The 60,948-nt window shown below is 34.4% G+C and overlaps 3 protein-coding genes and 1 pseudogene across 3 annotated transcripts; 1 reads left to right on the forward strand and 3 right to left on the reverse strand.

Moving 5' to 3' along the window:
* Nucleotides 1–22,265: 22,265 nt before the first annotated feature.
* Nucleotides 22,266–23,109, reverse strand: LOC112997724 (uncharacterized; annotated as a pseudogene).
* Nucleotides 23,110–33,604: 10,495 nt separating this feature from the next.
* LOC100788912 (beta-glucuronosyltransferase GlcAT14A) lies at nucleotides 33,605–40,376 on the forward strand. Its single transcript, XM_003533062.5, has 4 exons — nucleotides 33,605–34,525; nucleotides 39,106–39,181; nucleotides 39,289–39,404; nucleotides 39,490–40,376. Exons 1-4 carry the CDS (start codon nucleotides 34,042–34,044, stop codon nucleotides 40,029–40,031), a joined length of 1,218 nt encoding a protein of 405 aa, XP_003533110.1. The 5' UTR covers nucleotides 33,605–34,041; the 3' UTR covers nucleotides 40,032–40,376.
* Nucleotides 40,377–46,092: 5,716 nt separating this feature from the next.
* On the reverse strand, nucleotides 46,093–47,178 carry LOC102670536 (putative fasciclin-like arabinogalactan protein 20). The gene has a single exon (XM_006588104.2). The coding sequence runs from the start codon at nucleotides 47,176–47,178 to the stop codon at nucleotides 46,093–46,095; it is 1,086 nt and encodes a 361-aa protein (XP_006588167.1).
* A 10,291-nt stretch (nucleotides 47,179–57,469) lies between these two features.
* LOC112997725 (RING-H2 finger protein ATL51) lies at nucleotides 57,470–58,038 on the reverse strand. The gene has a single exon (XM_026123621.2). It carries the CDS (start codon nucleotides 57,894–57,896, stop codon nucleotides 57,651–57,653), a length of 246 nt encoding a protein of 81 aa, XP_025979406.1. The 5' UTR covers nucleotides 57,897–58,038; the 3' UTR covers nucleotides 57,470–57,650.
* Nucleotides 58,039–60,948: the final 2,910 nt, after the last annotated feature.

A 60,948-nucleotide genomic window follows, 5' to 3' on the forward strand; every position in this document is an offset into this window, starting at 1 on the left:
GGAAGAACCACAAATTTGCATGCAGTCGGAAGAGAAGAAGGTTCCTCTAACCCCCAAGGCCCTAGTAATATGTTTTACTAGGAAAGGGACCGGCTCCACACCCATATACCCCCGGACGGCACCCAAGCCAACACCATTTGCATATCAAAGTAATAAGGCCGTTCCGTGGAAGTATACCCCTCCCGCGTCCAGCGAAAGAGTTGCAACCGAAGTTGACTCCCTATCAGCTAAGGTAACCAACATCACCGGCCTCAGTGGCGTAACCCGCAGTGGTCGAGTGTTCGCTTCCCCTCACCCGGCGGAATTGCCCTCTAAAGGGAAAGCGCCCATGGTCCCAGGGCCCACAGATATAGCCACCCCCTCGAAAGAAGTAGATCCTCCAGTGGGAAAAGGGGCCAAAAAGAAAGAAAGTCTTCAAGGAAAAACAGTGACTTTGGAAGAGGCCCATGAGTTCCTCCGCCTCATCCAACAAAGCGAGTTTAAGGTAGTCGAGCAACTGAACAAAACTCCAGCAAGGATCTCTTTGCTTGAACTACTCATAAACTCCGAGCCTCATCGTGCGCTGTTGATGAAGGTCCTTAACGATGCCCATGTAGCACATGATATCTCAGTGGAGGGTTTCGAAGGCATCGTTAATCATATAACCGCCAACAACTACATCGCGTTTGCGGAAGAAGAGATTCCCGTTGAGGGGAGAGGACACAACAAGGCTTTAGATGTGTCGGTGAGATGTATGGACCACGTTGTTGCAAAGGTACTTATCGACAATGGATCGAGTTTAAATGTAATGCCGAAGACCACTTTGGAAAAGCTTCATTTTAGTGCGTCACGTTTAAAACCGAGCTCGATGGTGGTGCGAGCCTTTGATGGTACTCGGCGGGAAGTAATAGGGGAAATCGACATTCCCATTCAGATAGGCCCCCACACTTGCAATGTGGTGTTTCAAGTAATGGATATAAATCCCGCCTATAGCTGCCTCTTGGGAAGACCGTGGATTCATGCCCTGGGAGTGGTCCCTTCAACGCTTCACCAGAAATTGAAGTTAGCAGTGGGTGGACTTTTAGTGATAGTGTCGGGTGAAGAGGATATGTTAGTGAGCTGCCCCTCCTCCACACCGTACGTAGAAGCGGCGGAAGAATCATTGGAAACGGCTTTCCAATCCTTTGAGGTCGTGAGCTGTGCCTTTGTGGAACCAAGTCCGTCGCTACCTTCTCTCTCCAAGGCGGCCATAATGGTGGCGCGCGTTATGCTCAGGAATGGATTTGAGCCCGGAATGGGTCTAGGCAAGGACTGCCTCGGGAATGCCGACATGGTCGATATCAAGGGGAATCCATACAAGTATGGATTAGGGTATGAACCCGGGATGCCGGGGAGGAGGAACGTGCCGTCAAGATTTCGAGCGGATAGGGTATGGCCCGGCCGTATTAGCCAGTGTTTCACCAGCGCTGGAATGGTGTCCGAGGAGGAGGTGGCCGCAATAGAAGAGGAGTTCCCTCAAGACCCACCAAGTTTTGTGCAACCATGCCACCCCGATTCCCAAGTGGGGGACTGGCGCGTGATAAGCCAGTCAGAAGTCTATACCGCTGATTCAATGTAATTAGAGCCTATAGATTTCCGTTCTCTTTTGTTTTGTGAAACCTACCTTATTAAATAAATAAAGAGATCTTGTTTCATCTGTTCTTGCAGTACCACCCTTTCTCATATCATTTTGCATGTTTTTTGTTTCTTTTGCCTTGTTTGGTATAGATATGAGGGTCGATTCTTTGAGGATCCTAACAACGAGGGTTTGACAATCGATTTCGATTGAGATATAAGCCAAAAACGAGGAAGAGGAAGAGGACGTCCTGTCACCAGAGTTGGAGAGGTTGGTCGCTCAGGAAGAACGTGAAATGAAGCCTTACCAAGAAGAAACCGAATTGGTAAACTTGGGGACCACGGAGGAAAAGAAAGAAGTAAAGGTAGGAACCGGTATGACCGCGCCTATCCGTCAAGGCTTGATAACCCTTCTTGAAGAGTATCAAGATGTCTTTGCATGGTCGTATCAAGACATGCTCGGTCTGGATTCCGGCATTGTGCAGCATAAGTTGCCTTTGAATCCTGGGTCTTCTCCGGTTAAGCAAAAGTTACGAAGAATGAAACCCGAGATGTATTTAAAAATTAAAGAAGAAGTAAGGAAGCAATTTGATGCAAGATTCTTAGTTGTGGCGCGCTACCCGGAGTGGGTGGCCAACATTGTCCCAGTCCCGAAAAAGGACGGCAAGGTTCGAATGTGTGTAGACTACCGGGACTTGAACCGAGCCAGTCCAAAAGACAATTTTCCCCTGCCACACATTGACATATTGGTAGATAATACAGCCAAATTCGCCTTTTTCTCATTTATGGATGGTTTCTCGGGGTATAATCAAATAAAGATGGCACCCGAAGATGTAGAGAAGACCACTTTCGTCACCCTATGGGGGACATTCTGCTATAAAGTGATGGCCTTCAGGTTGAAAAATGCTGGGGCAACCTATCAGCGTGCCATGGTGGCGTTGTTCCATGACATGATGCATAAGGAAATAGAGGTCTACGTAGATGACATGATTGCCAAGTCTCGGACTGAGGACGAACACCTTGTCAATTTGCGTAAGCTGTTTGGAAGGTTGCGGAAATACCAATTAAAACTAAACCCAACCAAATGCACCTTTGGAGTAAAGTCGGGGAAGCTGCTAGGATTTATCGTAAGTCAGAAAGGGATAAAGATAGATCCCGAGAAAGTGAAGGCCATCCTTGAAATGCCGGAACCACGCACAGAGAAGCAGGTTCGGGGGTTTTTGGGCAGGTTGAATTATATCGCGAGATTTATCTCGCAACTCACCCCTACCTGTGAGCCCATTTTTAAGCTTTTACGTAAGAACCAGGCGGTCCTGTGGAACAGTGACTGCCAAGAGGCCTTCGAGAAGATCAAACAGAGTCTTGCAAATCCCCCGGTGCTCATGCCACCTGTAACAGGAAGACCTCTTTTCCTGTACATGACCGTGTTGGACGAGTCTATGGGGTGCGTGTTGGGTCAGCATGATGATTCTGGGAAAAAGGAGCAAGCCGTCTACTATCTGAGCAAGAAGTTTACCGCATGTGAGATGAATTACTCAATGCTGGAAAGGACGTGTTGTGCTCTGGTATGGGCATCACATCGGCTTAGGCAGTACATGCTCAGCCATACCACGTGGCTTATTTCCAAAATGGATCCTGTGAAATACATCTTTGAAAAACCGGCCCTCACGGGACGAATCGCTAGGTGGCAGGTACTATTATCTGAATTCGATATCGTTTACGTCACCCAAAAGGCGGTAAAGGGAAGTGCCTTAGCGGATTATTTGGCCCAGGAACCCCTCCAGGATTATCGGCCGATGCACCCCGAGTTCCCAGATGAAGATATCATGGCCCTGTTTGAAGAGAAGCGGACGCACGAGGACATAGACAAATGGATTGTTTGCTTCGATGGGGCATCCAATGCTTTGGGCCACGGAGTAGGGGCAGTCCTTGTATCCCCGGATGATCAGTGTATTCCTTTCACGGCTAGGCTAGGTTTTGATTGTACCAACAATATGGCCGAGTACGAAGCATGCGCCCTCGGGGTTCAGGCGGCCATTGATTTTGATGTAAAATTACTCAAGGTGTATGGAGACTCAGCTTTGGTGATACGCCAGTTGAAAGGAGAATGGGAAACTAGGGATCCAAAGTTAATACCCTATCAAACTCACATCTTGAGGTTAGCCAAGTACTTTGACAACATTTCCTTCCACCACATACCTCGGGAAGAGAACCAAATGGCTGATGCACTAGCCACCCTGGCATCCATGTTTCAACTTGCCCCACACGGGGATCTGCCGTACATCGAATTCAAATCTCAAGGCAGGCCGGCATATTGTTATGCAATAGAGGAAGAGCGGGATGGGAAACCGTGGTATTTCGACATCAAGTAGTATGTCGAGAACAAAGAATAACCACCAGGGATTTCTGACAATGACAAAAGGACGTTGAGGAGATTGGCTACTGGTTTCTTTGTAAGTGGTACCATCCTGTACAAACGAAACCACGACATGACCCTCCTACGATGCGTAGATGCCAAAGAGGCGAACTTCATGATTGAGGAGATCCACGAGGGTTCCTTTGGGACACATGCCAATGGGCATGCTATGGCCAGAAAAATCCTTAGGGCCGGTTATTATTGGCTCACCATGGAAAGCGATTGCTGCGCTCATGTCAGGAAATGTCATAAATGTCAGGCATACGCGGACAATGTCAATGTTCCGCCACATCCTCTGAATGTTATGTCTGCCCCTTGGCCTTTTTCTATGTGGGGAATAGATGTCATTGGGGCCATCGAACCCAAAGCGTCGAATGGTCACCGCTTCATTCTTGTGGCGATAGATTACTTCACCAAATGGGTCGAAGCAGCTTCTTATACTAATGTCACAAGGAATGTGGTAGTTAGATTCATAAAGAAGGAGCTGATTTGTCGATACGGACTCCCCAGGAAGATCATTACTGACAATGGCACCAATCTGAACAACAAGATGATGCAGGAAATGTGCGAGGACTTCAAGATCCAGCATCATAACTCTACCCCTTATCGGCCAAAGATGAATGGGGCTGTAGAGGCTACGAATAAAAATATTAAGAAGATTGTTCAGAAGATGACAGTGTCATACAAAGATTGGCATGAGATGTTGCCTTTCGCCCTACACGGATACAGAACCTCGGTACGAACTTCTACTGGGGCAACGCCGTATTCCTTGGTTTATGGGATGGAAGCAGTGCTCCCATTTGAGGTAGAGGTTCCTTCTTAGAGGATAATGGCGGAGTCAGGCCTAGAAGAGTCAGAATGGGCTCAAGCACGCTACGACCAACTTAACCTTATTGAAGGTAAGCGTTTGGCCGCCATGAGCCATGGGCGTTTGTATCAACGAAGGATAAAGAACGCATTCGACAAGAAGGTATGCTCGCGCAAGTTCAACGAGGGGGACCTCGTGCTGAAGAAAATGTCCCATGCTATTAAAGATAATCGAGGCAAGTGGGCCCCAAATTATGAAGGACCTTTCGTGGTGAAAAGAGCTTTTTCTGGGGGTGCTCTAGTACTCACCCACATGGATGGAGAGGAGTTGCCCTCGCCCGTGAACTCCGATGTAGTTAAACGATATTACGCTTGAAATCTGGGGCAATCGAGAGGACCGTAGCATGTTTTTATTTCTGAGTTTTTCTCGTTCTTCTTGGTTTCCTCTAGGGATTCCCATTCACTGTATTTGTCTCGTTTCTTTGAAAAGAAAAGATGGGTGAGGTTTCAGTCGTCCCTTTGGTTTCAAACCTTGTGTTTTAGATTTGTTATAATTTGAGCCCTCTTCGCTCGGTGTATGGGGTGCCCCAAATGCTTATCTAAAATCGAATCTAACCAGCCTTCACTAAGAAAGTCATCGCATTAGGAACATTCATACATGCACATACACATGCATATTTTGTGGTAACAGGGATAGGGCCTTCTTAGGTCACGGTTAGAATTCGAGACAAGTTGACTGCGGAAACCAACCAAGGTAAGACGATGACCAGACACGATTGGCCATTGGATTTTTTGTTTCCTACTTACAGGTACATAGGGACGGATACAAGTGGAGATAGGGTCGCGACCGACCAATCGTTGCCCCTTCCCGACGCTAAACAAGCGGAGAACGTCGCTGCAAGGCAGCCCAGTATCCTTTGCATTCGCAGTTTCTTTTACTATTATTTGTTTTAAATAAAGTAATTGGCGCCTAATTCTAACTTAAGTGGATTCAAGTAGGCAAAACGCTAACCCATAATAAGGAAGGAGGAGACATGGTTAAGGCTTCCCTCAAAAAAAAAAAAAGTACAGGTTAGCTCGCCTGGGTGAGCTGAGCTCGCCTGGGTGAGCTGAGCTCGCCTGGGCGAGCAACCCCTGTACGAAAATATAAAGAGGTGGAGGGGAAACGTTTTCTTCACCCAAAACTCTTCCCCCTCACTTCAAAAACCCCCAAGCTCACGGGAACTACGGGAACAGCAGCCCCCAAGCTTCCATTGTTGAGTTTTTGCTTCCCTTTTCACGCTTTAATTCACTCCCCACAAGAGATGGCCCCGAGGAAACTTGCCTCAAAGAGATCCAGGAAGGATAAAGCGGCCGAAGGAACCAGTTCCGCTCCCGAGTATGACAGTCATCGCTTTAGGAGCGCTGAACACCAGCAGCGCTTCGAGGCCATCAAGGGATGGTCATTTCTCCGGGAGCGACGCGTCCAGCTCAGGGATGATGAGTATACCGATTTCCAGGAGGAGATAGTTCGTCGGCGGTGGGTATCACTAGTCACCCCCATAGCCAAGTTCGATCCCGACATAGTCCTCGAATTTTATGCCAATGCTTGGCCTACAGAGGAGGGCGTGCGAGATATGAGGTCCTGGGTGAGGGGTTAGTGGATCCCGTTTGATTCAGATGCTATCGGCCAGTTCCTGGGATACCCTTTAGTGCTGGAAGAGGGTTAGGAGTGCGAGTATGGCCAGAGGAGGAACCGGTCTGATGGGTTCGATGAGGAGGCCATTGCCCATTTGCTATGTATACCGGGGCAAGATTTTGCTCGGACTGTTGCCGGGAGACGGGTGCGGATCATGCGCACCAACATGACCACCCTGACTCAGATCTGGATGACTTTGCTGCTCAGCAACATCCAGCCCAGCGACCATAATTCTGACCTCCCCCTGCCGAAGTGTCAGCTGGTGTACGCCATCCTGACGCGGATGAGCATTCACGTGGCTCAGTTAATCGCTGATGCCATCTATATATTTGCAGGTATGGTGCCTACCAGGCACCCTCTGGACCCGGATAAGTTCAACAGGGCCCTGGGATTTCCCGCCTTGATCACAGGACTCTGCCAGTCGTTCGGAGTCCTTGTCACACCTAGCAAGGTGATTCGGCCGCCCATCACCCGAGCTTTTATTGAGAAGTATTGCACGCAGAGACAGGCCCAGGGGAATGCTCCGCAGGTCGCAGACGCACCGCCACCTCATCAGGCCGGTCCAGCCGGATCGTTTGATACGGAGCAGTATTTGCGGCATTTGGTTCGCCAGCAGGCGGCCAACCACCGGGTACATGTACAGACCCATGATTGTCTTTATCAGATAAGTCTCAGCCTGCAGAGCCAGGGCTTTACTTCTTTTCCGTGCCCTACTCCGGACCAGTTCAGGGCAGAAGTCGCATGGCCTGGAGATTGGCCTGAGGCCCGGGCAGGAGAGGCACCAGCAGAGGCTCCCGACGAGGCAGATGAGGCCCGCGAGGACGAGGAGATGACCGATTTACTTGATTTCTTAGGAGGAAGCGGAGCCACATGATTGGGAGATTCCTTGATCCAGATTTCTTTTTGTTTCCATTTTTCTTGGTATATATCATCTTATTTTTGTTTGACTAAGGGACTAATGTTTGTTTCATGTTTTGACTCTTGTTTTGTACATACATATCGTTCGAGTTGTTACGTCGGTACTTGTTTCATTGTTGTCAATAGTATTTGTTGAAATTCCGGAACCGTGTAGAGTTTTTCATTTAGGAACGTCGTCCTAAAAAATAAAATGAACCAAAAATCCTAATAAAAAGAAAGAAGCGTTGTGAATAAAAGTCATGTTCATAGAGAACAAGAAAAGGTTTTTATTTATACATGTATGTAAAAGGAAAATGTGTATAGAAGGTTTTTGTGTGTAAATGATGCGTGGAAAGAAATTCTTGTGTGTGTGAGCAACGAGTGTATATGAAAAAACTTTTGTGTGAACTATAAGTGTGTGTCGGGAAAAATGAAAAATCTTTGAATGTAAATAGGGTTTGTATATAGACCGTGTGACGTAAAGAGAAGAGTTCTAATGCGTGTACAGAAAAAGTTTGTTATATAGATGTACAAAGGAAGGTTTTCCTCATAAAGGATCACATGTGTATAATTTTAGTGAATATATATAAAAATAAAACAAAAAGTAAAAAGAAAGAAAGACCACGAAGGTCGACATGTTATAGTTAAGAAGTATAAATTATTCGTAAAGAGCAAACGCATCTTCTGGAAACAAGGGACTGATGCTAAGAGTTTATTTTCCGGAATAAACCGAGATAAGGATGGGTGAATTCATTGAACTGATAAAAGAACATAATTGGGAAACGTTGGGTCTGTTTGTATAAATTCCCAACCGTAGTATCACAATGCCATAAACGGGATGCTTGAGGGCCCACCGGGCTGAAGCCATGACTAATTTTGCACGTTGTTTTCAAATCATCATTGTCACGCGTGCCTTATGGAGTGATAGGGGAGTTCGGCCCGAGACTGACACCTTGACACCCAAATTTGTTTTGCCCCAGATATCAAGATTGGGTTCCCACGATAAAAGACCCCATTGAAACACAACCTTAGACCTCTTTGAACCTTGGCCTATAAAAAGAATCTTCCTCCTTTTCCCCAAAGCAAAGGACAGCGGAACCTCCTCAAGGGAGAGCAAATAGAATGCTAAACCTGATTTCCCAAAGAAAGGGATGTGGAAGGAAAAGCGAAAAGAAAGAAAAGGAAGAAATGGAAAGAAAGAAAAAAGAAAAAAAAAGAGATGAAAATAAAGAAAAGAACAGAAGAAAGGAAAGAAGGATTCCCGATCAAAGATCAAAAAGAAGTGAAAAGGGAAAAGAAGCAATTCTCGATCAATGAAAGAAAGAGGACAGAAATTTTTCAAGCCAGATTGCCACTCAGAATCATTCTTGACTGGCAATATCCCACCCCACATGAACAAAGAGGAAAAGACCGAAACACCCAGCTTCCTCTCCAAAAAACACTATCCTCGAGAAAATCCTATTGGTCCGTGATCGTACGTTTGATCTTTGATTCGATAGGAAATCGTGTGCAAAATGAAGTCATGGTGCAGTTATGGTTTGGGAATAGGATAAAACACTTGCCTATGTGAGTTTTATACACTACGAGTGATTCATATTCAGCTTAGCCCGATGTTTCCCCTGCATGTTCATTTAAAAGCTAAAAGTTGACATCCTGCCCTTCATTCTCGGTTACAAGGAAGATTACCCTTAGCACAAGTATATTGTTTCTCTAAGATGTGGTGCTCTCGCGAATGATTTATTTTTCTTTGCAAAAAGCATGTTTTCCTTTTAGGTGGAAAAACCCGGTGGACCGTTCGGTCCTGCCCCCTCTTTCGGAGCCCATGAATTGCGTTTTCGTTCATGCGTCCTCCACTTTCGAGTTTGGAGCTGTGTTTCATGATTGCCTAAATGCGGACCCTCAAGGCAATCCTCCATTCTCCCCTTTTTTCGGAGCCCATGAATTGCGTTTTCGTTCATGCGTACTCCACTTTCGAGTTTGGAGTTGTGTTTCATGATTGCCTAAGTGCGGACCCTCAAAGAAATCCTCCATTCTCCCCCTTTTTTCGGAGCCCATGAATTGTGTTTTCGTTCATGCGTCCTCCACCTTCGAGTTTGGAGCTGTGTTTCATGATTGCCTAAGTGCGGACCCTCAAGGCAATCCTCCATTCTCCCCCTTTTTTCGGAGTCCATGAATTGCGTTTTCGTTCACGCGTCCTCCACTTTCGAGTTTGGAGCTGTGTTTCATGATTGCCTAAGTGCGGACCCTCAAGGCAATCCTCCATTCTCCCCCCTTTTTTCGGAGCCCATGAATTGCGTTTTCGTTCATGCGTCCTCCACTTTCGAGTTTGGAGCTGTGTTTCATGATTGCCTAAGTGCGGACCCTCAAGGCAATCCTCCGTTCTCCCCCCTTTTTTTTCGGAGCCCATGAATTGCGTTTTCGTTCATGCGTCCTCCACTTTCGAGTTTGGAGTTGTGTTTCATGATTGCCTAAGTGCGGATTCTCAAGGTAATCCTCCATTCTCCCCCCTTTTTTTTCGGAGCCCATGAATTGCGTTTTCGTTCATGTGTCCTCCACTTTCGAGTTTAGAGCTATGTTTCATGATTGCCTAAGTGCGGACCCTCAAGGCAATCCTCCATTCTCCCCCCCCCCTTTTTTTCGGAGCCCATGAATTGTGTTTTCGTTCATGTGTCCTCCACTTTCGAGTTTGGAGTTGTGTTTCATGATTGCCTAAGTGCGGACCCTCAAGGCAATCCTCCATTCTCCCCTTTTTTTTTCGGAGCCCCATGAATGTTATTGCCTAGCGCTGTTCATGTGTCCTCCACTTTCGAGTTTGGAGCTGTGTTTCACGATTGCCTAAGTGTGGACCCTCAAGGCAATCCTCCATTCTCCCCCTTTTTCGGAGTCCCATGAATGTTATTGCCTAGCGTTGTTCATGTGTCCTCCACTTTTGAGTTTGGAGCTGTGTTTCATGATTGTCTAAGTGCGGACCCTCAAGACAATCCTCCATTCTCCACCTTTTTTCGGAGCCCCATGAATGTCATTGCCTAGTGCTATTCATGTGTCCTCCATTATCAAGCGCGAAGCCTCTGGTGACTGGGAAATACGTTCTTCTGTTGTTTTCCGGATCGATTCCTTCGCCAAATATGTGTATATGTGTATATGTATATTATATTCGTTGTTCTTGTTGTTGTTTGTATTTTGTTTTGTGCAGAAAAAAAAAAGGAGTAGAGACGAGAGTCGTCATCACGAAAAGGGCAGGACGGACGAAATCAGTGTCCTATCTTTGCTTTCCTCTTATCTCCGATGAGAGGTAAGTAAAGAGGGGCAACTGTCATACCCTAATTTCGTCCGGGGATTATTACTTGATGACATGCAGCTTTTGGTTAGCCGCTTTGAGATACTTGGCATCCTTTGTTGCACAATGAATGAAGTCCTGAGACGTGTCAGAAATCAAAAGGAAGCAGGCTTGCGCGATCCGTGAAATTCCGTAATGTGGCGGAAATCAAAAAGAGGTGTTTTCGCGCAATTCGTGAGTTTCCGTAACTTCTTCGAAAGCTAAAAAAGAGTAAACACATAATCCGTAAGGATTCGTAACCTTGCGGAAGGAAAATAAGTATTGTTACGAAATTCATAAAGTTTCGTAACGTTACGGAAAAAGAATTACCAAAAAAATAGAAGGGGGTGCATTTAGTAAAAAAGGGGGTACAAATAGCAATCTGGCCCACTTGGGCCTTCCAGATCCTTCCTCCAGAAGCAACAGCCTTCTGGAGGAAGCAACCTTGCTCGCCTGGGCGAGCTGGGTGGCAAGCTCCTCCCCTATTTTGCTATAAATAGGGGGAGGAGTGAAGAAGAAAAGGGTTCATCCTTCTTGGCACTTCTCCCTCTCTCGAAATTGCGGAGGAAAATTATTTCCGTGAAGAAAATCCAAGCCGAGGCGCTTCCGTAACGTTTCCGTGAGTAATTACACGAAGATTCTCGACCGTTCTTCAACATTCATCGTTCGTTCTTCGTTTTCTTCAGTCTTCAACGGGTAAGTACCTCAAACCGAGTTTTTCAGTTCATTCTATGTACCCGTGGTGGTCCACATTTTGTTTCATGTATTTTTATTCTCGTTTTCATTTGCTTTTTATACCCCCTTTTGACGTGCTTAAGCCATTTATTTAAGTCATTTCTCGCCTAATAAAAAAATAAAATGAATTTCCACCGATCGTTTAAATTGTATCATCCGTTAATTTCGGTTAAAATGAATTCCGACCGTTCGATCGTGCCATAACCACGTTGGAAATCAAAAAAGAGGTAAAATAATAATATAATAATAAAAAAATACCTTTTAGTAGAATAAAGCGAAAGATCAATCGGACGTTTTCTCTTTGGGATTTCTCATTCTTAATTGAATTGACTAATAACTAAAGTGAAACTAAGGCTAAAATCAACTCGCCTAGTCAAGCTCGTCCACAAAAATAGGGTTTTGAAAGTTTATCATTTCAGTTTTTTACCAAGTAAAATGGATCATTTTTAAAGTCCAACGCCTTAAAATGATCACCTTTCAAGTAAAAAGAATCACTTGATTCACGCTTAAGAAAGAACTACGTAGGTGTGATTTCCTCTTCGATGGAGGGTACGTAGGAGCAAAAGCCCCGCTTTTTTCGACCTCAAAAAATAAAAAGAAATAAAAGTTAAGGTAACACAATTTCCACAATTCTAAAAAATAGGTTGTTGTCCTTTGAGACAAACGTGAGAGGTGCTAATACCTTCCTCAAACGTAAATACAACTCCCGAACTTAGAATTTTCATTTTGACCGATTTCCTTCGGTTTTTCCGACGTTTTCCACAAATAAATGTTGGTGGCGACTCCGCGCACCTTTCCTCCTTTGGGAAAGCGCACCCGTGAGCCTCGCCCTCGCTCGCCCGCGAAGGGCACGTTGCGACATCTTCCACAAATAAAAACTAACAAAATAATAATTAACATTGGCCTTTTAAAGAAACCAAAACATTATCAAACTCTTGCAACAACAAGGCACATGTATACGCTAATCTCAGGAAACCAAATTGGTTAATGCCCCCAAACAACACAACTAGCAGCAAAAAAGAGCTTTCCAAGTTTTTTATGCACAATGAAATTAAATTAAAAAAAGGTTGTATTAGGAAGTGAATAAAATTAGAAAAGCTACAATATTGATTCTCTCCTATCGGTTATAATGAGACTTGACAACTTTACTAAAATTATTCCTTGATTAGCTCCTCTCATAAACGGTTTGATTTTATTGTCTTAACATACATCAATGGTAAATGAAATACATTTATTAAACAAAACAAGATCAAACCAAACTCAGATACATGGAACTAAGGAATAATCATGGAACATCAAAAGAGTAACTAGCAACCATAGAATACATCTGTTCTGCAATCACATTAACCTTCCAGTACATGATAAAAAGATTAAATTAAAATTAAAATGCAAACTTGGGAGGAGTAGAGCTCATGCATATTCGGCTTATGGATTGAACATGACTTTAACATTGCAAGTTCTTTGGTAACTTGCTCCATGGTAGGGCGAGAATGGGGTTTTCAATCAAGCAAGCATTTGCTATTCTCACAGTTAAAACTATCTCCTTTGCAATAGGATTTGGAGGGTAAGGGAGACGTTGGTCTAACTTACCCATCAACGAAGGAATATCAAGTGTTGAGTCAATGAAATTTGATGAAGATGTCAACAATGAAGTTATAAAATCTTCATGGTACTCTCCAAAAGGTGTTTGAATTGCTAATACCCCAAAGCTATACACATCACATTTTTCATTGACTTCCATTGTGTATGCATGTTCTATAGAAAAATTAAAAGAGCTATCATGCATTAAATAAATTTCTCAAAATAAACACGAAATGTTAATAACTAGATTAAAATGTAATTTTTATCTCCCTATTTATTTAAATCCGTGATTTTAGTCCCTCTATTTTTAAATGAGACATTTTATCTTTCACTTTTAAAAAATTTTGTGATTTTAGTTTTTATATTTTTTAATTGAGACATTTCATCTCTCACTTTTAAAAAATATGTGATTTTAATTTAGTCCCCTTGATCAAATTTAGATATGTTGACGTGCAGTTTTTTAATTCTTTTTTCAATAAATTAAGTTTGTTAACAATTGAATAATTTTTTTAAAAAAATTGTCATGTAGATAATAAAAAAATATGTTTACAAAATACATTGATCAATGTTTAAAATTATCATAATGACTAAAATTATAGATTATTTAAAAATAGGGGACGAAATGTTCAATTTAAAAAATGGAAGACTAAAATCGCGAGTTTTTCAAAAGTGAGAGAATAAATATTTCAATTAAAAAATGAGAAGACTAAAGGCATAGATTTGACAAAATATGGAAAAGAAAATTGTATTTTAATCTAATAGTGATTATGTAATTTTTTGGTAGAAGACTACCAAAGAAAACCTATAAAATCATTATATTCTTGATGTAAAAGGGAAAAGGAATGAACCTGGAGCATCTTATCCAAAAGTGACTGCGAATGAGGTCCAATTGGTTGAATTAAGATTAAGAAGCTTAGCTCTTCCAAAATCTGAGACATGAGCAACATGCTCCAAATCCGAAAGAACATTTTTGCTTAATATATCTCGATGAACAATTGGAGGTGAACAATCATGATGCATATAGCATAAAGCACTTGCTACACCCTTAATTAATTGCATTGATCCTTCTATTCCTCCAATCAAATGCAATTGCTTGTTCATCATCTCTTAAAATCATACCCATGCTTCTCTTTTCCAAGAACTCATATACCAAAAATAAGAATCGTGAATGAGAACAAAACCCAAATAACTTCACAATGTTACGATGTCGAATTTTTGTCAAAGATTGAATTTCCCTTGATAAAGCTTTAATATTGGGCATTTCTCCATTTTGTATTGAATGGAGTTTCTTCATAGCAACAATTTGGCCTGTGTGTAATTCTGCTTTGAAAACATTTCCTTGTCCTCCAACCCCAATGAGATGTTTATTGTCAAACTCTTTTTTGGCTTCAACTATGTTCTCAGACACCATTTTTCCAGCAAAACTCAATATTGCAAATACATTTTAGACTGGTGATTATGCATTCTGGTTTTCTTTCGTCTTTGAACTTTGACAAAGATAGTATGAGACTCCAAAGGCAAATAATGCTAGTATTAAAGTGCCCAAACCAATGGGTAAAACCACCAATATGACTTTGTTAGTCTTATGATTTTGAGATTTGTCACTTGATTTTGGGCATGGTTTCAAGCCAAAGACATTGCCACACAAGCCATTAATATTTCTCAATGCTTCAATTGTAGCTTTATTGAAAGCTCAGATATTTGGAAGAGAACCCCTTAATTGTTTATATGATATATCAACTGAAATCAAGCTTACCATCTCATCAAGGCTAGAGATATCACATGAAATATTATTATGTGAGAGATTCAATGTTTCTAGGCTTTTCAACTCTCTGAGCATTGATGGTATTGTTCCACTAAAAAGTTCATGCTAAGATCAAGACTTTGAGATATTGTAATTTACCAAACTCAGATGGAATACTTTCCCAAAATTTACTTTGGCTCAAATTCAAATGTAATAACTTGACCAAATTGCCAAGTTGATTTGGAATCAAGCCAGTAAAATTATTTGCTCCCAGCTCCAAGGTTTCAAGATTTTTCAATGATGTTATTTGTATGGGGACATTCTCTGAAAGATTATTGTTATTGAGAGAGAGATCAAACAAGTAGGTCAATTTACCCAAATCTTCTTGAATGCCTCCTGTGAAATGGTTTGAAGATAGCCGAAGTGCATGTAAATTGGTTGCCTGGCTTAGTTCTACTGGGATACTGGCTGATAAATTATTGTTGGAGATTTTGAGGCTTGGGAGATTATAGCACTTTCCCCAGTTTAATGAAAGATGGCCATAAAAGTTATTTTCACTCAGGTCTTTGTAATCCAAATTTGGATAGACACCAAAACCATCTGCTATATTTCCAGTTAGTTGGTTTTGTTCAAGCCCAACTCTTCCAAGAGTGGAGCAAATCTTCAAAATCTTTGGTACTAGGCCTGTGAAATAGTTATTGCTAGCAGTAGAATTTGTCAACTTTCCATTACTGAAAATGTTGTGAGGCAATTGACCTATGAAATTACTTTCAAATAATTGCACATTTTGCAGGTTGTTAAGCTAGTTCATTTCTATTGGAATTTTTCTAAAGAGCTTATTTGAGAACAAAGAAAGTTTGTTGAGCTTTGTCAAGTTTCCTATAGCGAAAGGAATTGATCCAGAAAGTTTGTTTCCAAAGAGGAGGATAGACTCGAAATAGACCAAGTTACCTATGGAAGATGGGATTGACCCAGAGAGATTATTTCCTAACAATTGGATTGTGTGAAGAGAATGAAGTTTTCCCACTTCATTAGGAATGGAACCTGATAGATAGTTGTCAAAAAGGAAAAGAAATAATAAACAACCCAAATTTCCAATTGTAGAGGAGATTGTACCTGAGAAATAGTTATTGGCCAAATCAAGATTATATATTTTTGTCATCATTCCAATTTATTGAGGAATAGAACCAGAAAGATTATTGCCTGAAAGTCATAATTCTCCAAAGTTGACTAAATTCCCAATTTCCACAAGAATATTGCTAGAGATACCATTGAAGTAAGCATATAGAATCGCTAGGTTCTACAACTTCCCTATTTCTTGAAGAATATAACCATGCAAGTTATTAGATGCAAGCGATAAATTCCCAATTTCATGAGGAATATGTCCATAAAGTTTGTTCCCGGTAAGTTCTAAATAAGACAAATTGCTCAACTTTCCTATAGAAATTGGGATAGACCCTGTGAGATTACAATTCCAAAGAGAAAGATATGACAAGAAGGATAGATTTCCAACATAATTTGGGATAGTCCCTGTGAGATTGGCAAATTGAATAGTAAGCTCTCTCAAATTCCTTAATGCACCTATTTCTTGAGGAATAAAACCATTGAAAGCATTATATGCCAAATTCAAAACACGAACACTGCCCGAGTTATTTGAGAAGGAATTGGTTCAAATAGATAATTGTCACTTAAATCAAGATGAGTGAGTTTTGACAACATCCCAATTTGAGGGGGGATACTTCCATTCAAGGAGTTAGGACTCATATCTAGAGTGAGGATGTTTGGAAGTAATGAAAAATTGAGAGTGTGCAGTGCACCCTTTAATCCAATATGAGCAAGATGTATGTTGGAGATGAATTTGGAGTGGTCACAAGCAATTCCAAGCCAATTGCAAGGACTATTGCCACCCCATGAAGATAGCAAAATTTGACTTTTGTTGTCAAGGCTTGCTTTCCACTTCAACAAAGTATTTGTTTTTACCATACTTTATAGTGACATCATATTGGGAAACACCAACACTATTTTTCTCTTTATAGACTCAAAATAGGTACTTAACGGAAACAAAAAAATATAATAATAGAGAATAAAAAAATGATACCAAAAATTTTGTAACGTAAAAAATTCTTTCAATGTGAAAGGTAAAAATTACAAGATCAAGACAGCAAATATCTCCACAATTAAAAGTAGGATTATAATGACTCTCTCAATACAAAAGAATATCTCTCAACCTCACTCAATAAGGACGACTTACAATTTCTTTCAACTCTCACTAAGTGTGGTGAAAACAAAAACTCTCTTTCTTATTATCGCTTTTGCTTTGCCTCTCTTTGAATGTGATACACCAACTCTTCACAAGCTTCTCTATTTATAGGAGAGGGTATGACTTCTTTTAAGAGTGAGTGATGGATGTCAATAAATGAGTTACATTCACAAAATTCCTCGTAACTCCAATCTTCACTTTCCTAAAACTCCTCGTAACTCCAATCTTCACTTTCCTAAAGGTGTGGAAGTCTCAAGGTTAAAGAAACCAATTCCAAATCCTTCTTGAAAAGTGCTCCACTTACTATGCATGCCTTGGAATGTGCTTCTCAATTAAATTTACATGTTTACTTAAATATGAACCAACCTTTATGAACCAAACTTGATTAGAGAGGAATTTCTAACATTATAATCATGGAGAGAATTGGCCCTAGACATAGCGAATGCACAAAGCCATGTTATAGTTAGAAGCAGTGAAAGTGATAGGAGCTTCATGGATTGAAGGGTTGGAAATACGAACAACATTAGCTAGTATAGGGTGATTCAACAATCAATGATGTCTAACACAATCAAAGACTGGATATATGTGAAGAGATGCTTTAGTTTCCAGAGATTGCAATCATGCATGAGACATATGTATATATGAGCACGTGGTTCAAACATGCATGCATGCGACTCGTGGATCTGTGAGAATGGATCAGGTGAAAGAACGTGATTTCAAAGTTGCCATGCTGCACTGGTAATTAATTTGATATTTATCTGTCATATTGAAATGATGTATCATGATTTAAAATTTGAATTTATATTTAAATATAATTTGATATCATTTAATTCAAATAATATTTGAATGAAATAAAAATAAGAGTATAATCAAAAGTAAGATACTTAATGTAAAATAAATCGTGTGATTAAGTTATATGATTTTTAAAAAATTATTCAATAATAAACATTTAAATTTATGATATATAAATGACTTAAATATAATTTTAGCTTCAATAATAATTTAGTGCATAGTTCATTTTTACTCATTGTGAATTATAAGCTCAAATTAATTATGTTTTTTTTAGGGCAATCCCGAGTGGTAGTTAGCTCCGTCAATATCATAAATAGGGATGGGCAGACAGACGTTACCATGAGGGGCCTTGCCTTCCCTATTTTTTTTTTTCAATTTTAAAAAATAAAATATTACTACTATTTATTTATTTATTTATAGAAATTTAATAAAGAAATCTGATTTTAAACTAATTATATATTTTTTAAAACATTAAATTATTATGCAATTAATATATATCTTTTAACTTTATTTTTTAAATTATAAAATTAATAGTACTTTTATCTTTTTTATGAAATTTTATCTAAATATTATATCTTATTAAATCTTATTTATTATATAATATTTTTTTTGTTAACATCTAATTGTTAAACTTTATTTTTTTTTATAATTGAAGGAGTTCTTTTTTTCAAATTTCATATAAATAAGTGTCATTGGATTAATGAAGTTTGATATAATTTTCAAATTATGACATCGGCATGATTGACAAAGACTAGAAGGTACTGCCCCACCACATGAAAGAAAGATTTTTAATTTTGTTATTAAATACTTAATAATATACATTGGAAATAAAATTGTTAAAATTGATAATTATTGATTATTTTCGTGACATATAAGAAAGACGTTATATGTTTCTTTTTTTTTATAAGACATTATATGTTTTGAAAGATATTAATGTAATTTAATGTATGTGAAGGGAGTCTAGCTTAGTTAGTTAATCATAATGTGAGTGTTATGAATTTTTTGATATTGTATTTAATTCTTACGGATTAAAAAATAAAATGTAATTTAACGTATTGGAATATCAAGTTATAAATATTTTGTATAAAAATAATGATATACAGTTGTTTGTTGCATTTATTTTATTTTTTGTGATTGCTCCCTCCTCTCAATGTCCTGCCCCTGCTCATAAGTTTAAACTTAAACTTTTGTTATTTTACTGTGAGAAGCAAGTGTGTGTTGTCTCCAAAAGTTGTAGTGAGTGATTATGTTGTTTTACAATTTTATATATTGTATATTTTTCTATTTTCCCCCTATGTCAATCCAATTCTTTCGTAATAATTAGTTTTAGTCTTAACTTTGTGCTTATCAAACATGTTTATATCTTTTGTCTGGCGTTCAAAGTCCCTCCTTACAACAACCACATCCAAAGAGGTTATAACATCATTTCTCTTTTGCTTGTTTTTGAATTGTCTTCTAACTCTAAAACCTACCTTCTTACCATATTTATTCCAGAATTCTCATACTTCTTCTAAATGTTCAAACTCTAAACCAAATCCTCGGCTTCCAATCAAGATTTTCTAATGTCATGTCTAGTATCCTAGCTAATTCAAAATAGAAAAACAAAAAACAAAAAACTCAGCATGGTCATATCAATAATCAGTAAAATTGGTAAAATTTTCATTAAAACGCACAAACTTATAGTATCTTAAATAGCCAAGTCAAGCTTCCTTTTGAGTGGCAACCTCCTTCCTTTGTGTTTTGTTTTTCCGCGTCAATTTTAGAGATTAATCATCAAAGAGAGGTTGAAGAAGAATAAATTTTTAAGACATCCATTGCGGGAGGAAAAAAGAAGAAACCTAACTCACAAAAATGTAAAGAAATATAGATGTGTGCGAAAAAAGAATTTAAGGAAGTATTGTTGTTTTAAAAAAAACAAAGGATATAAAGGATCAAAGTCATTCTTTTGCATAACTATTAAAACTAAGAGATTTGATTTTATTTACTTTAAAAACTCTTTACTAGTTTATTTATGAACAATTATATGAACTTCTCAAGAGATTCCAAACTAATAAATAAAGTTCAAAACTTGCAATATGAACCACACATTTATAAAACTTAACTAAATCGCACTTAACGTCGATCTCATGGAACTTCAACCATTAAAATAAGATATATCTTTTAATTAAATATATAAAACTCTTAAAAATTATAAATAAGACAAACCTAAGTTGATCATCTATATACATGTAATTATAAAAAGAAAAGAAATAAGAGAACTCATCAACTTTATTTCCGTGCTCACTTCATTTATCACATCTCCGAGAGGATCGAAAGATCTGCCTAAAAAGACATCTCCTCCTCCATACATGCAATTCAAGATCATCTGTCATAACAACATGTGTCACACGAAAGATAAACTTGATAGAATAAATTATATTTTTGACCCTAGATTTTTTAACTTTTATGATTTTTGTTCTTTAACTGGTTGAAAACTAATCTTTGTTTCTAAACTTTTTTCCGTCTAATATTTTGATAATTTTTGTTTATTTTGTTCGTTAAGTGATAATGTAACATTATTATTTTTTATTTAATTATGTTTTAAAAGGTCCTCAACATATTCTAGCGGGTAAAAGCCGCCACAAATTGCTATATCTATCCCAAATTGAAGTTCAAATCACTTAGTCAAGATTTATCACAAACACTTGACATTTTGGTTGCAACTATAAATTGTTAAAAAGTTGTACTAAGAAGAAAAGTTACGGCTATGGCGAATCGAATACACTAATTCAAAGAGCTGAAGAATAATCATGGAAAATCAAGAGTAATTAGCAAGCATAGCTTACATTTGTTCTTCAATTACGTACATTAACCTTACAGTACAGTAATAGAAAAAAAAAACTCAAAGCGTGATTGGAAAAATTTCTTAAAAAATATTTATAGGCTAAAAAATAAGATTTTTTTTTCATAAATTAAAATTAACCTATAAATAAACTAATTTTTGGAAGCCCTCATATTAATCACCTTCTTCAAAAGTTGGTTTTTAACTTAAGGAGAAGTTTTTTTTTTCTAAGTGTTTTCTTAGAGAATTTTATCTAAACATAAAAATAAAAGTTTACCGAAAAGTTTAATATCTTGCCACACTCTCAAAATCTCAATCTCAAGATACAAATCATCCAATCCTCAAGGATGCCCCCCTCCTTTTTGAGATATTTTTTGTCTGCTTCTTTCTCTGCTTGTAAGATAAAAGGAAAGACCAACTTTAACGAGGTCCACAATGGTCATTAAATTAGCACATACCTGCTTGCAATGATATCCAATTCTGTTGAACCCACAAATACCAAATAGTGGTGAACATATTCCTATACTATACTAGGCTAACCAAGAGAAATATAATCACATGTCTTCATGATCAGTCTTGTGCTTTTCATTTATCTGGATCAATTGGAAACTTCTTTAAATTCGCATGGCTTAACAACAGAATTGCACATCGGCTTTAGCGTGTTCTTCGCTTCAAGAGATGGAGATCCAGCTCAGAGGCTAGATTCAAGGAGAACTCGATCCAGAGCTGGTTCTTGAATGCAAGTTCTGATGGCGAACCATGACGGCACCAACAAGTTCAACAGATGTATTGTGGTGTCTTCAATCACTTTGACACTCAAGTCAATAAAATTCTTAGGTCCAGTGATAGAATGAATTGGAGTTAGTTACATACTAGAACTTCCTGTTATTGGGTCATGTGTACAGTGTGACCTTGTTATTTCTATCGGGAAGTCAGCTTCAGCCCCGTTTCCATCTTTGGTTTTACGATCTTCAACATCAGGGGATGATTCAAGAGAAAAGGACAAAATATATGTAAGACAGATGTATGGTTAGCAAAAATTACTTGGTCTTTGTGGGAATGAAACTTTCAATTTTACAAGTCTAGTAGAATTAATAAAAAAAGAGAAAATAGGTTGTGCATTGAAAGTCTGAAGTAATTTTATATTATCATTTAATTACAAAACAATATATACATATCATATAAGTATATTGACTTTTATAATAATTATCTAAAAAGTCATACTAACGGTAATTTCTAATTGATTGAAGGTCTGAAAGATAAGTTAGCTTTGGTTTAGTTTTAAATTAAATTAAATGTTTCTCATGTCCTTTTTGTAAAATGGTACGGTAGTACTGTATTAGTTAGGATTGTGATCTTTTATGTTTGATGGTTTTTTATGTGGGTTGGAATCTCCTTAAATTTTATAGACTTAAATATGTTGAAGATCCTTGAAATATATCAAAATTTCGTAATTAATTCCTGAAATTTTTTTCTTCTCGTTAAATCCCAGAAACTTCAAAAGTTTTATAAAAAATCTCTATCATCTGTCCAAAAATGTAATGACATCGATACATATATGAAGTCATATAAGATGGTGATGGTGATACATATCACTTGATGGGGAATAGACAGAAACTCAAATGCTATTTAAAAAATATTTTAAAAAGGACTTCGTTGACGTCACCCTTGTGGTCGAACCCCCCAACCTGAAATCCGTGACCTTCTTTGTGGTCGGACTTCGTTGTGAAACTGAGGGTTTTGGTCTTGAACCTATATCTTGGCACTCTAGGGATAACTTGGTTGGGACCCATGTGAAATTGATCGGGACTATCTTTAAGAGGTGGACCATCGTCCTAGAAGTAGCAAGGATACAGGCACAGGTGTTGCACGTGATCTTGGTCCTCTTTCTCTGGATTCCCCTGTAGTTGACGATTTCAAAGAAGGTACAAATCTTGTCCTCCTTCACAAACTTGAACTTGGTGGCATCCACAATGGAGAACAAGATGGAGCCCTTGTTGTCGGCTTCAAAGTAGAAGTCCGGAGGGTACACATAAACGGAGTTCAGATTCAGGTTGGACCCGCACTACGTACAACTGTACACGAAAGCCATGGTTCCATTGGAATGTGAATTGTGAATCTTCTTTCTCTGCTATAAGGGGAATTACTAAGAAGACAAGGTTTTGTAGGTGTGATAAGGGGCAGCGATTTGTAAAATCTCCAAAATGAATCGTGGTGGGGAATAGACAGGACCGCTGGCTTGATTGCTTCGTGTGGATTGTAGCGTAAACAGAGGGCAAGCCCGTTTCCCTCAAAAAGTCATTGATCCTCGCCTCGTTGAGGAGTGCTCCACTTTGTAGGAACTCGAACTGTAGCGCTGCAACGACAACATTCTCCACGGGATCACCGCGTGTGGCAATCTGCAAATTTTGAAGCGACAAGATCTAATCTACAACACCTCTGGCCATGGAGTAGAGGATGTAACTCGACAGCGGCGGTAGGAACAAGGGCGACATGTCATCACGTTTTGAATCAAGACTAACGATAAGGATCTTTCACAAAACTTTGAAGTCTCAGAGATCCAATGAAAAGTAAAAAAAAAAATTAAGAATCAATTGTGAAATTCGAATATATTTGAAAGATTTCTGATATATTTAAGCCAATTTTATAAATTTATCTTGCTTACGGAAACAAAGAAGAGCACTATAAAATAATCTTTACCCACAAAAGAAAGCACTATATCAAAACCCGAGCATATCATGCCCCAGTTAGATCAAACCATAAATGGGCTTCAAAACAAAGAACAATTGCTTTTGAGAGCTAGCTAGAGTCGAAACTTTCATCAGAACAAAATTAATCAAGAGTATTTTAAAAATTAATCATTGATGAAACTGAATTAACATGAGATGAGACAAAAGTAAGCTGACTTTGTTGTGCACATCTAGACGCTTAAATCAATATTAGGAGGAGTGTTAAGCAGACTTTGACTGCTACTTCTACCATGGAAGCTAAGTTTGTCTCTTGTTTTGAAGCTACATCACATGGTGTATGACCTAAGAGTTTCATTTTTGGACTGAAGATAGTTGACACTATTTCAAGGCTTTTGAGAATTTCCTGCGATGACTCAGCTGTTGTCTTTATGGCTAAGAATAACAAAAGTGGAAGTTGAAGTAAGCACATCGATATTAGTCATTGAGCATATAAGAACTGAGTTGATGATCGTTGATCCTTTAACTAAGGGCATGCCACCATTTAAATTTAAGGATCATGTAGAAAGAATGGGACTTGGTTCCACTCTATGATTGTATACATGCATGTTAAAATTGAAACTTTTATATTGTGATATTTTCTCATATTTAGGTGCACATTGATTTATTTGAGAAAAATTATGTTTTGGATCAAGAATAAACATTGAGTTTATTCATTAAGTTTTATTACCACTTTGAGTATACTGCTTGGGAAATTGAGCATATTGTAATACATGGATGATATTACTCGTTATAAGAGGAACAATCACTATGATTCGTATATTCATTTCTTAAGAAGATTGAGCATTGAGTAAAAATGTTTGGACCAAGTGGGAGAATGTAATAATTTTGTCCTTAACATTTTGGAAAATGAAAGGCTTCATCAGTTTTGGAATTGAGAAACCAAATTGAATAGGTGGTAATGACCACTAATGGGTGGTAATGACCACTAATGAGTGGTAATGGCTACTAAATGCATTCTTGATGCTACAATGCCTATATATAGCACATGTATTTGTTCCCTGAGCTCATCTCTTCCAATTCATCTGATACATCCATCTAGAGAGAGAGAGAGAGAGAGAGCTTGGAAGAACCAAAACAAAGAAACTCTTTCATGGCAATAGTTAGAGGTATAATTTATTTATTTATTGTTTTTTCGCATTTTGTTAATGACCTATGTTTCTTTTTGTAGTTTGTAACATCACATGTTAAACATTTTAGTCTAACACTTCCTCCTCCTCAAGCATCATATAGGCGTGATCTCCTCGATCCTCAATGACCTGCATGAGACGTACTAACTCGAATCTCCAACTCAGGATGTTATCTCTCACATTAAACCTCATTATGGTCACTATGAATTCTTGAGCATCGTGAGGCCTTTTCATGCCCCAATAAAAATTGATGTCTTAAAACCACTCCAGTTGCCAACGAGACATAAATCCCCAAGGAATATAGTAATGTCGAAAGTTATCATTGGTGATGGGCATGGCATCTAGTCTATCTACCAGCACCATGTGCACTAGAGTGTGACACATGTAAAGTGACACGTGTGTATCCTGACACGACCATACTCTATATGTCTGCTTAGTACGCCAAGCTCGTAGAGGGTGCGGCTCCATAGACATCTCTTGAACTTGAAAGTTGTTGGTTGTAGGGGTGAGTCCTCCGCTCCTTAAACACCACAAACACACGGTAGTCAAACAAGGACAACATGCAACCTAATTAACCACTATGTGTGGTTTCTCTAAGCAAACAACATTCTCGAGATCCTAAGCATGTTACTAACACACTTCTTACCTATTAGGACCCAACCGCTGCCACCAATCCTCCTAGGTCTTGATGGTCTTATACATTTATGTGGATGATAATCAGGAGTGATAGCCACATATGGACTCATCGTAAATCGATCTTGAAGCTTCCAACTCAAAAAGCATAGTCTTGAAGTCTGTCAGGAGTAGCAAAGTGAGGTTTGTGAGTTACCTACGCCAAATAAGTGCACCAAATGTCAAATAGTCACCACTCGCTAATTCCCCCAGGTTCTTTGAACATTTTCGCCCACTATACCCCAGTGTATCTTTGTCCATCATCCACTTTCTCAACATAATCTCACAGAAGAAAATAGAAACATCGGTTCCTTATTCTCTATCCAATCCTTTTGACTTTTGTCACTGCATCGAGTACATATCCCTCATGTCACGTGCATCAACAAATACGTACAAACAAACAAACAAGAAAAAGAGACAAGGCTCAGGCATACGAACTATTTCTCAGGGAACCAATCATGGTCCCTCTAACGATAGAAACAACTTCTCACAAAAAATAATTAAACAACATAACAACTATGATTACAGCCATCTAACAATCATAACAAACAATTTGCCGAGGGTCGAATACCCCCAAACCCAAATCACAACACGTACAAATAAAATTATATATATATATATATATATATATATATATATATATATATATATATAGTAGAATGAGACAAAATATAATTTGTCAAAGTTCACACTCTGTCAGTCTTACCATTCACCAATAATAATAATAATTATACATGTATGTATCTTAGAAATTTTATTAGCAAAGAGAATCATCACAATTTCCAGAACAGGCACCAGTAATCAAATCTTGTAGTTTATCTCAATAATAATATAATAGTTAAAACAACAGTTCTAGAAAATAAATAATTCTATGGTAACTTATCTAGAGACACAGATTCCAATGTTAAGTTGTATATTGTTTGAAATTACTTTGTCATTCATTTTTTACAAAGTTTCACTCCTAACTTATTTTTCGCGTCCTAGGTGTTTCGGGAATCGGTTTTTCATGAATCTTATACGCTATCCTACATTTTCACACCTAAGAAACTCATTTTTTAGGTCAAAACATAAAAGAAAAACATTTCATACAACTATAATAATTAATTCGATTTGGTGACAAATTTTTATTCTACAAAATGTTGTTAAACTTGTTTTATTCATAACTTTTGCTAGAAAACTCCGATTTAAGTTAAATTTAAGGCTAACCCTAAGTTTTAACACCCAAATAACTCATCTTTAACCTTAAAATTTCCAGAAAAACAACATATCCTCCAATTCCATCCAAGACAATAGTTACGAATATTTGAACATCAAAACAACATGCAATGAAGCCTAACTTCCAAAGACAACATGGTTAGGGTTCAAGAAGTGGAAAGACCCCCCTTACCTTGAATGAAGTTACACCAAATGACTAAGATGAACAAAGAGCTCAAGTCTTGAAGTCTCAAGCTTCAAAGAATGAAAAAGAAATTTCAAAACCACAAATAAGAGCTTTGCACAAAAATGATGGAGAAATAAGAAGAAAAGAGAGGTTCAAGAGCTTCTTACCAAAGATTTGAGAGAAGAAGTCTCAAGTTCACTCACATAGAGACAAATTACAAGCGTCCAGTGCAATTCTTGCACAAATGGAAATCTAACTCAAACAATTCCTATTTCTCTATCAAGTTTCACTAAACTAATCACACACACACACACACATATGATAAGCTCATAAATAAGAATTAAAAACACATAATCACTGCAATTAACTACATACATGCACAGATGACACAACACATAATTTCCTTTGTCAGTTGGAGTTGTAATTTTTGTCAGGACGTTACAGATTGTGCAAGGAGAACAAAGTTTTCCCACTTCATTAGGAATTTAAGAACTAATTTGCGTTCATCGGTCCTAGCCTAGTGGGTTCAATAGGTTGCAGCTACTAAGACCAAATTTGTGTTCTGGTATTCCTGAAGCTTCAGGTATTGCTCCCTATGGGTGATGTTCTCCTTTCAGAGGTTCTTCATCTCTTGGGCATTTTTTTGCTTCAGCATGTTCATGTCCCTTTGCAGGGCGACGATTAAAGATTGATGATCAAGCTCTTGATGCGAGGTATTCATCACATTTGTTCGATTTCCCCTTTTCGAGGCTCCCATGGCAAGCATCCCAAGCATGGTGAATGCCTATCCTTGTGGTTTGTTTTCCTTGATTGGCAACATTGGTTTTGTCATTGTTTGTAGCCATTGATGATGTGGTGGCCGAAAGAGAAGCTTTCCTTCGGCCCCACGGTGGGTGCCCAAGTGTTCTTACCAGATTTGTTAGAGCCTTCTCATGGTGGCATTCCTTTATGAGCTCCTCCACAAATGATGGTGGGGTGTATCCACAAACGTGATGGTAATCAAATATCATAATATAGGTTGGAATGAAGTTGGTTTACCTAAACCTTGAGAAACCCCATATATAGAGGTGAAATTAGATGATCAGTGTTTGACCAGAATACTTGTTTACTCCCTCTTCCAAATTGGTATTACTTGTTTTTATATGGGAGTGGTCTTACCGGCAAGCGCACCGGGTCACCAAGTAAAATAATTAAAACAAAATGAATCGAGTATCGAACACAGGGAACTTGTTTATTTAGCAAAGTTTTGTTAAGTAAGCAGGCATTTGCAAACAAAAATTAATGATTGTGAATTAAAGCAAAAGTATGTCCTATCCTAAGTAAAAGCAATAAACGAGAACAAGTATGTGTGAAAACAAATATCTAAAGGCGTTGGGTCCTCCTACTGAATAAGTTGATGCAATTAAAGATGTTTTTCTAATTAAAGATGTTCCTGTGTTCTATGCTGAGGACAAAAATACCAAACACCGATTCCTCCAGAGTTTGGACTAATTTAAATCAAACTTCGTTCGCAGATCCCTCTTGTTGAACTTAGCCTAATTTAAACAGCATTATACTCACATCATAATAAAGAAAACTAAAACCCTGCACACTATCCCTAGCAATGTAGTTATTCAGTCCCGCTCTATCAAGTTCTAAGGAAATAGTACATTTCCCAATGCTAAAGTCTCTAACAACACACACAATTGGGTGATCAAGCCACAAATATGCATACAATAAGCATAGATAGAAGCAGTGAACACATAAAACAACTTTAATTAGATATGAAAAAGAGTTTACATCAACTACTCAATAAGAATCCCTATCTGAGGGTTTTAGCCTTTCATGTCAAGGAAGCTCCTTTTACATTGAAGAAGATGAATTAAGAGAAATTGCTTGCTTACAAAGGAGTGGGGATGTCTCCTCCTCCTCTAGGAATCTCACAATCACTCAAAAACTCACTAATCTCCCTAAAAGATGAAAACTTGGCCCCTTGCTCTGCTCTACGCTCTCTGAAATTCACACTCTTCATGCCTTTAAGTAGTGAACAATTCTCTTGGCTCTCCTTCAATTCCGTGCAAATCAGGCTTAAAAAGGGCTTCCTGATCTTGACGTCGCACTTAGCGCCATTCTCGTGCTTAGCGCGAGTAAGTGAATTTGAGCTTAGTGTCAATCTCGCGCTAAGCCTGGAAAGCGACAGACGACTCGCTTAGCGAGTTGATAACGCGTTAAGCACGTGCTTGCATAGCAGATGTCTTTCCAGATTCCCCTTTACTCGCTAAGCGTGTTGGTGCTGGGCTTAGCCGTTGATGCGCGCTAAGCGCATTGAGCTCGCTTAGCGCGAAGACTCCTTTGGCATTTCTTCAAAATAGTTCTTTTTTGCTTGAAATTAAAGAAAATTTAACATTAATTCCATGTAAAGAGGCTTCTACTGAGCAGAGATCAAAACAAAGCAATTTTATTTACAATCCTATCAAAAAGAACCATAAATAGGGAGATTTATATACATTTTGGAAAACTTTTCTATACAAAAGTTAGTCGTAAACGACAACTAACAAACTCCCCCAAATTTACAGTTTTGTTTGTCCTCAAGCAAAGAATGAACAATTCACTTGTCCTCATGTGACAAAAATTCACAATGGTTCTTCACAAATGTGTTTATTCCAAAGAATTCAATCACATGACATGAATGACATTCAATGTTTCCATCAACAACTTCTCATAAGACATGTAGTATTTCAAAGACATGAACATGATTATTAAGAAACACAATTGAGATAAGTTAGTAGGAATGACTGATATGAAGGAAGGATCATCAACCAAAGCCTCACGGTCACTGTTTCACTTAAGCACAAGTGTTTAGGCTATCCATTAATCAACAACCAACATAAATCTCAATCTTTGCACTTCATCTCATACCATACAGTCAAGAACACACAAACTTGAATCCGAAGCACTTTTACTAGGCTTGTAATGAGGCTGGGCTGCAAACAAGTCATGGTTTTTCTAGGATGCAAAACTTAAGTTTTAGGAGAGCATTCATCCATAGATTAACCTCTTTCTTTTTATCCCAGCTCTATTACTTGCCTTTCCGCACTTAGCTTTTCTTTTTCTTGAATAACAACATACATTTTTATTTTTATTTACTACTTACAATTTTTTATTTGAACACATTGTTGTGCTTATTAACTCCTGTGTGTGCTATTATTTTCCTTCTCGACTAACAATCAGATCTCAATTTTCCTTATGGGATAATGTAAATAGGGAAATATATGATATCATCTTATATTTCCTCTAATAATAGATAATTTCTGGTTATATGAGTTATCTTTATCTTTCTGGTAAAAGATAAATTTTTTATCTTACCTTAATTAAATCTACCAAATTCTCTGGATTTGGGTAGAGTACTCGATTGACCACTGAGTACAGGTTTTCCGAGTTTGAGTAGTACATATATTATTAGCTTAATCTCTTACTATATTCACACAAAAAACACTTAATCTCTTATTATTAAAGCCAAAAATTTCTACAATGAAATTCTCCCGTTTTTTTGCATGCAAATTCCTCCTAAATTCACGTAACTTGAATATTCTATCAAAACAATTAATTTTTTTTTTGAAATTATTCTCATTATGCATGCAAATCACATAAATTAAGTAGCATATCTCTTATTATTAAAGCAAAGAAGTTTTTCAATGAAATTCTCTTGCCTTTTTTGCATACAAATCACTCCCAAATTCACACAACTTGAATATCCTATCAAAACAATTGAAGATTTTTTAAATTATTCTCATTATGCATACAAATCACATAAATTAAGTATACTATAAATCACAAGTAATTCATTTATGCTTATCTCTTATTATTAATGCGAAGAAGTTTTGGAATGAAATTCTCATGCCTTTTTTGTATGCAAATCTCATCCAAATTCACGTAACTTGAATATCCTATGAGAATAGTCGAAGATTTTTTAAACTATTCCCATTATTCATGATGTAATCCTACCCCCCAAGGCTATTGGATAGAAGACTCCATGAAGATTAGGCCAGAGATGCAAGAGAAGGCCCTAGGGTTCTCATGAACCTTAGGATAGATTTTGGGCTCATGGGCTAAGTATGAGTCCACTTATCTTTGTACATATTAGATTAAGGTTTCATTATTTTTGGGCCTTGTATTTAGGGCTCCATAATGAAGGTAGGGTATCCTAGAAATGTAGGATTTTCCAGCTCTTGTATTTTAGGGCACCTAGACTAGTTTTTATATTAGGGGTAGTTTTGTAATTTCACATGCATTGAGTGAATATTTGATGTGTGTGTTGGAAAATAAATTTAATTGAATTGGAAGAAGCTCAATCCAATTAAATTTTAGAGGGGGAGGTGAGCATTTGCTTGTTACACCCCATTGTCACATCATACAGTCACACTTTGTGCATGTCCTTCATGCTTACATGCCTCATGATACCTAAGCACACTTAGTGAAGAATCTTAGACTTGATCTTGAATTAGTGGGCTGAATTATAGCTAAAATTCACTAATCATAATTAGTGAAATTTTGACTCCACAAATTCAATTTCAAATTCAAGTAAAATTTGAATAGAAATTCAAATTTTCCTCCAATTTTGTGTGACACTTAAGCTATAAATAGAGACCATGTGTGTGCATTTTTTCAACTTTGATCATTTGAGAATTACACTTCAAAATTCAGATCTCATTTGATCATTTGGGAATTACACTTCAAAATTCAGATCTCATTTGAGGCACAATTCCGTGCTCCTTCTCTCCCTCTTCCTCCACTCATCTTCTCCTACCTTAAGTTCTTATTCATGACTTCCTATGGTGAGCTTCTTCTTAACTCATTTTCTCCTTGTAGTGACATCTCTTCTCAACTCTTATTCTTCTCCATTCTGCTGCCATTAAAATTCAAAACTCTTCTTATTTGTGTCTCTATCTTTATTTAAAAAAAAAAAGAAAAACAGTTGAAGAAAATAGTGATAACAGGTTTTTTTTAGGAAAAGTGATAGCAGTTACATTTTGATGGTTTTTGAAGAAAATAAAAATAATAATATATATTGAAGGGTAATTTATAAATAAAAAAAATATGTACATGGACTAATTATCTTTATTAATAGTGATTTAATTTAACAAGTAATTCATTTATGTAAATCACAATTTAATATCCTATCATTCACAAGTAATATATTTATTTTTATCCTATTAAAGTAAACGGAAATTCAGATAATTTAACGTGTATGAATGATATTAATACAAAATTTTATAGTTTTTTCTATCCATTATATTAATTGCTGAGATAAGTATTGGATGATTTTAAATTTATATTTATATTTTTTGGTAAATTTTAATTTAGTTTATTTTGAGTTAATAAAATAAATTTCATTTTTATTATGTTATGTCATGAAAATAGAAATTATATTGATATTATTATAAAAATTATCCTCGTTAATGCGTAGAGGTGTATCACAATTATTTAATTGACATTTCATTTTTTAAATTACAACTAATTGATCAAAACTTACTTTTATATTGTTGTATCCTTAAAAGTATTAGCTGAGATAATTTGATATAGATATTAGTTGAATGAGGATTTTAGTCATAACATAAATATTGTTAGTTTTTATATAATTAAAATTTATTAGAAATAAATGTCTTTCAATATATATAAACTATATTTAGATTAAAATTACCTATCTTTAATTTATTTTAGATAAGAAAATACATACATTGATATGCATATATATTAAGATAAACAATGGAATATGTTTCATTTTTTCAAGCATGCATTTTCAATCCTATTGAAAGTTACTCAATATTTTAATGCATGAAGAATGATATATTATTCTTATTTTTAAAATTAAGTTTATAATTTCAAAATTTATTATGCATCTCCGATCCTATTGAAAACTGAATCAATATTTTAATGCATTTTGAAGAATGATGTTTATTGATTTAAAAAAATTTTAAAGTCTTTTTTCATGTAAACAAAATTATCATATGGAATAAAATACTTTGTAAAATAGATAATAATTTTTCAAAAAAAACACGTCATCAGGCACATGAAATTATCACCAAGTCTCACTAACTTAACAAAGTATACGTATTTTTGGTATGACTACTTCTATCTCTTATAAATCAACTTCTACCATAAGTTTGATGTAATCCAATATTTTTTATTCTATAGTCACGACTAATTCTATATAAATCATAAAGATTTGTTGTTTGTGTTTGCACAATGACTAACTCTTTGAGCATCTTATAGATGGATATACAAGCTCAACATTTAGTCTATTCTCTCACGATAATTATAGTGTTTTGAGAACTTTTGTAAACTTTACAAGAATTTACATATAGTTTTTTACAAAAAGAATTTAAATGAATGCGCATAGGATTCATAACCTATTTTTTTAAAGCTTAAGGTATTTATAAGTCTTCATCTTGAAGTATTCATTATCTTACAATGGATGAATTTCTTCACTTAAGCTTTGTTGGAACATTTAATATTTGCATTAAATGCACGTTCTTTCTTTTGCATGGAAACCACTATTTTTGGTTTTCGTGTGGAATATTTCACCAGAAAAATCACTTTCCTTTGATCAAAGGCTGCACAACAAAATGTGTTTTTTGGGGGAGTTGGATAACTTTTCGATCTTGAATTTCATTTATTCTTGATGAGTTTCGACTGATCTTAAGAGAATGTTTTTATAAAATAAATATCAAACACAAAGTATTAAATAAAGTCTTAAATGTTGTATCATATTATGAGTTTAGTTTGCTATGATCTTGTAAAACACGATTTGTATTAGACGTAACTTTTAGCATTAAGAGTCCTAATTATTTTAATTAAATGTAATTAAATATTTTTTCACATAACAAAACTTTGTTTAAATAAAAAGCAATCTTGTATATCGAAAAAAAAAAGGAAGGAAAGAAGCAATCTAATTAAATTAAACCTCAGATATCCAAGAAAACCGTTAATTGGCCAGAATTGTTTTTTTTTTTTACACGGATAAATTTTGTAATGCGACTCAGATCAGGGCTGTGGTAGATTTTGTAGTGAGAAAGAGACAGCAAGGAAAGAATCCCTGATCTCCTCCTCCATTCTTGACACTAACATCAAATCACAAACCCGAGAAAAGAAAGAACAAACCCTAGACCTCACGGCACTTTCCACACACAGAAACCGTGACAAGTATAGTAATAGCAATTTTCCTCATTCAATCCCCATTTCCCTTTTCCATGCACCTCCTCACTCAACTCACATCGATGCCTCCGCTTTCATGCATCACCATAACGCTCCTTTTTTCAAGATCTTCAATGACCCATTAGCCCCAACAATCTCAAACCCCAGGATCTAGCTACACCCACTTCTCAAAATCCTTCCTTTTTGCACCACCCATATGCCCCAACACCACCACAAACTTCACATTTGTCACTCTCACTGCTGCCACCGCTACTAATAGCTACCACTATTACTATTAATGGGTGTTGAGAGAAAATGGCTCTTCACCCTCTTCACTGCAGCATTCCTCTCCTTCATCATTCTCATGTTCTCTTCCTTCTCTTGCTTCACATCCCCTATGCCCTTTCCCTCTATTGTCCACTATGGTCCACACCACCCTCCTGCTTTTGCCTACTTCATATCCGGTGGCAATAGGGACAGCGACCGGATCTTCCGGTTGCTGCTGGCGGTGTACCACCCCAGGAACCGTTACTTGCTCCACCTTGGGATGGATGCCAGGGATGAAGAGAGGCAAAGGCTGGCGGCGGCCACCATGTCGGTGCCGGCGATTCGTGCCTTTCGGAACGTGGATGTGGTGGGGAAGGCTGATTATGTGACCTACTTGGGGTCATCCAATGTGGCTGTTGCTCTCAGGGCTGCTTCTGTGATGATGAAGTTGGATGGAGGATGGGACTGGTTTGTGACCTTGAGTGCTCGGGATTATCCCCTTGTCACCCAGGATGGTAATGCCAATACGGTAATTTCTGTTTTGGATCGTGGGTTTGCACTGTGGATTTGCTTTTTTTTAGGTAGTGAAGTGTTGGGATTGTTATTATGTGTTGTTGTTGCTTGATGATGATCATTGGAATGTTTATGCAAAATTTTGGTCTTCATTTGTTTTGTTTTGGTCTTAGACTCTTAGTTTTTGGTTGAGCAATGTGTGTGAGTATTGTAAACCTCCTATTATTGTGTTTAATTCCTACGGATAAAAAAAGGTAAAAAGACAGGATTTCCCTTTGATTTGGTTGCAGTTAACAAAATAAATGTGTCGCCATAGCTAGGTTGGAACCAAAACAAAAGTTGAGCGGACCCCAAGATATGGTAAAGAAGTTTGGAGTTGAGAATGATGGAGGGGTTCAATGTAAAATGGGGAACTAGTAGTGAAGTGTTGGGATTGTTATTGTGTGTGTATTTGCTTGATGATGATCATTGGAAAGTTTATTTGAAATTTTGGTCTTTTGTTTTGTTTTTGTCTTAGACTCGTAGTTTTTAGACTCAAAGGTGAAAAGACAGGATTTCCTGCTGACTGGTTGCACTTAACGAAATAAATGTGTTGTTATAGCTGGTTTGGAACCAAGACAAAAGTTGAGAGGACCCCAAGATATGGAAAAGAAGTTTCGAGTTGAGAATCATGGAGGGGTTCAATGTTGTTAGATTTTTATGTTAGAAAAGTTTTATTGTATCTTTTGTTGTATCTAGTAGTACTGGTTTACAGGAGTCTAGGGACTCTCTAGTCTCCCCTCTTACTGTAAACTTCTTTTAAATATGTATATATGAAAATCTGCTGAGTGTGAGACACTCAAACATTACTCTCAACTAAAATGGGGAGCTAGTAGTGAGAAAGGGATGTGGAGGTGGAGGTAGTAGACGTGTGTTCAAGGGGGATTTGGGGAGCGGGGGGGAGGGAGAGATAAATGGTTGAGGCTCTTGTTACAGCCTAGAGTAAGAAGTTATTGTTTTTAAAAGCAATACCAGATTTTGTGGTAGTTAGAGATTCATAAAACATTTCCCTCAACTCTGAATGAACTTTGCTGAAATTCTTCTTGTGGTTGGCTTGATTCGTTTTACTTGTGAATGATTATAGGTTATTTAAATTTTATGCTCATGAAGTCAATTTTTACATTTACCCTTGTGCTGTTTATCTTGTTTGGTAATACATTTCATTCTCCCACAAAAATAAGTTTTAACTGGCATGTTTGGAAAAATGCTTTGGTATCTCATTTATTGCTTGATGGAAGAGAATGGTTGTAAGCTGAATATGTTATTTGTTTCATAGACATTTAATATGTTGAATGTTTATGATTGCCATAATCTCACTAGAGAGAAACTGAGAATGTCATGTCTTCCAATTGCTTATTCTTAATTTGGTGATGATTTGATATATTGTAACATTAATCTTGTTATACTGATTTAACTAATTTGATTGATATATTTAAGCATTCGTTCGAAAAGAATCCACGCTAAAACTCTAATGTTGTTATGCAAATCATGAATATAGGTTGCAAAAAGACTTAAAAGACTCTAAAGATATCAAAGGAAAAGGCACAAGATCAACAGGTTGGTGAGACCAAGAGGATAATACCAAATGAGCTCTTGCTAGTAGACTTATTAATGGAACTATTTTAGGCAAACTCAGCACTATGAAATACTAGATTGGAATCACATATTATCCCCTGAAAGACTCCTAAGTAAATCACCTAGATCATAGTTAACAACCTCAGTTTGACTTTCTTATATGGGTGCAAAACAACAGAGAATTTCAACTAGGTGCCACACAACTTCCATTGGATTTCCAAAAGTAGCTCATAAACTTTAGCCCTCTTACTTACATCATAGAATAAGGCAGTCCTGGAAAACACAAACCTCTTTGAAGAACAACTAATCAACATTCTTACTACAAGGGAAAGGAAGGAGCTATCTTAGAGAATCTATCAACGATGACCATGACCAAATCAGGGGTTCTTGCAGTATGTAGCAGTAAAAAACTTATACATTTTCAAACCTCTCCGAGGCTCATGAGGAATTGACTGGGTAGTGTACAGACCAGTGTTTTATGCCAAATAACATTACCTTTGAAACTTACCAAGGGCTGTTCTCCATATCTCCCCATGGAATCCGTTGGTAAAATATCCCAGTGCTTGTTCTTCAAGTAGCTATGAGATTTGAGCTGTCACCAACTCAAATCCGTTGATGTACTCTGCCATTGTTTCTGATCATTCAATCACTGCAAGCAGTTTATACGGGATTCTTCTTATTTATCTCTGATGCCATCTCTCATTTCAGGTGTAGGATTTTGTTTCTCAGACAATGAAACCAATGGCCAGTGCTACCTTAGGGTGTGTTTTGTTTGCATTTTCATTTTCTGTTTTCATTTCCTGTTTTCATTTTTTGAAAACTGTTTTCATTTTTAAAATATTAGAATTCTACATATTTGGTTTGATTTCTTGTTTTCTGCTTTCAAGAAATAAAAACACTGAAAATGTCTTTTCAAAAGGAAATGTATTTTTAGATTTGCTTAAAATTACATTCCTTGTTACCGCGTTTTCATTTTACCCAAAATGAGGTTCCTGGTTTCAACTGAAAACGAGATTTTATTGTTTTCAATTTTTGGTTCGTTTGGGAAAATATTTTCACTGAAAATGAAAACAGAAATCCAACCAAATACATTTCTATCACCATTTTCTATTTTCAGTGAAAATGAAAACAGGAAACAACCAAACCAAACACCCCCTTAAATACTTATAAAAGCCATTGGAATATTTGCTTCTGGACTACTACCCTAGATTTAAAATATTTTTCAGCATACACCAACAATCCCCACTTGGTCTGTACCATCAAGATTTGGTAGTTCAGCCTTCTTGGCAGCCAATCTAACTTTAGTCAGTGTCTCAGTACTTTGCAGTTGCACATCACTTTAGTTTCCTCTAGAGAAGCATGTACCTCTTTCTCCTCAACAATTTAGCAATCATCAGTTTCTTCTCATCAAAATAATCCAACTCTGTTTGCTTCTCCATTACACTGAGCTTCCTTTGCAATTGCAACAATCACAAGCTTCAATTATAATCTTCAACAATACAAAACTGTTTGACAGCCTCAGCCGACTCACTCCCTGTAAAACCTATGCTCACTGCCAGAGTAGTTAATAGCACGCCATAGTGTTGCTATCACGCTGGTGCATCATATCTCATGATGGCCCCACTCCTTGCAACTGAGTCACGTTGTACCTGGCTGTCTTAGGTGGAGTGGCACAATTTGCAGCTGCTATGGCAGCTGTTCACGGCTGCTATTTAGAATATGGGGCCGAAGACTTTTTTGCCCTTGACTGAGTGCTGTTTCAATGGTAAAATTGGCTTCTTGGGGGGAGTTAAAATTGGACAGATTTTTAAGTTAATTTGTTTTTGGTTTCCCTTACATTTATTCATGTGCCCTTGCAAGTGCAAGCCCCCTCAAGAGAGCTCTTTACTGCACTCCTCCAGATTCCAGAACTGCTTCTCACTGTCGCACACTGCCGCGCAGCTCTTTTCCTGCCAATTTCGGGCGTCTGGTCTCTGTTCTCATCGGTCGTCATAAGTTTACGAAGACCCATCTCTTTTACAGTCAATTTCCAGTGATTTCCTTTTGTCACTGTTGTGGCCTACCCACTACCATTTTAACCTAGTTTCTACTTTTTTCTTTTCAGTTGTCTTCAATCTCTCTAAAAATGTTGAAACAACAATAATTTCTCTTTAATTTTAGGTATTTTTATTTATTTTTCAGCATATATACATGTGTGATGTAAATCTATGTTTAGGGTTCTAAGTAGTGGTCATCCTGCCATAGGCTATTGGGTTTGTGGGGTTGCGCTCTGCTCTCCTCTGCGCTGTTATTTGGGATTGACTACTGCTGCCTCCCTATAACAAATTTTCTCACCTCTAAATGTCTAGGGTCCTGTGGATTTTTTTTTGTCACTCACATCATGTACCATCCGCTTTGCTGGTTTGGGCTTTCTACTAATCAGGGACCTAACATAAAATAGCACAGAAGTGTTTGATAGACACTCCAAATGTGAAATGTATTTCTTTTTTCTATTCATAAAATATCCTGAGATTGATGCCAGTGAACTCTTGCACCCCTGTCCCCCACTTTGAGGGCTGGGGGATCCCAAAGTCTTTTTTCAGGCTAGACTTCAGTTTATCATTATCCTCTTGATTGGCTAGTGGCAACATTCTATTCTGTATTGGTTCTACTTTTTGTTTGGCCAGACATAACCCTGTTGTTTGTAAATAAACTTTGATGTTCATCAGATGCCAATATAACTGGGCATCTATTGGTTTTGCTCTATATTATTGTCGTTCCAATTCAAGAAATGCTGTATATGACTATTTTTCTGAACTTTATTTTATATTATCGGTGAAGAAGTGCTGTATATGACTATATTGTCTGTGTTTTATTCACTGAATAATGCTATGCCTTGAGGCATCACTCATTTTTGTTTATCAATATATCTTGTCTTCTTTCTGCTGACTTTCCAACTTACAAATCGGCACTCTTTTATTTGTATCAGATTTGTCTCATGTTTTCTCTTCTGTTCGGAGGGACCTCAATTTCATTGATCACACCAGCGACCTTGGATGGAAAGAGTAATTAATGATAATTACTGCTAATTCTAGCTTTTTCATTGTGCTACTGTGATACTTTCTGCATTTAACTCTAGATCATATATTTATATATTTATTTACCCATGCAGAAAGGACAGGTTCCAGCCTATCGTAGTTGACCCAGGACTATATTTAGCCAGGAGAAGTCAAATTTTTCTAGCTACGCAGAAGCGGGATACACCTGATGCATTCAATCTTTTCACAGGCAAATCTATTTTTTCATTCACTGTCCAAGCTACTCAATCTATGACTTTGACAAATGAATGTTGAATGCTTTCCTTTCCTTGCAGGTTCACCATGGGTCATCTTGAGCCGATCCTTCCTGGAGTATTGCATATTTGGCTGGGATAATTTACCTCGAACGCTCCTGATGTATTTTACAAATGTCAAGTTATCCCAAGAAGGTTACTTTCATTCGGTCGTTTGCAATGCACCAGAATTCAAGAACACAACAGTAAATGGTGACTTACGGTACATGATCTGGGACAATCCTCCGAAGATGGAGCCACTTTTCCTTAATGTATCTGTTTATGATCAAATGGTAGAAAGTGGTGCTGCTTTTGCTAGACAGTTTGAAGTAGGTGACCGGGTTTTGGACATGATCGATAAAAAGATACTTAAGCGTGGGCGTAATCAAGCTGTGCCAGGAGCATGGTGCTCGGGCAGGAGGAGCTGGTGGGTGGATCCATGCTCACAATGGGGGGATGATGTCACTATTCTGAAGCCAGGCCCTCAGGCTAAGAAGCTCGAGGAGTCTGTTTCGAGCCTTCTTGACGATTGGAGCTCACACACAAATCAGTGCCTTATTACCAGTGAAGAGACAGAAGACTAGAAAGATTTAAGAAACCTGTGCATTGTCGTGCACGCTGATTCGTGGACCAAGTTTCTATTTACTGAAAACACATTCTTTGGTCACGATGTAATTCAATTTTTGAGAGGGGTTGATGGGACTCCTTTTGCGGTGGTCTTTGCGAGTGTATCAGCAGAGTTGAAGCAAGGAAAGGAGTATATTGGAGATTTAGGGGCATAATATTTGTGGTGGATCCTCTAATGTCTTCAATCCATTTGATTGATAATGTGAGAGCTTGATTGATAATATTTGTGGGGTATTATCATGTTTTATGTACTGTATGTTTCTTCACCCTCTAGACAGTTAGAACAAAACGTTAATTCTTTATACCATGTTGTCATTTCCCACGCTTTTACTCTTTTCCCTTGCATCTCTTAAAATCATGGATGCATTTTTCTTTGGTCTTGATTATTATGAAAGAAATTATTTATATGAATACGGAGAGAATCACGGATTCTACACAATGATTTTACATTCGTGGTGGCCTTACAAGTTTGACCACCAAATAACTCCAATGAAAATATTCAAGTCCAGTAAGTTTGGATAGAACTATTAGTACTATTCTGGGAATTGAACATTCTCAGACCATTGCCATTGCTAGTTGAATCTTCATTTTTAGCTGTTAGTTGATCAAATTTTAAAATCTGTGGCATCCAAGATCATACTACGAGGCTACTTGTGTCCTTCATTTTTGTCTATGTTCTCTTGTTAGCAGGTGGTGCCAAGTTTGAGTTGTGATACCAGATCTAAGGAAATGACACCAAGCATGTATGACCGAATGGGGATATATATATATATATATTTTAAGTGGGTATGAGAACGTGTATTATAGGATTTTATCTAAATTTTATTCATTGACATTCTTATTACTACTACCATGTATCTATTCCAATTTATATTCAAATTCTTTTTATCTGATAAAACTTTTTTCCTTTGTGAATCAAACTAATAATTTATAGAAATTATATAAAATTTAATTAAATGATTGACAATACTTGACAGATCTTAAGGATTCCAAGCGAAGAAACAAAGGGTAATAAGTCTTGTAATTTTTATTTGGGTTTAAATATATTTTTAGTTCTTGTAATTTAATATTTTTAGTTTTTCATTCTTATTAAATTATTTTTTTTGTTTTTATTTCTTGTAAATTATATATATTTTGTTTCTAGTCCTTAAAAACACTTTAGATAGCATTTTTTTTACGGTTGAAAGTGTTGTCTAAAGCCTCTTACGAACTAAAAACATAATAAACAAAGGACAATTCATCGAGTATATAACTACTAGGGTGTTTGGTATGGGAGAACATAGAAAAATGCACAAATAGGGAAGCATAATAACTTTGGGGAATTAAAAAATGGTAGGGGGGCTATACAACAATAAGGTAGTAATTATTGTTGTAACAGACATGCACGGAGTGGGGCATTGGATAGCCTTTGTTAGAGGGTAGATTAGGGGGCGGGGACGGCAGATGGCAATGGCAGGAGATGAAAGTAAATTAACGAAAATCTCTAATAGATGTTTGGGAACTACCAGGGCTACCCAGCATTTTTTGTTGGTACACCTAATATAACGTGTGAAATGTCGGTTTTGTCTTTTCGTAAGTCTAATACGGATTGTTGTATATATAATTTTTTAAAAAAATATAATTTTGGAATTAATTTAAAATTAATAATTCAAGTAGGAATCGATCATGTGACTTTTACATTATTGATGTAACATTCTAATCAACTAAGCTAATAAATCAATTGTGTTATAAAATAATTAATGTCACTACATATAATACTAAAATTTTTAATGTATATTTAATGCACATGTAAATTTATATAATAAATTGTGATAATTAATTTTTATCTAATAATTAATTTTTTTACATATATAAATTGTAAATAAAAATCATAGGTTTAATAAAAATTTACATATGTAAAAAAAAATACCAAATTTATTTATTTATCAATTGTTGTAATAAACATTTAAATACATCATTCAATTAAATATCAAATTTATTTAACTATTAATTACTGTAATAAACATCTAAATACAATATCCAGTTAAATATCAAATTTATTTAATTATCAAATTTTGTAAATAAAATAATGTATAAAAAAATTATAATTTTAAAAAAATTCAAACATACGAATTAACAATCTGTATGGTTTATACGGATTGACAATCCGTATGTTTTAAATTTTTTAATATGCATTTCTTTTTTTCTGACGATGAAAAACTATCACTTCATCGTATAGCTGTAAACAACGCACGTGCACCACCAACGACAACAAGTATTCACAAAAAAAACACTAACGGAAACAAATTACATTAGGGGAGTGCGGTTTTACAAAAAAAGACGCTGCAAAAATAAAAAAAAACTAATATATTATTTGTAACCAAGGGTATTTTTGGTATTTTGGAAAACTGCTGGGTGTATCAGTAAAAATTAAACAACTATAATATAATTTTTTATTTTGATATAAAATATAAGTTTTAATGGGTTGGATTGTTAAATTATATTTACATATTAAAATTATTTTCATATTTTATTAATTTATTTGTTTCTAGGTATTAAAATGCATATGAAATAATAAAGTTAATAAATAATTTAATAGACAATGGAATTTTATATAAATGAAAGGTTCCATTGCGTCACGTTATACCTTTGTTAATTGGTTAACACGATCTCAACTACATGGAACTGGAAGGACTAATTAGTAGAATAGTCATAATTTGTGGACAAAGTGAAAATTTCAAAGCATGGTGCAAATTTCTAAAATGAAAAAAAAAGTATAAAAAATATTTATCTTAAAGTAGTACTACACAATATTTGTCAGAAAATTATATTTACCCTACAAGAATAAAACTTTTTGAGAATTAAAATGTTAATATTTTCATTTTTTTTCTTGTTGTCTTGTTGCGTAATCCGATCTAACCTGAAATTTAGCTAAATTTAACAGTGAAACAAGCCAGTTCACAATGGGTGAAGCTCGGTTAGTTGGACTTTAGGTTTTAGTTTAACCAAACTTGAAAAATGAAAATGGATCAATGATTTGGACATTAATCCTTGAATTTAGACATTTAATCAATGTATTAGTCACAAGATTCTTTTTACTTCGCAAAATGTCAAATTAAAAATTTAAATAACAAAAGAAGGTGAATGCAACCTGCAAAATATTTGATCTAGGATAATAAATTTCAAGGCTTGCAATTAAATTAGCTATTGACCCGCAATGAGCTTAAGTTAGCTACACAGTTTTGCTGCATCTTTTTTTTTTTTTTAAAGAGAGTTTTGCTACATCTATCCTCTGGCTCCTCACTCATATTTTGATTTGACTAATTAGCATAGATGAAACTCTTGAAGCTTTGAAAAATTCATGGTATTCAGTTTTGCCCCTCAAGCACCACTTACAATGCTTTTGTAGTGGATTACTGCTGAGGATATGCAATGCATTTAGTATGGACGATCACTGAGAACCAAACAGGAGATATAAGGTTGGTTGGATGGTTAAGATAGAAGGAAAGAGGGAAAAGCTCATGGGTTCAATCATCTCTGCTAACAAAAACTAATAATTAATATTTTCCGATAAAAAAAAGAAGAATCAAACGATGTGGGAATGGTAAAAACTATTAAGAATATGATATGACATTATAATACTACTTCATCTGATAAAGACTCAACCAAAGAAGGCTTACTCATTTTTTCCATAGAATGAGTAGTAAGTTAGAATGTGGGTAGGGCATACTCAAGTAACTCAACCAACCTCCTCATCAAAAGTTCAGTAAATTGATAGACTGATGAAATAGGTTGAGAAAGAGGAATATAAGTAAGGTCAATTACAGAAGCAAACTAAATTTGGAAATGTGGTATATGGATAATCTTAAGACTAGAGAAGTGTATGTGTGGCAAATGTTAACCGTGTAATCTAGGAAGTATACATGATTTAGTTTTAGATGGAACACGGTAGAACAGTGACATTCATGACTTCAACTCTACAAGGGGTCACCAAAGTAAGTGCTGCCAACTGATCAAAGGTGGGTTCTGCTTTTTGTTGATCATACTTCAGATTCAAAATATAGCTAAATATACATAAAGCAGAACCCACCTTTGATTTATCTTACATGTATGACTTCAACTCTACAAGGGATTACCAAAGTATATGTTTTAATTTCCTTTGTTGAAATACTTCACAAATTTATTTTATCTGGTTCAAGATTCACTAAAAAGGAGGTTCATATAATCAAATTTAGTCTCTGCCTCTGACCAATTGAAATCTAGAGTCTAACGATTTAAGAACTATCATTTTCCATCTAATTAGTGACAGATCTGGGTTCTTAATGGCTCAACCAGGACTTTGTGCCTGTGAGCATTCCCCCGATTTTATATCTTTGTGCATTATATTTATACCTTTGAGATGGTTCCTGAATCTATATCTATTCCAAAATATTGATCATTTTCATGCAATCTCATTACTTTATGATCTTTTTTTTTTTTTTTAAACTAAACTACATTTTCTGAAACCAGTTGACAGTTAATCATAGTTATAAACAAAAAAAAAATGCATTGCCTCTGCTCACTGCTATACTAAACATAATTATAAATAAATAATCATAACACCAATGAATTTGTAAAAATGTAAATGAATTCACTGCTATACTGTGCACAAACACATTCAATTCTTGTCTAAGTTCCACTTCATGAAAGATCAAATGCACAATTACAAACAACAAAATTGTATTGTCTCTTACGCAGATTCAACTTTGTAAACACTAGGTACGCTCTTTAAACTAACAGAAGCACACGCAATTCAAGTAAGTTCCATTTCATAAGGTTCAAGATTCGCAGTAACATAAGCACATTCAATTCGTGTTTAAGTTCCATTTCATAAAAGATCAAACACACCAATATTTTTTTAACTTCAAATGAACTCACCAAGCTCAATGTCATTTTTGCAAGTAGGGAATAATAAATTTTTGCAAGACTAGAAAAGCATATGTGTTGTAAATGTTAACCGTGTAATCTAGGAAGCATGCATGATTTAATTTTAGATGGAACACTGTAACAGCAACATGTATGACTTCAACTCTAAAAGGGGGCACCAAAGTAAGTGTGCCATCTGATCAATGGTGGTTGCTGCTTTTTGTTGATCATACTTCAGATTCACAATAGCTAACTATACATAATTTGATCTGTTTTAATTTCATTTAATGAAATACTTTACAAAATCATTTTAATCTGGCTCAAGATTCACTAAAAGGCAGGTTCATATAATCAAATTTAGTCTCTGCATCTTGATCAATTGAAATCTAGAGCAATTTAAAAACTTTCATTTTCCATGTAAGCAATCACAGATCTGTATCCGTTCTTCAATTTTTTTTTTTATCCATTATACCATTAAGCTGGTTCCTGAATCTATATATATTCCATAATCTTGTTCATTTTATATAATCCCATTACTTTATGATCATTCCTTAAATAAACTGCATTGTCTTAAATAAAATTTAGGTTGTCAACTGATCATAATTATGAACAACAACATTGCGTTGTGTCTTACTGCTATACTAATCAAAATTACAAACAACTAATCATAACAACAATGAACTTCTAAATTTGCAAATGAATTCACTGCTATACTGTAACAGAATCATATTCATTTCACGTCTAAGTTCCAATTCACAAAAGATCAAATGCACCATTACAAACAACAAAATTGCATTGCCTCTCATGCAGATTAAACTTTGTAAAAACAACGTACGCTTTGTAAACTCACAGAAGCACATGCAATTAATTCAAGTGTAATAAGTTCCATTTCAAAAAGTTCGATATCCAATAACAGAAGCACATTTAATTCATGTCCAAGTTCCATTTCATAAAAAGATCAAACGCACCAGTACTGTTCTACTCCAAATGAATTAACCAAACTACAAAGCTCGATGCCCCTTTTTATGGCAAGAAAACACTACTGCAAAGAACGCAGACATTTAAACCGGGAAGATCAAAATTCAAGACCAAACTAAAACGTCAAGAACATCATCAATTGAATATCCATATCCCCTAATGAAAAGCAGAGAAGTGGTAATGATGCGGAGAATTTTCCTCACCCTCGCGGTGGCGATGATCTTCAAACCCAGAAGAAGACTCTTGATCACCACCATCTTGTTCTTCCTCAACCGAAACCCGATACGAATCATTCTTCTTCGCTCGGTGTGTAGGGTGTCGTTTCCCATGGTGAGTACCCGAAAGCATGTGATTGACGCCATGAACCACGAGCCAGTCACCGCGGTACATCTCAGGAAATGTCACGTGCACGCCATTGAGCAAGAGAGTGTTGGTGTTGGTGACATTGATAGCGAACCCTCTTTCATAAGTCCCAATCAAGGTTCCGTCTTGGAGAGCCGCAAGGTCACGCCACGCGATCTTGCAGGGGACGAGGTGGCGGTGGAGGAGCGGCACGAGCTCGGTGAGGTTGAGGTGGGTGATGGCGTTGTCCGGTGGCGCGAAGAGGGTGAGTTCGCGGCCGGTGCAGGGGGCAGGGAACTGGAGATTGAGGACGGCGGCGACGACGGAGAAGTTGCGGGAGTGGAGGAGGTGGGAGGCGTGGGAGAGGGGGGTTTTGAGGGGAGGGGGACACGTGGCTGGGTTTGGAGGGGGAGTAGGGTTTTGGTGTTGGAAGTGGAAGTGGGGGTTGAAGAAAGTGTGTGCGGAAAAAATGGTGAGGTTGGGGTGTTGGAAAATTGGGGTTGTGTTGAGGGAGACATTGTTGATTGAGATTGAATGGGGGTTGGTGGTGGTGACGGTGAGGGAGTGGGAAGGGAGGAGGGTGGGGATGCTGGCGCCGAAGGGGAGGGAGGTGAGGGAGTGGAGGGAGAAGGCGTGGGGGAGGAGGTGGTAGCGGAGGAGGTGGAGGGAGGGGTGGTGGTGGTGGTGCTCGAAGGCCGCGTCGGAGGGGGCGAAGATAGTGAGAGAGTGGTGGCTTTGGAGCGTTTGTGAGGCCAGCTCCAGCTGTAGGGCCATGCATTCGTAGCCCGCCGCGGAGAGGATGTTGGCTGCTTCAAGGAGGGGCGAGGCAGCGGTGACGGAGAGGAGGAGGAGGAGAGAGAAAGAGAGGATGAGGAATGTAGTGGTGGTGGTGGAAGCCATTGCTTGTGTGTGCTATTGCAAAGGGAGAAGGAGGAGGAAGGGTTAGTTTTAGTTTTGTATTTGGCGGGAAATGTTGTTAGTTAGTTAGGAGGTTGGGATTTAATACCGTTTGGATCAAATCTACGGAGGGACTATGGTCTATGACTATGGATGGGGGTGTAAGAATGGCTCGTTTTGCGCATTTGGGCCACGCGATTCCGCGTTAACATTAACAACACAGGAGTTGCTTTTGGCACCTACCATGGAGCTGACCCTTTCTTTATTCAAACTATTATTTCCACGGAATCATGATTTTATTGAATAAAATGTAAAAAGGAATCATAATTTTGTTGCATAACCAATTTCACACCCCTTTATCACAGCAAAATCATAATTTCATTGCATACATGTATAATAGAATCATGATTTCATTGTATTTTTTCACCCCAAACATAACAATGGAATTAAAATTCTGTTGTTAACTTTTTTGGCATCCCCCTTTAACACAATAGAATCATAATTTTATTGTCATAAAAAATGTTAAACAATGGAATTTTGATTCCCTTGTGATAAAAAGAACACACACACACAACATAATCGTAATTGTGATTTCGTTGTAGTGTTCAAAACCCACAAAAAAGAGTAACAAAATAGTGATTTGGTGTAAATTTCTCTGCAACAGAATCATAATTTTGTTATTCTATTATTTTTAAAGCAAAAAAAATAGTTGATGAAGTAGAAGAAAAGGTTAGGGATGGGAACAGTTGTTACGACTGGCGGAGAGGAAGACGAGAAATAGAGAATGGGGGAGGGGGAAGAGAGAGGGCTGGAAAAATTTTAAGTAGGGGATAAAATTGGGACTTCATTCCTTGGTGGAGCCAAGAGCAAAAATGGATAGAGACCAATAGTAGTTCCCTAACAACACTAATCAGATCACCATCATGTAATATGGTTAATTACTTGGAAAAAGAAATATGGTTAATTATTTGTTTAGTTACTATTTTACAAAAAATATTATTGTTTAGTCTCACTACTTAAAACCAACACATTTTAGTTCGTGCCTTTTAATCCTTGCGATAGAGACTTAAAAGGATTAAACTAATATGTGTAGGAACTATATAAAAAAAATTAAAAAGGATATATGCAAGAACTAAAATAGAATGTTTTTAAATATAAAAATTAAAATTTTTTTCTATAAAAAAAGAAAAAAAATAATGTGACCTTAAATTTAATTATTATTTTCAATGCAAACATGCATAAAAAGAAGGAGCATATAGAGACCGATAAAAAAGAAAAAAAGGAGTATATAGACATTGATAAATGTTAATTTTAATTTTCACATTCTTTTTGGTTATATTCATTTTACTCATGAAAATACTTAACTTACATCAATAAATGTACTTTTTCTTTCATTTCATCACATTGTCATATATTTTATTTTCTCTCTTTCTTTATTTGTTTCACTCTATCACTCTTCTTTTCATCCATACAGAAACAAAATGAATCACATTGAATAATTCAAAATTATGATTTTTGTTTTAGTTTTCTTACAAGAAAAAATATTGATACCACACTTGAGAACTAGATGAAAAGGTTAGTGATAAGATATATGGTTGATTGCCACAAATTTTCTTGATAAAATTATATTCAATTATTTGTCCAACAACCAATGGAAGCTCTCCCAAAATGAAAACTTGAATTTCTATTTCAACTAGCACAATATGTGTGACTCCGTACAGGTAATTCAACTGCTTTTACACGTTTTATAGCAAGTAAATAATATAATAAATATTCAATTTACTAAGAGTACGTTTGGATAAATAATTTTAACCAAGGGAAATAATTTATCAGAGAATTTAAATTTCTTTAATCTAAAATTCATTGTTCGAATGTTTTTTTATGAAAAATTTAAATTTTTGGAATTTTAAAACAAAATTTTAGACAACTAAAAATGTAAACTTTTAATTTCCTTCTAAAAAATGAGAAATTGAAATTCTCTTCTTGATAGAAGAACCTTTGAAAATGTTTATGTATTTTCTTTATAACCTTCATCCTCTCTTTCGCCTGAAAGTTCCCGAAATCCTGTTCTCGAACTTGTGATTCTTCCCTCACGTCGATAATCATCTTTTTCAAGATGTACCGTCTAAGCTCGCGGAGAGTCGATCGGATGTGGGCATAAAGGGACACGTAGAACTGCATCCGCTAGTCAGAGGAGCAGCCATCACTACCCATCACGCGACGGAGGTGCTCGTTGGTGCGAAGGGTCTGGACCATGTCTTGCATCATTGACAGAATGTTGTGGTCAGTTGTGGTGGTGTATGTCGTCGTTTCTCGGTTCCCTTGCGACTGCCATGCCGCATCATTATTCTTCTCTTTTGAAGCACATTAATCATATCTTCCCTTCTCTTTGTATTCATTTTCTTTCACTCTCACAATTTTAATTTTTTTATCCAAACACAAAATTTTGAAAATAAAAGAATTTCACTTGAAGTATTTAAAATTTTTAAAATTTAAAATTTCCCAGAATTTTAAATTCTCTCATCCAATCACACTCTAAGATCATTGTTGTGAAAGAAATCAATGTTTAAAGAAATAAATATTTATGTGGTGAGTATATTGTTTATAAAAGTTTAGAACATTTTTGTGATCAGGAAGAATATATTATGATGAAAACTTTTAGATAGGAGCAAATAGATGCAAATTTGTACATTGAAAAATATGATACCATGTAAAATAGGAGTGGAAATAGATGTAGTTCAAATTTAGTATATTACAATCAACAACAAAAACAAACATGATAAACTGTTTTGTATATAATAATATGATATTATATGAAATTGATCTAATGAAGACATGTAAATGGATCAAAGTAATTTTTTTAATTTAGAAAAATAATAATTAAAAGACAAGATATTATATTATTATAAATAAAAAAAATTGTGTGTCAAATAAAATGAATAAATAAAATTAATATTAAGTTTAAAAATAAAATAAATAAAAAGAATAAACAAAAATATAAAAAGAAAGAAAATAACTAAAAATAAAATAAGAAATAAAAAAGAAAAAGGAGAAAAAGAAAAAGAAATAAAATAACGTAAAAAAGAAAGAAAAAGCAAAAGAAAGAAAAAATTGTATAAAAAAGGAAGAAAAAACATAAAAGAAAAAAATCTGAAAAACCAGAAAGAAAAAATATAGTAGAATAAATAATAAAACAGATAGATGGTAGTAAAAGTAATAGTAATAGAATAGACAAATTAGAACAAAAAGAAAAGGTTGAATAGAATGAGAAAGAGTTTTTGGAAGGAACCCAAAGTTGACATGTGTTCAATGAGAATCTTCTTTAATTAATAGTAATAGATAAATTAAATATAATTTCAAAAAATTCATAATAATTTTTTATTTTCAATACAAAAATTTCAGTATGATAATATACATATTTATATTTATGATATTATTATAAATAAATTCATTTGTGTGTCAAATAAAATGAATAATAATTTCAGAAAATAAAATAAAAAATAAACAAAAATATATAAAAAGAAAATAAGAAATAAAAAAGTAAAAGGGAAAAACAGGAAAAAAATAAAGTAAAAAGGAAAGAAAAGGAAAAAGAAAGAAAAAAAATAAAAACATAAAAGAAAAAATCTGAAAAAGAAGAAAGAAAAAAATAGATAAATAGTAGTAATAGTAATATAATAGACAAATTAGAACAAAAAGAAAAAATTGAATAGAAAGAGAAAAGGTAAGAGAGAGAGAGTTTTTGAAGAGAAATGTTTTAACCCAAAGTTGACATGTGTCCGATGAGAACCTTCTTTAATTAATACTTTAATAGTAATAGATACTAGATAAAAATAAATAAATTAATAATAATAGATTTAACTTGCTTCAAAATTATAAAGTGTAAGTATTTTTTGTGTTTTTATTTTTTTAAATGACATTTTTTTAGATAAAAACATAATTAAAATAAAAATACAATTAATCCACAAATATCTCATATAACCACTAAAACATCTAATATTATTATTGAGATAATTATTCAAATATCTAAAATACATAGATATCATTCAAAAATCTTCTCTAAAACAACACATACCATAGTTTCAAAATAAAATTCAATATATTCTCTTTCCCACAAAATTTCAATTCACTCTTCCCAAACCTTCAAAGGAGATTTGTCTGAACAACAAAGTCTTCTTCCAAATCTCGAATGCGTAAACTCACGAACCAAAAAAAAAAAAAAAAAAAACAATTAATCTCCTCTACTAGCAACTTGAAGATTCCGTGTACCACCTCTGCCATTTCCTTTGCCGCTTCTAAAGGCAAGGCATCCCGTGATTAATCACATGTTTGATTATAAGGTTCCAAATAAGATGAACCAGTTTGGTTATAAGGTTCCAAATATATATATATATATATATATATATATATATATATATATATATATATATATATATATATATATATATATATATATATATATCTTTTTTTCTCATAAAATCATATCTTAGAAATTAAAAAAAAAACAAAAATTATATTTTAACCAATTAAAAAATCAAATTATGAAGAAAAATACATAATTGAAATTACGATGTTATAAACAATTACAACATTTAATTCTAAATTTCATCATCAGCTTCTAAAATGACAAGATGAAATTATAGTTATCCAACTTATTATATTACTCTTTAGTAAAAAATATTATTATATTTTAAAGTGACTCAGGGATTAAGTGAATTGGATTGAAATACTATCAGTATTGTGAAACTTTAAAATTTTTAGCTTTATTCAATTCAACTCAGACAGTTGAATTGAGTAACTGACACCCCTAATTTATATATTAAATTTCTCATTAAACATTTACAATTAATTCCCACTAACTATAAGTCTTTACTTCCCATCAGAAAATGATTTTTTTTACGTCCCACTAATAAATCATTTAATGAGTCCTACCAAACGTTACAATGGTTTAAGAAGAAGAAAAATTATGAAACAAAAACAGACTTGGAAATTACCAAAAGACATTTTAACTAATTACATAAAAAAAATAAATACAAAAATTCATGAAAAATTATGCAATAGAGCTCAATTGATTCACACCTTTAAATTTCTCTCCTCTCTCATTTTTGTCTACCAAACAATTTTTTTTTTAATTTTCCATATAGTTCTTTCTTTTATATTGCTGGTAGCCTGTCACGGTAAAAAAAAACATTATCAACTTTTAGCAAAAATTTAATAGTATTAATTGCTACGGACTCAGTTACAAATTTAGGAAATATGAAGACTAAACTAAAATTTTAGTGAAATCATAAGGATTTACTCATTAATTTAACTTATATTTGAAATTAATGGAACAAATATCATTAAATCAACATATTGATTTACTTTATTTTCCCATGAATCAAAAATAAAATAAAATAAAATAAAACCAAACATATTGACAATTCCTTACATAAAATAGTGTGCAAATTTTGCACATTACCTAAAGGAAGTTACACCGCATAATTCATAAAAAAAAAAGTTACACTGTCATAACTTATGTATGCCTTTTAGAAGTTACCATCTTGTAAAATCTTTATGTATGTTTATGTGAGACTTAATTATTAATTTTATCCTTAAATTATTTTAAATAGTTTAATTTGGTTCTTAAATTTTAAAAAGATTTAATTTAATTCTTAAATTTTCAAAAATAAATTAATTTGATCTTCAATTTTTAAAAAAATTTAATTTGATTTTAAAATTCTTGAAGTTGAATCAATTTATTTTTCAAATTCTTAAAAATGATCAATTTGGTTATCAAATTCTTAAGAATTTGAAGGCCAAATTAAAACATTTAAAATAATTTAGAGACTAAATTGATTCATTTTAAAATTTGAGGATGAAATTGAACCTTGACAATTGATAATATTAAACTCTTACTTAAATGCCTAAATTTCTAAATTAATGGATGTGAAATTTATAAATAGTTGGTATGTCTTTTAACCAATTCCATGAATCTCTAGTAAAGTAAAGAGTTGGAAAGGAAATTAAGACTTTGAGTCTTTGAAATTTTCCGATCCAACACGAGTCTTTGAATTGATTTTATTTAATTTTTATTTTTTACAAAAGTTGTTAAACTTTAGGTATATAAATTGTTTTTTTTTCTTTTTATATATATGTGATATGTCTCATATCATCAAGTGTATGGGCCCCGTGCAGTGGTTGCCTTTCTACCTCTCTCCGTATTGCATTCATCCCCACCTTTTATAGATTCAGTCTCTCTCTTCTATGTAATTTCCAGATCTGATGGTGCCTGTGGAACTGTTGGATTAAGTGACGTGTGATTATTTTAACTTAATTAAAATTTTTAAATTCGACTTCTTGATATGCTAATAGATTAAATATTTGGAGGAAAATTTTTATCATTTATAATAATCTTTTCTAATTCGAATATGATTGTTTCTTGTATAAAATAAATGTGGTATAAAAAAAACATATGCCCCCTTTCCTCTTTCCATGAATCATCCAAAGTTCCACTCTAGTTAGAACACAACACAATCCTAAATAAACACCATCACCATGCTGGTTCAATCTCTATGTCAGGGTTTATTGGACTGAGAATACAAAATGGAGGGGTGTCGTCCTTTAAGCGGAATGAATAGGGTACTCGACTGATGGGTGCATAAGAAGAATTTTTGCCGAACTAATTATTGTTCCCTATTGACTTGGAAATTTCCAAGCTTTCTATACAAGTCATTTTTGTAATCAATGGTCATTACCAAAAAAGACATTGTCCAAGACAACCACATGAGTCTTTGAATATAATAAAATTATTTACACAAATTATTAAACTTAAAACACTTGACGGATATGTACAAAAGAATCCTTGCAAAACAAATTATTCCTTGTTGACTTGGAAATTTCGAAGCAAGTGTATACAGCCCATTTTTGTAATCAATCATCTTAATTAACATGATAAATATTTCAGGGATAATTATTCGTACAAAGTACAATATTAACATTATCTTTCTAAATGACAATAGACTCAATTTTTTTTTTTTAATGTAGAATCCTCTAGTTGTTCGTATTATTCTCTCAACCAGCAAGAACAACGATCGTTATTTTATTAATTAAATGCGAGTGACATTTTGTCACCATCGATTCATATATTACAAAGTCAAGTCATTCTACAAATTTTTAATGATTCCAATCAAAACGGCAAGTCACCGTCATTCTTAGCTGGAGTGGTTTGAACACAGGACATAGGGAAGGATTAGATAGTAAAAGATGGAAAACAACAATGGTCTGTTTGGTAAAGGGAGAAAATAGAGAGGTAAAAGGAAGGAAAAAGTGGAAATTAAAAAAGATATAAGAAATAAAATATGTTTGATAAAGGAGGAATAGGAGGAGTGAGAAATATAAAAAAAAAGCGTGGTAGTTAAAAACTAAACCGTCACATGTAATATTGGTGGCAGTCAAAATTGCAGAAAAAAATGAAATTTAGTGGCAGCTTCAGACATTGAATGAAGATTTAAAACCGCCAAAAGAAACATATATAAATGATTTTAAAAAACAATTGATTTTCACATATTACAATTGATTGTTTCATTTGTTTGTCACAAAAAATTTATTAACAATGGATTTTTTTTTTATTGTTTCTTCTTTTTTTATTCCTGTTTCTCTTGAAATGAACACCCATATTTCAACTCTGCATTTCTCTTTCCTATTTTTATTGATTTTATTTCTCACTTGTTTTGTTTTTCTTTCTACTTAACACACTTAAATTATCTATTCTTTTCTTTATTTAAACTCTTCAAAAAGAGAAGGAACAAAGAAATGTGAAACCTACATACTTAGGGGTGTTTGGTTTGGTTGTTTTTTGTTTTCATTTTCACTGAAAACAGAAAATGGTGATGAAAATATGTTTGATTGGATTTCTGAAAACATTTTCAATGAAAATAAAAACAGGAAACAACCAAAAAATAAAAATAATAAAATCTCGTTTTAATTGTTTTCAGTTGAAAACAGAAACCTCATTTCGGGTAAACTAAAATTGTGGTGGCAATGAATATAATTTTAAGCAAATATAAAAATACAAAAAGACAAGAAGCTAATATAACATACATTTTCAGTATTTTTATTTCATGAAAACAGAAAACAAGAAGTCAAACTAAACATGTTTTCAGAATTCTAATCTTTTGAAAATAAAAACAGTTTTCAGAAAATGAAAACAGAAAATGAATGCAAACCAAACACACCCTTAATAATACCTCTGAATTTGAAAACAAAAGAAAGAAAAATTGGGTTGAATAATAAAAAATCCAAAAACCCTTATTTTATGTATACTCACCTTTTTCTTTATATATATATATATATATATATATTATATTACACATTTGACCTTTAACAACATTTCTTTTTACCTAAAAACTTGATAAAAATGTTATTAAAAACATTAGACAATATTTAAAAAATATCATCAAATATAAATAAATGTTATTAATATATTTTTGTAATATTTTATCAAATATTTATATATGCTCATGTTGCATAAAATGATATATATAATCATTTATGATATATATATATATATATATATATATATATATATATATATATATATATAATCATCACTATATATATAGATTTTTGTAAGGTTTGGACAAGAAAATTTATAATCAATCATTCAATGATATAATGAATATTAAAATTTAATTAATATTTTTTGTTGTGTTGAATATTTCTTTGTTTCGTTCATAGGTAGAAAAGATTCCTCCCTCATAATATTAATCATAATAATAATTAGGTCATGATCACAACGCTCGCGGACATCATATAAAGCAAGAGTAATAATATAATATATAGATATTTGTATATATCACAAATATTCCATTAATATTTTCTTATCACGGAATATTACTTAGAATACTTTTATTTCTCTCTTCTTTCACTATTAAGTTTAAACCTTAACTAACTTAGAAAGTTGATCAATATTTTTTTTAAAAATAAGACCTTAAAAAAATAGGTTAGGAAGAACTAGAACTATGGTCCTTGAAGTAAAAAAAATACACTATTTTACTATTACATCCAATTACTCATTTAAATATTTTGTGTAAAATATAATATCAATATAAGTCTTATGAGAAAATAGTTAAAAATTCAAATTTTATTCTTTTATAATTTATTATATTTTTATAATATTATATATTATTTTTTAAAATATAATATATAAGATTAAGTTCTATTTTCACATAAATTAGAATATATATTTATATAAGTTTTACTTTTATTTTATATATTATATTTATCTTTTAAAATAATACTTGTGATTTAATGATAATATTTTTTTATAATTTAATTCTTTTAAAAAAATTATACCTGATTAAATAAAGTTAAATATAAATAAAAAAATATTATTATAATAAATAACAAGAATATCTTAATACAGATAAAAAATACTATCATTAAATCACATATATAAATATTAAAAAAATAATAAAATATTGTCATTTTATGAAATTATAATTTATTTAAAAAATATACATTAAAGATAAAATTTATATTATATATTTACTTTATAAAATAAGTTATCAATGGTGTGATAAAAATACATAAGATTATAAAAATATAATATATATAATAAAAATAAATCTCATATAAGTATACATATTCTAATTTATGTGAAAACAAAATTTAATCTTATATATTATGTTTTAAAAGATAATATATAATATTATAAAAATATAATAAATTAATAAAAATTAAATTTTGAATTATTTTTATATAAAATTTATATTAATATTATATTTTGTATTAAATATTCAAATAAACACTTAAATACAGTGATAAAAAAAATTGTGCATCTTACTTCAAAGACCATGATAAAAATGTATACATCTTACTTCAAAGATCATGGTTCTAATTTCCCATTTAGTGTAATAGGGGGGTAAATTTTGCCATTAAACCTATCATAAATAAGATTTGTTGTCAATGGATGATTTTCCACAAATAAAAGAATCTAGGCTACGAGGGGATGTCAGGGAAACTACGCTCACAGGCAGACACACAAAATCACATCAGTCATTTTACGACGATATGTTAAAATTAATTAAAGTAATTGACTCAAAAAATGGCTATTAATTTTTCAACTTTCATGAAGTTCTTTGAGTTACATAGATACTTAGAGCCTTATTGGGAGCGAAAGCATCGAGAGTTAGCTTACATGCTTGATTGGATATATATGCATAACAATATAATGGATTTGAAATATGGAGAAGACACTTCATATGAAATCATTAGTTTGAAGAGATTATTAATTTAAATGAATGTTCACCAATTGAGAATCACAAATGTATATATATATTAATTGAAAAACAGTCTCTTCATGACTCAACAGGAACAAGCATTAATTACGTGAACATCAATTTTCACGCCTACACACAACCAAAGAAACGAAACTTTTATGTTGTTGAAATGAAATAATTAATACTCAACATATATATCTAGAAGATGATTAATTACTTTGAGCATCTCTTCTTAAGATACTTGTGCCAAATGCCGTACAACAAAATAAGTCCAAAGACCCCAACCAAGACTCCGATGATGATGCCAAAGGTGGATGTGGAAGAAGATGAAGATGAATCATCAAATGTTGATGAAAAATAAGACGTTGGTGGTGGATATGTTGTTGGCAAAGGTGGTGTCCATTGGGGGACCGTTGGTTCCGAAGGAGTAGCCGGTGGAGGAAGATCATAATTTGACATTGCCGTGATATTTATATATGAAAGCTCAGTTCCGATCCAGTGTTATTCGATGAAACTCTCTATAAATTTTTCTCTATTCTTCAATTTTGAGTTGTATGACTCACAGAGGAAATATAGTTTTATAGGCACGATGAATGCAAGTATGAGGCTTGCAACTTTTTTTTATTCTTGACTCCTTTTAATAGTACACAACTTGTAGAGGTTGGTATGTATGTAACCGAAACGAAGTAATCAACCTTCCTCGAGGGAGATGTTCCAAACTATATTCTGTGTGTGCCATCTTGATTGGTCAATAAACAATTATATGGGTCACGATCAACGGATTTGAATTAGGCAGAAAAATCTTCAACCTTTAAGCAATTTAGTGAGAAAAATCAACAACCAATTATTTGGAATATAACTGGACAAGAAAGACATTTTTTAAGAGAAATATTAAAAATATACATTCAGACACACTTTTTTAAACATATTATTTCTTAGTGGTTGAAAAATTTATCAACAATGACAAAATTATGTCAATTTCACGTCATATTTAATAATTATCTCTCATAATTTTATAATTTTTAATAAATTTTGATTAATGTATTTAAAAGAGTATGTTAAAAAATGTATTCCTAACATAATTTCAAAACATGGAATCACATGGTATCATGAAATGATTGTTTAACCAAGTCAAGTTGATTATCATATCACCATGTAATCAACTCGATATGATCTAATCGGATTTGTGATTGAACGGGTAGTTAACCAAGTTTGGGTCACACATTTTTTTTTTAAATTACTCAAAACGATGTTGTTTTGTTGTTGCAATGTGATTGTTGATTTGTTTTTGATATTTCTTGCTTAAGTTGTTGTGTTTGGAGTGTTTATGTTTAATTGCTTAAGGTACTTGTCATTGTGATTTTGTTTATGAGTAATGATTTTTTGGACTTTTTTTTAAGACATGTATACTTTTTTTTTATATATATTTTTAATATAAATTGGATCATGGAGGTTAATTAGTGACTCATCAATTCGATCATTGACCTTAGTTACCTAGTGCATTGACTAGATTAATTTTTAAAATGGTATCATGAAATGATTGTTTAACCAAGTCAAGTTGATTATCATATCACCATGTAATCAACTCGATATGATCTAATCGGATTTGTGATTGAACGGGTAGTTAACCAAGTTTGGGTCACACATTTTTTTTTTAAATTACTCAAAACGATGTTGTTTTGTTGTTGCAATGTGATTGTTGATTTGTTTTTGATATTTCTTGCTTAAGTTGTTGTGTTTGGAGTGTTTATGTTTAATTGCTTAAGGTACTTGTCATTGTGATTTTGTTTATGAGTAATGATTTTTTGGACTTTTTTTTAAGACATGTATACTTTTTTTTTATATATATTTTTAATATAAATTGGATCATGGAGGTTAATTAGTGACTCATCAATTCGATCATTGACCTTAGTTACCTAGTGCATTGACTAGATTAATTTTTAAAACTATTATTCCTATACAACTCTTCTTTTTTTTAATTACATTGTAAGAGTTAAATATTTATCAATTTTATCATTAACTAAATTGTAACTAAACATAAACCACCCCTTGGTGATTTCAATTTTAATGAACTTAGAGGATACCTAAAGCTTGAATAATGTTTTCTATTATATTAGAATATCATTAGGATCACATGGAGTGATTTGTTTTAATATGATACCACGGAAGAAGAGCCTTAAATATATTGAGCTACCTTAAGTTAAAGGAAAAACCGTCAACATATGAATAATACTCCAATGGTTGGGTTTAGCAAAAATGATTAATTTTTCATAGATAAATTAAGGTTTGAATATTTGTTTCGAAAGATGTTAATATTAATTTAGTGTGAGAATAAGATTATGTTTGATAAAACTAGTTAAAAAGATAATTAGAAATAGTAAAAACTAATTGATAGTTGAAAATTGAATTTTTTTTTATTCGTGAAAAGTTATCTTATTGAATCATATACAAATGTTTGGTAAAATTATATGTTGAAATAGCTAAAAAATATAAAAATATATAAATGAACATGTTTATATAATGTTTTTATACATATTTTAATTTGATTTTGTTGATAAAAAAATATTTTGTAGTATTAGATTAATTTTAAACACTTGTAATTTTTTATTTATAAAATATCCAAAAAAAACTACATAAACTTATTATATATCACTATCAATATCATATATAATAAAAAGATAAAAATGAGAAAACTCTATCATAGGTAAAAAAAGAAAAAAAATGATAAGATTTTACCTTAAATAGAAAAGATTAAAAAGGAAACCTAGTAAAAGTTTAAGGACAAAACTAAAATAAATATAAGAAGTTAGAAGATAGAAGATAATATTCAGATGTATTATTCAGATCAAATTTAATATTAAATGCTTATAGTTATATGTATTATACGCATCAAATATCCTTCTTAGGAACAAAACTAGATTGGAAAAAATGGGGGAGGGACAACAAAAATTAAATTCTACCCCAACAAAATGTATTATACACATCAAATTTCATATAAAATGCTTATAGTTATATGTTTCAAAATATTAATTACTTAACATTTTCTTAAAAGACTAATTACAAATGTCAATCATCGATTTCACATATTATAAAGAACTTTCGTCAAATTGTAATAGAAATTAGGATTTAGATATCTTTTTGGTCTCTAAATTCGGATATTTTGCCTCTTTGGTTCACATAAATTTTTCTTTGTTATTTTAATCACTAAAACATTTTAGTGTTTTTTTAGTCCTTGATGTTATATAGGAAAAGGGATGGCAGATAGCATCTGCAGGTTTTTTAGTTCAACTTCATCACCTATGACCTACCACATGTAGTTGTTTGTGTGTCACTATCTATATGAACTTGTTATCAGTGGGAAGAATCCAAGGAGAACCTTCTAAGGTCCAATGTCTTGTAGGAAAGGGAAAGGCATCCCCTGATCTTCTAGTCCAGCTTAGTTATTTACCAAAAGCTAAAGTGTTTGTGTCATTGGGTATTTTACGGTGAAAATCGGATTAAAAGAATTTTT

Source organism: Glycine max, chromosome 9 (genome assembly GCF_000004515.6).
Source record: "Glycine max cultivar Williams 82 chromosome 9, Glycine_max_v4.0, whole genome shotgun sequence".
Lineage (NCBI taxonomy): Eukaryota > Viridiplantae > Streptophyta > Magnoliopsida > Fabales > Fabaceae > Glycine > Glycine max.

Bases quoted from the DNA above. Each gene is read 5' to 3' on its own strand.
- LOC100788912 (XM_003533062.5), top strand. From the start codon at position 34,042: ATGGGTGTTGAGAGAAAATGGCTCTTCACCCTCTTCACTGCAGCATTC. The intron at 34,526-39,105 runs GTAATGCCAATA...TATTTGTATCAG, and splicing joins TCCCCTTGTCACCCAGGATG to ATTTGTCTCATGTTTTCTCT. The intron at 39,405-39,489 runs GCAAATCTATTT...CTTTCCTTGCAG, and splicing joins TGCATTCAATCTTTTCACAG to GTTCACCATGGGTCATCTTG.
- LOC102670536 (XM_006588104.2), bottom strand. From the start codon at position 47,178: ATGGCTTCCACCACCACCACTACATTCCTCATCCTCTCTTTCTCTCTC.
- LOC112997725 (XM_026123621.2), bottom strand. From the start codon at position 57,896: ATGTCAAATTATGATCTTCCTCCACCGGCTACTCCTTCGGAACCAACG.